We start from the raw sequence: 57,907 nt of genomic DNA, 5'->3' as shown, positions 1-57,907 counted from the left end.
TTTGCTCTTAAAGACCTTCTGTGAGACTTTTGCCAGATACTACCAGGGAAAAGTTGCTATTGACTTCTTATATTGCACTTAATGCCTTCCTTTTAGGTATGGACATTCTGCATGCACTTCTATGCCTTTTCCTTTCCAGGTAAAGAGACATTTTATTCTGCTACCTTGAGTAGCCTACCTCTGTAACGTTTGTAACGTTTAAGATGTGTACCCATTGGGCTCCTAAGCCAATGAGAGTTTACAAAATGTTTGCACACTGTCAATTATGCCAGTAGTTTGCACTAACCTTTGATAGGCTTTGCAGATTGTAATGTGGCTGTGTCGGACCGTCTCTATGTAAAACCCTGACCGCTATCTTATGCCTCAAACCGAGGTTTGCACGTGGGGGTAGTCCGTAAACTGTGGGTCTTTAGGGGACCGGGGGTGTTACAGAGATAGCACCTGGATGCCACTCATACAAGGGTAAGAATGTCAGTCGGCAGGTACTTATACATTTGTATAATGCTTAATTGTGTCACATATGCCAATGTAATGCATATACACACACTATATATTTGTCGCCAGGGAAGAAGTGTTTACATAACAAATATACAGGCCTTGGTGCAAGGAGTGGATTACAGTACATGACACCACACCTTTCCTAATGTACAGTTCGGTTTAATGGCGTTAGCGACCAACTGTCATACTTCACATTTACATGTCCTTGTCTTAGTCCGACACCAACCCAGGTGCCAGGTGCCTATTTGAAGCATCCTGCTACAGATATGATAAGATCGTAGTTTACATCATAAAAATAGTCTAGCCAGGCCTTTCTTTATAAGTGACCTGAATTTACCTTCCAATCAAGTTTGTTGTCAATGTGAATTCCCAGATACTTATATGATTCCACTATCTCCCCCTGGCTACCTTTGATTGTTGTCGGTGCAACTTATTTTCCATTTTGATCCGAATTTTGTTTGTTTTACTGACCTTTAGGACTAATCCACTTCCTTTGCTCCAGTTAACAAAGCGAGCAAAATAATCAACATTCCCAGCCTTCTTGATTTTTCCCACTATGACGTATCATCGCTGTATCAAATCAGAGGTATACATAGAAAACCTATATGAGTTTATTACAGTCCCCTGGACAACAGCATGTAGGATTCCAGATTACTTATTCGCACTACCTGAGGAAGATCTATAAGGTAGTCATTATGCCAGACAATCATGCCCTTATCAATATTCATTCCCCTAAGTCTAGAACAGAGGATTGACAACTATATCACATTAAACGCGCCTTTAAAATGACAGCAGCAGCATGCGCTGGCGCTGACATGCCGGTGGCAGCGCATGCTACCATTTGGGATAGGATCGCCGCTTCCATGATGATGTCATCCTCCCAAAATGGCAGCACCTTGTGCTACCTGCTCTACTGCCAGTGTGCAGCACCACATACATTTAAATGCAGATGCCAACTTTGTCAGCAACAACAGTTAATGCCTGCGATTGGTGATATCACCAATCATGGGTGTTAATGGCGGTGGGTTGAGCATAGATTTAAATGCAGCTGGCGACTTGCCAGTGGTATTCAAAGAGTTAAAAGGGTTTCCCACTTTAAGGAACTTACAGCAAATAATTAATATTGTGTAATGAAAAGTTTTTCAATTCCCTAATATACTTTCTGTATCAATTCCTAACTGTTTTCTAGATCTCTGCTTGCTGTACTTCTATAGCTTCTATGCTTACTTCCTGTAGATAAACACTGGTCCATGGTCATGTGACGTCACACCGGTGCACGACTCGTTATAACACACAGTGTAATCAAAGCCGTGTTATGCTAACGAGCCGTGCACCTGTGTGACATCACATAATCATGGACTTGTGTTTATTTACAGGAAGTAAACACAGAAGCTTCCTATAGAACGGCAGCAAGCAGAGATCTAGAAAACAGTAAGGAATTGATACAGAAAGTATTTATGAAAGTTTAATAAATTTTTATTACACAAAACAATATTAATTATTTGCTGGAATGTCCATAAAGTGGACAACCCCTTTAATGCTTGAGATCGGTGCCATCACCAATTGCGGGTGTTATTAAAATTATTGCAGCATCGCACACACCGGCACTAGCATGACATCATCAGGAGTGACACTCCTCCCAACAAAAAATGGTGGCACCGCAACCACAAGCATGCATCTTTTTAAAAATTCCCCAAGTCAGATTAACAGGGGGGGGGGGGGGGGGGGGGTTACCAAAAAGACCTTGCTGACACAAGCTTCATGTCTCCACTATGTAGGTTTCAACCTTTATGCAAACCCTTTAACCAAGTATTGTGATACTTAGGCTACATGCACACGATCCTAGGTGAGCACTCAGCTAGGGGCAGTAGAGGAGACACAATGGGGGTCATTTACTAAGGGCCCGATTAGCGTTTTCCCGACGTGTTACCCGAATATTTCCGATTTGCGCAGATTTCCCCTGAATTCCCCTGGGATTTTGGCACACGCGATCGGATTGTGGCGCATCGACGCCGGCATGCACGCGACGGAAATCGGGGGTGTGGCCGAACGAAAACCCGACAAATTCGGAAAAACCGCCGCATTTTAAAAAAAAAAATGTGTCTTGAAAATTGCACTTACCTTCACTCAGCCCGGCTCGGTGTATTCCAGTGCGTTCCGATGCTCTTCAGCGCAGCAGCGCCACCTGGTGGACGTCGGAGGAACTGTCTTAATAAATCCCGTCCGGGCCCGAATCCACCGCAGAGAACGCGCCGCTGGATCGCGAATGGGCCGGGTAAGTAAATCTGCCCCGATGTGCTGACCGCACTGTAACCCGGTGCCATAGACCTCTACCGTGGCCATGATCTGGTACGGAGGTGTGCATGTAGCCTACTTTCTGTATCAATGCCTCACAGTTTTCTAGATCTCTGCTTGCTTGCTTGTATTAGAGTAATCAGAGTGGTGGGATATAATGAGCCGTGCACCTGTGTGACCATGGTCAGATATCCACTGGAAGTAAACATAGAAGCTTTCTATAGCAGAACAGCAAGCAAAGCTCTAGAAAACCGTGAGGAATTGATACAGAAAGGATATTGGAAAATTATGTGACTTTTCCTTACAAAAACAATGTAAATTATTTTCTGAAAGTGGACAACCCCTTTAAAGTTATTAATGAAACATTTAACATAATATCTTGAGACGTTCAGTCCTTAACACTTGTTATAAACTCTTTTTGTTAGGCTACTTCAGTAGATTTTAAGAAAACTGTAGAAGTTAAAGAGGAAAATGGAAAGATTTGCACTCATTGGGGCACATTTACTAAGGGTCCGCAGCCGCGAATCCGTCGGGTTTTTCCCGAATATTTCCGCTTTGCACTGTATTTCACAGGATTGTGGCGCACGCGATCGATTTTTGGCGCAATCGCGCCGACTTTCGCGCGACAGAAATCGGGGGGCGTGGCCACCGGACAACCCGAAGGATTCGGAAAAACCGCAGAATTTAAAAAGCCATTTGTGTCGCAAGATCAAGCACTCACATTCACCAGAAAAAAGCAGGTGAACTTCGGCGGACCTCGGCGCAGCAGCGACACCTGGTGAATATCGGCACACGGACCTTAGTGAATCCCGGCAGAACCCGAATCAGCGTCGGAGAACCCACCGCTGGATCGCAACTGGACCGGGTAAGTAAATGTGACCCATTCTGTGTTCTGGATCTACTTCTAGTTTCATTTTACTAATGAAAACTAGAAGTTTGGAAAATAGTGATGAAACTTCTGCTGCATGAAAATGGCCTTAAAGTGAAACCACAGACCACAACCGTCTGAAAATAACCAACAAGCTAAAGTTTCTTCCTGCAAATATTAATTGCTATATTTCAGAATCACTTCTTTGTTTCATTCTATAAATGTATTTTCATTTTCCATTTTACACACTGTTTTATTGTTTTAATGTCTTTACCTTGTGCGATCTATATACCATTTACATCCATAGGCATTAATGTTCTATTATATAGACATCTAATATTGCTGTGTATCATTAAAAAAATGTTACAATCTGGATTTTGCATTATACAATCTTTTGAAACTGGTCTTTTTAATGCCTTCATTGATGCCCTCACTGCTAAATCCAAAAGTGACTATTCACTTCCCATTTGTCTGGATCTCTCAACAGTGTTTGATTTCGTGGACCTCCAGCTCCTCCTCAAGATGCTTCATGTCTTTGGTCTTGAGTAGAGATGAGCGAGCACTAAAATGCTCGGGTACTCGTTATTCAAGACGAACTTTTCCCGATGCTCGAGTGCTCGTCTCAAATAACGAGCCCCATTGAAGTCAATGGGAGACTCGAGCATTTTTCAAGGGGACCAAGGCTCTGCACAGGGAAGCTTGGCCAAACACCTGGGAACCTCAGAAAAGGATGGAAACACCACGGAAATGGACAGGAAACAGCAGGGGCAGCATGCATGGATGCCTCTGAGGCTGCTTAATCGCACCATTATGCCAAAACTATGGGCAACAGCATGGCCATGACAGAGTGACAGAATGAAGCTAGATAGCATGTAAAACATCCAATAATTGACCCTGACACTATAGGGGACGGCATGCAGAGGCAGCGGCAGCAGCGGCAGGCTAGTGAGTGGCATGGCGACATACTCTAAATGGACTCAGGCTTCAAACCAATGGGTGGCAGAGAGGAACCAAAGGAGGTGAGAAAGAAGCGCTCAAATAATATCGGTACATGATAAAAGTTTGCCAGTATATTTTGTGGATTACACAGCAGGGTGGCGACAAAGTTAACATGGAAGCCATGAAAACAACCCAAAATTCTGCCTGACACAGCTCGTTTGATAAGGGGACCATGTATGGAGGCAGTGAACAAGTAGTAGATTAAAGGTGCTGCAGTTAAAACTATGTTAGTTGGATCTTGGCATGGAGCTGGCGCTCCGCTGCCAGGCGAGCTTTCGCCAATCCAAGCCCCTGTCTCTAGGCTACTCCCCAAACAGCACTTCTAAGAACCTTTTGTATAAGATCAAGTGTAGTAGCGTTCTTATAAGTTTAGGATATGGCGGGTGAGGGGAATGTAAACAGATGCGCAAGAAGCGCTGAAATAATATTGGTAAATGATAAAAGTTTGCCAGTATATTTTGTGGATAACACAGCAGGGTGGCGACAAAGTTAACAACTTTGATGTGGAACCCATGAAAACAACCCAAATTTCTGCCTGACACACCTCGTTTGATAAGGGGACGATGTATGGAGGCAGCTATATGGACGACTTTTGGAGGTAGCAATGGAGACAACGTGTAAAGGCTGCTATGGAGACAATTTAATTTGGATAGTGCCTGTATGTGGCAGTCCAAAAAAGTTTTCAAACCAGAGGAGCAGGTAGGTGGCCCTCCAGAAAAATGAAATAGATTGAGTGCCTGTATGTGGCAGTCCAAAAAAGTTTTCAAACCAGAGGAGCGGGTAGGTGGCCCTCCAGTAAAATGGAATAGATTGAGTGCCTGTATCTGGCAGTCCAAAAAAGTTTTCAAACCAGAGGAGCAGGTAGGTGGCCCTCCAGTAAAATGGAATAGATTGAGTGCCTGTATGTGGCAGTCCAAAAAAGTTTTCAAACCAGAGGAGCAGGTAGGTGGCCCTCCAGTAAAATGGAATAGATTGAGTGCCTGTATGTGGCAGTCCAAAAAAGTTTTCAAACCAGAGGAGCGGGTAGGTGGCCCTCCAGAAAAATTGAATAGATTGAGTGCCTGTATGTGGCACTCCCAAAAATTGTTTAAAACAGAGGACCGGGTAGGTGGCCCTCCAGAAAAATTAAATGCATAAAGTACTATAGCTAGAGCCAGTGGGCCCTGTCAAAAAATAGACAGTTTCCTCTGCTTTACTGTACAAAGAGGAGGAGAAGGAGGAAAATGAGGAGGAGGAGGAGTGGATAAATTATTCAGGTTGAGCTTCCTTCACCTGGTGGAGATTGGAAATTATGAGAAATCCATGCTTTATTCATCTTAATAAGCGTCAGCCTGTCAGCGCTGTCAGTCGACAGGCGTGTACGCTTATCGGTGATGATGCCACCAGCTGCACTGAAAACCCGCTCGGACAAGACGCTAGCGGCAGGGCAGGCAAGAACCTCCAAGGCGTACAGCGCCAGTTCGTGCCACATGTCCAGCTTTGAAACCCAGTAGTTGTAGGGAGCTGTGTGATCATTTAGGACGATGGTATGGTCAGCTACGTACTCCCTCACCATCTTTCTGTAAAGATCAGCCCTACTCTGCCGAGACTGGGGACAGGTGACAGTGTCTTGCTGGGGTGACATAAAGCTGGCAAAAGCCTTGTAAAGCGTACCCTTGCCAGTGCTGGACAAGCTGCCTGCTCGCCTACTCTCCCTCGCTACTTGTCCCGCAGAACTACGCACTCTGCCGCTAGCGCTGTCAGAAGGGAAATACTGTTTCAGCTTGTGAACCAGGGCCTGCTGGTATTCATGCATTCTCACACTCCTTTCCTCTCCAGGGATGAGAGTGGAAAGATTTTGCTTGTACCGTGGGTCCAGGAGAGTGAACACCCAGTAATCGGTGCTGGAATAAATTCTTTGAACGCGAGGGTCACGGGATAGGCAGCCTAGCATGAAATCTGCCATATGCGCCAGAGTACCAACGCGTAAGAATTCACTCCCCTCACTGGCCTGACTGTCCATTTCCTCCTCCTCCAACTCCTCCAACTCCTCTTCTTCTGCCCATACACGCTGAACAGTGAAGGACTCATTAATGATCCCCTCTTGTGTCTCGCCAACATTCTCCTCCTCTTCCTCCTCATCCTCCTCCACCTCCACCTCCTCCGATATGCGCTGAGAAACAGACCTAAGGGTGCTTTGGCTATCAACAAGGGAATCTTCTTCCCCCGTCTCTTGTGACGAGCGCAAAGCTTCCGACTTCATGCTGATCAGAGAGTTTTTCAACAGGCCAAATGGTGAGGCTGATGATGGCGGCATCGCCACTGACCATCTGTGTTGACTCCTCAAAGTTACTCAGCACCTGACAGATATCAGACATCCACGTCCACTCCTCATTGTAGACTTGAGGAAGCTGACTGACCTGACTACCAGTTCTGGTGGAAGTTGACATCTGGCAGTCTACAATGGCTCGGCGCTGCTGGTAAACTCTGGATAACATGGTCAGTGTTGAATTCCACCTCGTGGGCACGTCGCACAACAGTCGGTGAGCGGGCAGTTGGAGGCGGCGCTGCGCTGCCCTGAGAGTGGCAGCATCTGTGCTGGACTTCCTGAAATGCGCACAGATGCGGCGCACCTTCGTGAGCAAATCAGACAGATTGGGGTATGTCTTGAGGAAACGCTGAACTATCAGATTTAACATGTGGGCCAGGCATGGCACATGTGTCAGTCTGCCGAGTTGCAGAGCCGCCACCAGGTTACGGCCGTTGTCACACACAACCATGCCTGGCTTCAGGTTCAGCGGTGCCAGCCACAGATCAGTCTGCACCGTGATGCCCTGTAATAGCTCTTGGGCGGTGTGCCTTTTATCGCCTAGGCTCATCAGTTTGAGCACCGCCTGCTGTCGCTTAGCGACGGCACTGCTGCTGTGCCTAGAGCTACCGACTGATGGCGCCATGCCCACGGATGGTAATTCGGAGGAGGAGGAGGTGGAGGAGGGGTGGGAGGAGGAGGAGGCATAGTAGGCCTGAAACACCTGGACCGAGGTAGGCCCCGCAATCCTCGGCGTCGGCAGTATATGACCAGCCGCAGGGTCAGACTCGGTCCCAGCCTCCACCAAGTTAACCCAATGTGCCGTCAGCGATATATAGTGGCCCTGCCCAGCAGCACTCGTCCACGTGTCCGCGGTCAGGTGGACCTTGTCAGAAACGGCGTTGGTCAGGGCACGGATGATGTTGTCTGACACGTGCTGGTGCAGGGCTGGGACGGCACATCGGGAAAAGTAGTGGCGGCTGGGGACCGAATACCGAGGGGCGGCTGCCGCCATGAGGTTGCGAAAGGCCTCGGTCTCTACTAGCCTATAGGGCAGCATCTCCAGGCTAAGCAATCTGGAGATGTGGACATTAAGGGCTTGGGCGTGCGGGTGGGTTGCACTATATTTAGGTTTCCGCTCCAGCGTCTGGGGTATGGAGAGCTGAACGCTGGTGGATGCTGTGGAGGATCGTGGAGGCGACGATGGGGTTTTTGTGGCAGGGTCCTGGGCAGGGGGCTGACTATCAGCTGACACAGGGGAAGGAGCAGTGGTGTGCACGGCCGGAGGTGAACGGGCTTGTTGCCACTGAGTGGGGTGTTTAGCATTCATATGCCTGCGCATACTGGTGATAGTTAAGCTAGTAGTGGTGGAACCCCTGCTGAGCCTGGTTTGGCAAATGTTGCACACCACAGTCCGTCGGTCATCCGGTGTTTCCTTAAAGAACCTCCAGACTTCTGAAAATCTAGCCCTCGCCGCAAGAGCCCTCGCCACGGGAGCTTCACTAGTTGACACATTTGGCGCTGATGCACCAGCTCTGGCCCTGCCTCTCCGTCTGGCCCCACCACTGCCTCTTCCAACCTGTTCTGGTCGAGGACTCTCCTCTGTCTCAGAAGCACTGTGTTCACCCGGCCTATCAACCCAGCTTGGGTCTGTCACCTCATCATCCTCCGATCCCTCAGTCTGCTCCGCCCTCGGACTTCCTGCCCTGACAACAACTTCCCCACTGTCTGACAACCGTGTCTCCTCATCGTCGGACACCTCTTTAGACACTTCTTCCACTACGTCAAGAAGGTCATCATCACCCACAGACTGCGACTGGTGGAAAACCTGGGCATCGGAAAATTCCTCAGCAGCAACCGGACAAGTGGTTTGTGAGTGTGGGAAGGGTCCAGAAAACAGTTCCTCAGACTATGCCGGTTCAAATGGCAAATTTTCCTGGGAGGGGGCAGACTGGGGGGGAGTAGGCTGAGGTGCAGGAGCTGGAGGAGTGCCGATTTCGGTGACATGGGTGGACTGCGTGGAAGACTGACTGGTGGACAAATTGCTCGAAGCATTGTCGGCAATCCACGACATCACCTGTTCGCACTGTTCTGGCCTCAACAGTGCTCTACCACGAGTCCCAGTAACTTCAGACATGAACCTAGGGAGTGTAGCTCTGCGGCGTTCCCCTGCTCCCTCATAAGCAGGTGGTGTCTCACCCCGCCCAGGACCACGGCCTCTGACCCCTGCAGTAGTTGGACGCCCACGTCCCCGCCCTCGTCCTCTACCCCTAGCCCTCGGGTTAAACATTTTGAAAATGAGAGTTATAACTTTAATTTTTTTAAACTTTTTTTTGTGTTTTTTTGTTTTTTTTTGTGTTTTTTAGTTTTTAAAACCAAACGATGCTATCCTATTGCTATGGCTATTTTCTAGCCAAGTATGAAAGCACACTACTATTCCAGATGAGATGACGCTGAGTTATTAAACGAAATAAACGTAAAATAAAAAAGGAAATGGCAGACTGTGCCTAATTGAAATCCAACCCCTAATAAATTTTCCCACTTCGGTCTTTGCAATGGATATGTGCGTCACTAAGCGCAAAACACAGCGGTCGCAAGTCTCACTACAAATTGCTCACAATTTGCTAGTAGATGCACTGCAGCAAGTACAGCCACCAGCAGATCAACCAGAAATCAAATATATATAACGCTACTGTAGGCGTAAGTAAGCCGTTTGGATTCTCCTATGGCTATTTTCTAGCCAAGTATGAAAGCACACTACTATGCCAGATGAGATGACGCTGAGTTATTAAACAAAATAAACGTAAAATAAAAAAGGAAATGGCAGACTGTGCCTAATTGAAATCCAACCCCTAATAAATTTTCCCACTTCGGTCTTTGCAATGGATATGTGCGTCACTAAGCGCAAAACACAGCGGTCGCAAGTCTCACTACAAATTGCTCACAATTTGCTAGTAGATGCACTGCAGCAAGTACAGCCACCAGCAGATCAACCAGAAATCAAATATATATAACGCTACTGTAGGCGTAAGTAAGCCGTTTGGATTCTCCTATGGCTATTTTCTAGCCAAGTATGAAAGCACACTACTATTCCAGATGAGATGACGCTGAGTTATTAAACGAAATAAACGTAAAATAAAAAAGGAATTGGCAGACTGTGCCTAATTGAAATCCAACCCCTAATAAATTTTCCCACTTCGGTCTTTGCAATGGATATGTGCGTCACTAAGCGCAAAACACAGCGGTCGCAAGTCTCACTACAAATTGCTCACAATTTGCTAGTAGATGCACTGCAGCAAGTACAGCCACCAGCAGATCAACCAGAAATCAAATATATATAACGCTACTGTAGGCGTAAGTAAGCCGTTTGGATTCTCCTATGGCTATTTTCTAGCCAAGTATGAAAGCACACTACTATGCCAGATGAGATGACGCTGAGTTATTAAACAAAATAAACGTAAAATAAAAAAGGAAATGGCAGACTGTGCCTAATTGAAATCCAACCCCTAATAAATTTTCCCACTTCGGTCTTTGCAATGGATATGTGCGTCACTAAGCGCAAAACACAGCGGTCGCAAGTCTCAATACAAATTGCTCACAATTTGCTAGTAGATGCACTGCAGCAAGTACAGCCACCAGCAGATCAACCAGAAATCAAATATATATAACGCTACTGTAGGCGTAAGTAAGCCGTTTGGATTCTCCTATGGCTATTTTCTAGCCAAGTATGAAAGCACACTACTATGCCAGATGAGATGACGCTGAGTTATTAAACAAAATAAACGTAAAATAAAAAAGGAAATGGCAGACTGTGCCTAATTGAAATCCAACCCCTAATAAATTTTCCCACTTCGGTCTTTGCAATGGATATGTGCGTCACTAAGCGCAAAACACAGCGGTCGCAAGTCTCACTACAAATTGCTCACAATTTGCAAGTACAGCCACCAGCAGATCAACCAGAAATCAAATATATATAACGCTACTGTAGGCGTAAGTAAGCCGTTTGGATTCTCCTATGGCTATTTTCTAGCCAAGTATGAAAGCACACTACTATGCCAGATGAGATGACGCTGAGTTATTAAACAAAATAAACGTAAAATAAAAAAGGAAATGGCAGACTGTGCCTAATTGAAATCCAACCCCTAATAAATTTTCCCACTTCGGTCTTTGCAATGGATATGTGCGTCACTAAGCGCAAAACACAGCGGTCGCAAGTCTCACTACAAATTGCTCACAATTTGCAAGTACAGCCACCAGCAGATCAACCAGAAATCAAATATATATAACGCTACTGTAGGCGTAAGTAAGCCGTTTGGATTCTCCTATGGCTATTTTCTAGCCAAGTATGAAAGCACACTACTATGCAAGATGAGATGACACTGAGTTATTAAAAAAATAAACGTAAAATAAAAAGTAAATGGCAGACTGTGCCTAATTGAAATCAAACCCCTAATAAATTTTCCCACTTTGGTGTTTGAGGTGGATATGTGTGTCACTAAGAGCTAAACACAACGGTAGCAAGTCCCCCTGCAAATTCCTCACAATATGGTACTAGCTGCAAATAAAAAAAAAAAAGTATAACGTTATTGTAGCCCTAAGAAGGGCTGTTGGGTTCTTGGAGAATCACTCCTGCCTAACAGTAAGCTAATAGAACACCCTAACGCTTTCCCTGACCAGCAGCAGCTCTCTCCCTAGCGGCATCCAGACACAGAATGATCCGAGCAGCGCGGGCAGCGGCTAGTCTATCCCAGGGTCACCTGATCTGGCCAGCCAACCACTGCTATCGACGTGTAAGGGTACCACGTCATGCTGGGTGGAGTGCAGAGTCTCCTGGCTTGTGATTGGCTCTGTTTCTGGCCGCCAAAAAGCAAAACGGCGGGAGCTGCCATTTTCTCGAGCGGGCGAAGTATTCGTCCGAGCAACGAGCAGTTTCGAGTACGCTAATGCTCGACCGAGCATCAAGCTCGGACGAGCATGTTCGCTCATCTCTAGTCTTGAGGAAACTATTCTCTCTTGATTTTTTTCCTAGCTCTCTGACTGCCCTTTCCATGCATCCTTTGTGGACCTCTCTCTTCTCCTCGTCCTCTTTCTGTCAGAGCTTACTTAGGGTTCTTTCCAAGGTTTTCTTCTCTTTTCCTATGTACTTCTGCAGTGGCGTAACTAGAAGCTGATGGGCCCCAGTGCAAAGACTGTGCCAGGCCCCCGACTATAATGTATAGTTTATAGTAATAGTCTTCTCATATGAGAAAGTGACACCATAACGGCCCCCTTAACCTCTTGGGCCCGGTTGTGACCGCAACCTCTGCACCCCCTTAAAGGGAACCTGTCACCAGGAGACCGATTTTTAGCACTCCCCCAGTCCCCACAGAGCATAGTACATACACTGCCAAAGTGTTTTTGTATAAAAAATTGGTTTCACAGAAAAAAAAGATATGTTATATTGTACCTTTCATTAGCATATGCTGTGTGACTAGGCAGTTGCCCAATAGGAGGGGCTGGAAAGGAGCAGTCCCCCCCCCACACTTGGGAAACATGTGATCTTTTCAAATATATGAATAACTCCCCACACTCGGGATTGGCTGTAGAGCAGCAGGGGGGGTCGCTAAGCCAAGTGATGGGTGTTTTCATATATTTGAAAAGGTCACATGGAGTAGCTGTTCCCCAAGGGTGGGGGGGGACTGCTCCTTTCAAGCCCCTCCCATTTGGCAACTGCCTAGTCACACAGCACATGCTAATGAAAGGTACAATGTAACATATCTTTTTTTCTGTAAAACCAATTTTTAATACAAAAACACTTTGGCAGTGTATGTACTATGCTCTGTGGGGACTGGGGGAGTGCTAAAAATGGGTCTCCTGGTGACAGGTTCCCTTTAAGTTACACCCCTGTACTTCTGCACACAACATCACTGCTGCATCACCACAGAACACCAGTAATTTGCTGTATGCTGTGTCTAACATCATGACTTTTCCTTTCCTTTAAACCTATATCTTTCTAAAACCAATTTTTTGGTCTTTCTGCCATCTACTTACTGATCTAACCCTGACATCTCCATTTCCTGCTGACAGTGGGAGCAACATAAAATAGCAACGTTTTTGTCGGATCTTGTGACTCGCATAGAGGGCCTTGCAGGCTTGCTATATGCTTTAGCTACCAAGTCTATGTTCTCTCTCAGTACAGCACCTCCTGCTGTGCAACAGCAAAAGGTGAAGATGTTGGTCACAGGCCATTTCTCTGGTGATCATGAGAAATTTTAAATCATCCTGGAATCATGTAGGAGTTAATTATCTTGCCTCCCAAGCCCAGCTGGTAGCAATATTTGTGTCAAGCTTCAGGGATAGTGGACCTACTGCACTACTGTGGACGATGATGTAAGCCGACACTTGGGACCAGAGTCTAAGTGGGACCTGGTTTTCACTAGCGGGATTCACTTTCATTCTGGTACCACCAGGTCGTTCTACAGGTGCCACTTTATCCACAGGGGCAGCCAAGGTGAGGTATGTAGTCGTTAGGCAGAATTGTAGTCGGGGACAGGCAGGAGGTCAGGATGGGCAGCATGGGATCAGAGACAGGGATGTAGCAACAGATGAAGGCAGGCAGCAGAGGAGCGTAGTCAGGAACGGATCCGTGGTCACAACGGGAAATCACTATAAACGCAAAGAACATGGGAACAAAGCTTTTTCTAAGGCTGTGGGGCACAAAGAAGGGGCTGGGAATTTAACAAGAAGGGCAACTGGCCAGTGGCAATTATTAATGCGCTGGCCCTTTAAATCTGACAGAGCTGGCGCGTGCCTTATGCAGCGGGGATGTGGCGCGGGAGACACTGCTGGATCCCAGCGAGGTGAGTCGCGCGGCGTGCGCAGCAGCCCGCAAGAGTGTCGCAGGGGCACCCGTGAAAATTTGTATCTCTATTGCAGGTAGATCCACAGTCTTGGACCCTAAAACATATTCCTGGAGCAAAGGAATACATTGGATACATTTTCTCAATCCTTGGGATGCATCTCCCTTCCTTGAATCAAAGCAAATGTTCTTCATAGATGTATTGTATGTGAGTTCTGCAAGAATTGTACAACTGGTGTGAACTCTCTTTGAAGGCTATCTTTAAATGGGAACTATTTGAGATGCTTTACTGGGTCACCTTGATCTCAGTTTCATTAAGTCAACTTATCCACTAGCAGTCTATATTGACCACAGACTCAGAGATAGACACAAGGGTAGAGAAGACCATGATTTGTCTTCTATATTACCCTCTTTATCTCCAAAAGAATCTGCCCCTCATTTTGCAGTCTCTAAGCTTGAGCCTACGCAACTGGGAAACATGGACACTAGAGCTAACACAGAAACTAGAAAGCATGCTCTCTTCCAACTCCTTCTCGGTTTCCTTTGTCTTCTTTTTCTGTAACTTCCTCTTCTGTTTTGACAAAAAGTTGTGTTATGTAAGTTGCAGTGGGAGCCAGGTCACCTCTGCAACACAGAGATCTCCGTAAGAGGAAAGCCCTGTGCGTCTACTATTGGTTATTTCATCCTGTCCTGTCCTACCAGAGCTCCATAGAAAAAGTATCAGCATAATTGAGGAAGTCACTTAGGTGCCCAGGTATTTCCAGGACCCAAGATGAGGTAACCTGTTGTCTGTTCCTTGGCTGAAACAAATGTGTATTACAAGGTCATTATTAACAAGGCACCAAGGACACAAAATCCCACAGTGGTGCTGTCTGTGGTTTGCAAAACTCTGTTCCTGTTTCTATTTTGTCTCCTAGTTGTGTTGTGTCTGATAGTGGCAATCCCCATCTGGCACCTGATAACACTCCTGCAGACTAGTTGTTTGTACGTTCTCAAAACCAGGTTAAGTTTTTGGAGGAATGTCACACAACACTTGCTGAACATCCTGCAGTCTCTGCTACTAAACAGTTGATTTAAGAAACTTTGCAGTGGCTTAAGTGGTCACATGATCTGGAGAAATATGTTGCAGCATGTAATGTTTGTGCTAAGGCTAAGGTGCCCAGGGAACCTAATTCCTTGCCTGTTCCTTTCTGTCTAAACAGTGGACACGTGAACTGTATCTATGAATTTTGTTACAAATTTTCCTCTCTCTCAGGGTATGACTGTGATTATTGTGCTTGTTGATCTTTGTCCTAGGATGTGTCACTTTTTTCTGCTTTGATCATGGGGTACAATTTGTATATATAAGTTTCTGGAGTAAGTTTTGTAATAAGTTAGAGATACAGCTGTCAGATTTGCCATCCTGTTACCATGAGACTAGTACTGTAGGCATTCTGATCAAGATTCGGTGCCTCGCTGCCATCTTGGATTTGACTTGGTTAATTTTGACCTCACTTGTATGTCTATTATCTGTTGTTTGTCCCTCTGTATTTTGCCATCTTTCCTGTGCACTCATACTGTGAAGGGATTGTTAACTAGAAGTCCCTGACCACTAGGGTTTACGAGGCTTAGGTAGATGATAGAGGCTGTGGCTGTGTTAAAGCTAGCACTCCTGTCTCTATCATGACAGTTTTTATAGAAATTTCACATATTAGAAACCTCATATAAAAATATCAAGCACATCTATGACTCTCCCCACAAAACACGGCCACGATCTGCGACATTATTGTAAGGGTTGGGTAACACTGAAGACAGAGGATAGTGTGCCCTGAGCTCGCCCCAACCTCTGTCCCTTCCTATAGCCCCACCCCCCTTGCTCAACCATATGGTGACAACTTGAAGACTTGGAATCCACTTATTAAGTGCAGGAAGGGAACAACACGAACAGACTGACAATTATAAAACACAAAAGAGCAGTAAACTAGCCAGAGTCACACGAGAGGATACGTCAAGAGCAAATTCTGAAAGCAAAAAGGTTCAACGTCAAAAACTAGCCGAGATCACAACAATTCAGAACACAGAGCAAGTCAAACCTATAGCAAGGAGCAAGTGATGAAGGGATTTCAAACACTGGCACAGGGGACTAGTGAATCTGCAATTTATGCAGCCAGAACCCCACCTCCAGAATCTGATTAGAGTGGACAACTTCTGGGAATTAACCCCTCATGGTGCAGAATAACCAAGCACAATCGCATACACCATGCAGAGGTACCACAACTCCCAGTAGTCTAGAACCCCTAAAAAGCGCAAGGTTTTCGCAGTCGCTACCCGGAGCACGCACCTGAGACCACTGGTAGCGGACGAGGAGTGGAGTCTGCATGGAGATGCTGCTAGCACCACCAGAAGCATCAGAGGAAGGAACAGAAGTCCCAGCATTCTTCCCTGCGAACCTGACAATTATATATCTTACATCTACAGGGTGGGCTATTTATATGGATACTCCTAAATAAAATATGACTGGCTGGGGATATCAACTTCCTGTCTGTGGCACATTAGTATATGGGAGGGGGAAACTTTTCAAGATGGGCATTGACTATAGCCATTTTTCCAATGGGAAGAGGGTTATGTAACACATCAAACTTATTGAGAATTTTACAAGAAAAACAATGGTTTTCTTAGTTTTGATCAGTTGTTCAAGTCCGAAAGTGGACTGTCAGGTTGTCCGACAGCCCGCCCCCCCAAATTGTGTCGCATGAAAGCCGGCACCGATGCGCCACAATCCGATTGTGTGCGACAAAAACCCAGGGCAATTTGGTGCAAAACGGAAATAATCACAAAACCCGACGAAAGTGCGGTGTATGGACCCTTAGTAAATGTGCCCCAATATATTTCATCTGAATCCACTAGATGGAAAACCTAGGCAGCACCATAGTGTAGATTATCCAACGGTAATTTTAATATCTTTTTTAAAGTTATTCTCACAAAATTACTTTGTAAAAAGGCCTATGGCATAAAGACACATGCTGAACATGCTGAACAGTCTTAGCCTGACGCAGGGTTTCGTCCAATTTCGCCTTCTTCCAGGGCATGACCTTGAACTTGAATATTCCCATTCACAAAATTTGTACCATATAAAATTTCACATTACATCCAAACAAATTTTTCATAACATTAAATAGAAATAAAAATTCTTTCTTAATTTTTCATTGCACTTTTAGCCAAGAACTTGTACCGTATCCCAATATTTTATATATTACATATAGCTCCATGAGTTTTAACCTATGTAGTCACACTATTCAATAGTACAAATTACACTATATACCAATGTTTTATATCTATTGCACATGTTTTCATAAAACCCAACTTTCTTTGAGTGCAACTTCGAACATATACAAGGTTTTATCGGGACACTCTTTTGGTGGGCAGCTTCTCTGATAAGTATCCCCTTTTTGTCAGTAAATTGCAAAGTTTATAAATAGCATGATATCTATGTAAAAATTGAGTAAAGCCATCCCAAAATAGTGTTATTATACTCCTTGAGGGTTTTAGTTTTCAAATGGGGTCACTTTTTAGGGGTTTCTCTTGTTCTGGCTTGTTGTAGGCTCAGCAAATGCTATATAGCATCTGAAATTTGTTTCAGCTAAATTTGCCCTTCAAAAGCGTGATGGCGCTCCTTCCCTTCTGCGCTCTGTTATGGTTTACATCCACATGCGGGGTATTGCCAGACTAGAGAGAAACTGCACTACAAAATCTGTGATGTGTTTGCTTATTTTATCCTAGGTGAACAGGTCCATTTTAGGGGTAGATAAACATTTTATTGTCAAAATTGTCAAAACTCCTTATAGACCCTCCATGATTTTTTATATCATTTTTGATGCTTAAACGGTTAAAAAGCTTAACTAGGGCTGTTTTGAATAGTTTAAGGGGTGCAATTTAAAAATGGGATACATGTGGGGGGTTTCTAACAAATAGAACTTTTAAACCCCTATAAATATGAATAGGACTCAAAATTAATTGAATCTAAATCTTTTCTTGCAAAATCTGGAAAATTGCTTAATGATTTTTAAGCCTCCTAACATCCTAATGAAACAAAATAACATAAAAATATGTTGACATACAGAAGACATGTGGTTAAAATTATTTAATAACCAATTTAGGAGGTTAAATTAACTGTATGATGACCATTTAGAAATATTTAAACCAAAATAAGCCACGAAGTACAACATGTCTTGGAAAAATGAAGTAAAAGTGTTTTATAGTCGCACACAGTGACTGATTTGAAAAATCGGGCTGGGTCCCTAAGATGATAATGAGCTTGATCCTTATGGGGTTAAAGAAGAAGATACACCCTGTAGTCTGTTATGCTATTTGTCCTGAATACATAAATACTAGAGATGAGCGAGCACTAAAATGCTCGGGTACTCGTTATTCGAGAAGAACTTTTCCCGATGCTCGAGTGCTCGTCTCGAATAACGAGCCCCATTGAAGTCAATGGGAGACTCGAGCATTTTTCAAGGGGACCAAGGCTCTGCACAGGGAAGCTTGGCCAAACACCTGGAAACCTCAGAAAAGGATGGAAACACCACGGAAATGGACAGGAAACAGCAGGGGCAGCATGCATGGATGCCTCTGAGGCTGCTTAAACGCACCATTATGCCAAAATTATGGGCAACAGCATGGCCATGACAGAGTGACAGAATGAAGCTAGATAGCATCTAAAACATCCAATAATTGACCCTGACACTATAGGGGACGGCATGCAGAGGCAGCGGCAGCAGTGGCAGGCTAGAGAGTCTCATGGCGACATACCCTAAATGGACTCAGGCTTCAAACCAATGGGTGGCAGAGAGAAACCAAAGGAGGTGAGCAAGAAGCGCTGAAATTATTTCCTCTGTGAACAAAAGGTTGACGGTATATTTAGTCGATAACACAGCATGGTGGCGACATAGTGACCAAGTTCCATAACGTATCTGGTGAAACACCCGAAAAATGAGCCTGACACAGCTCGTTTGATAAGGGGACGACATTTGGAGGCAGCCATGGAGAGGACTTCCATGATTAAGAGCGACAGTATGGGGCATCCATATTGCGCTTCTATGATTGCAACTGCAGGTCTCCAGCATGGCGGCGACAGACGCGCCGAGTTCCACTATGTATGTGGTGAAACACCTGAAAATTCTGCCTGACACAGCTCGTTTGATAAGGGGACCATGTATGGAGGCAGTGAACTAGTAGTAGATTAAAGGTGCTGCAGTTAAAACTATGTTAGTTGGATCTTGGGATGGAGCTGGCGCTCCGCTGCCAGGCGAGCTTTCGCCAATCCAAGCCCCTGTCTCTAGGCTACTCCCCAAACAGCACTTCTAAGAACCTTTTGTATAAGATCAAGTGTAGTAGCGTTCTTATAAGTTTGGGATATGGCGGGTGAGGGGAATGTAAACAGATGCGCAAAAAGCGCTGAAATAATATCGGTTAATCATAAAAGTTTGCCAGTATATTTTGTGGATAACACAGCAGGGTGGCGACAAAGTTAACAAGTTTGATGTGGAATGCCCTGTAATAGCTCTTGGGCGGTGTGCCTTTTATCGCCTAGGTTCAGCAGTTTGAGCACCGCCTGCTGTCGCTTAGCGACGGCACTGCTGCTGTGCCTAGAGCTACCGACTGATGGCGCCATGCCCACGGATGGTAATTCGGAGGAGGTGGAGGAGGGGTGGGAGGAGGAGGAGGTATAGTAGGCCTTTGAGACCTGGACCGAGGTAGGCCCCGCAATCCTCGGCGTCGGCAGTATATGACCAGCCCCAGGGTCAGACTCGGTCCCAGCCTCCACCAAGTTAAGTGTAGTAGCGTTCTTATAAGTTTGGGATATGGTGGGTGAGGGGAATGTAAACAGATGCGCAAGAAGCGCTGAAATAATATTGGTTAATCATAAAAGTTTGCCAGTATATTTTGTGGATAACACAGCAGGGTGGCGACAAAGTTAACAACTTTGATGTGGAATCCATGAAAACAACCCAAATTTCTGCCTGACACACCTCGTTTGATAAGGGGACGATGTATGGAGGCAGCTATATGGACGACTTTTGGACGTAGCAATGGAGACAACGTGTGGAGGCTGCTATGGAGACAATTTAATTTGGATAGTGCCTGTATGTGGCAGTCCAAAAAAGTTTTCAAACCAGAGGAGCAGGTAGGTGGCCCTCCAGAAAAATGAAATAGATTGAGTGCCTGTATGTGGCAGTCCAAAAAGGTTTTCAAACCAGAGGAGCAGGTAGGTGGCCCTCCAGAAAAATGAAATAGATTGAGTGCCTGTATGTGGCAGTCCAATAAAGTTTTCAAACCAGAAGAGCAGGTAGGTGGCCCTCCAGAAAAATTGAATAGATTGAGTGCCTGTATGTGGCACTCCCAAAAATTGTTTAAAACAGAGGAGCGGGTAGGTGGCCCTCCAGAAAAATTAAATGCATAGAGTACTATAGCTAGCTCAGTGGGCCCTGTCAAAAAATAGCCAGTTTCCTCTGCTTTAGTGTACAAAGAGGAGGAGAAGGAGGAAAATGAGGAGGAGTGCATAAATTATTCAGGTTGAGCTTCCTTCACCTGGTGGAGATTGGAAATTATGAGAAATCCAGGCTTTATTCATCTTAATAAGCGTCAGCCTGTCAGCGCTGTCAGTCGACAGGCGTGTACGCTTATCGGTGATGATGCCACCAGCTGCACTGAAAACCCGCTCGGACAACATGCTAGCGGCAGGGCAGGCAAGAACCTCCAAGGCGTACAGTGCCAGTTCGTGCCACATGTCCAGCTTTGAAACCCAGTAGTTGTAGGGAGCTGTGTGATCATTTAGGACGATGGTATGGTCAGCTACGTACTCCCTCACCATCTTTCTGTAAAGATCAGCCCTACTCTGCCGAGACTGGGGACAGGTGACAGTGTCTTGCTGGGGTGACATAAAGCTGGCAAAAGCCTTGTAAAGCGTACCCTTGCCAGTGCTGGACAAGCTGCCTGCTCGCCTACTCTCCCTTGCTACTTGTCCCGCAGAACTACGCACTCTGCCGCTAGCGCTGTCAGAAGGGAAATACTGTTTCAGCTTGTGCACCAGGGCCTGCTGGTATTCATGCATTCTCACACTCCTTTCCTCTCCAGGGATGAGAGTGGAAAGATTTTGCTTGTACCGTGGGTCCAGGAGAGTGAATACCCAGTAATCGGTGCTGGAATAAATTCTTTGAATGCGAGGGTCACGGGATAGGCAGCCAAGCATGAAATCTGCCATATGCGCCAGAGTACCAACGCACAAGAATTCACTCCCCTCACTGGCCTGACTGTCCATTTCCTCCTACTCCAACTCCTCCAACACCTCTTCTTCTGCCCATACACGCTGAACAGTGAAGGACTGAACAATGGTCCCCTCTTGTGTCTCGCCAACATTCTCCTCCTCTTCCTCCTCATCCTCCTCCACCTCCTCCGATATGCGCTGAGAAACAGACCTGAGGGTGCTTTGGCTATCAACAAGGGAATCTTCTTCCCCCGTCTCTTGTGACGAGCGCAAAGCTTCCGACTTCATGCTGATCAGAGAGTTTTTCAACAGGCCAAGCAGCGGGATGGTGAGGCTGATGATGGCGGCATCACCACTGACCATCTGCGTTGACTCCTCGAAGTTACTCAGCACCTGACAGATATCAGACATCCACGTCCACTCCTCATTGTAGACTTGAGGAAGCTGACTGACCTGACTACCAGTTCTGGTGGAAGTTGACATCTGGCAGTCTACAATCGCTCTGCGCTGCTGGTAAACTCTGGATAACATGGTTAATGTTGAATTCCACCTCGTGGGCACGTCGCACAACAGTCGGTGAGCGGGCAGTTGGAGGCGGCGCTGCGCTGCCCTGAGAGTGGCAGCATCTGTGCTGGACTTCCTGAAATGCGCACAGATGCGGCGCACCTTCGTGAGCAAATCAGACAGATTGGGGTATGTCTTGAGGAAACGCTGAACTATCAGATTTAACACATGGGCCAGGCATGGCACATGTGTCAGTCTGCCGAGTTGCAGAGCCGCCACCAGGTTACGGCCGTTGTCACACACAACCATGCCTGGCTTCAGGTTCAGCGGTGCCAGCCACAGATCAGTCTGCGCCGTGATGCCCTGTAATAGTTCTTGGGCGGTGTGCCTTTTATCGCCTAGGCTCAGCAGTTTGAGCACCGCCTGTTGTCGCTTAGCGACGGCACTGCTGCTGTGCCTAGAGCTAGCGACTGATGGCGCCATGCCCACTTATGGTAGTTCGGAGGAGGAGGTGGAGGAGGGGTGGGAGGAGGAGGAGGCATAGTAGGCCTGAAAGACCTGGACCGAGGTAGGCCCCGCAATCCTCGGCGTCGGCAGTTTATGACCAGCCGCAGGGTCAGACTCGGTCCTAGCCTCCACCAAGTTAACCCAATGTGCCGTCAGCGATATATAGTGGCCCTGCCCGGCAGCACTCGTCCACGTATCCGTGGTCAGGTGGACCTTGTCAGAAACGGCGTTGGTCAGGGCACGGATGATGTTGTGTGACACGTGCTGGTGCAGGGCTGGGACGGCACATCGGGAAAAGTAGTGGCGGCTGGGGACCGAATACCGAGGGGCGGCCGCCGCCATGAGGTTGCGAAAGGCTTCGGTCTCTACTAGCCTATAGGGCAGCATCTCCAGGCTAAGCAATCTGGAGATGTGGACATTAAGGGCTTGGGCGTGCGGGTGGGTTGCACTATATTTCCTTTTCCGCTCCAGCATCTGGGGTATGGAGAGCTGAACGCTGGTGGATGCTGTGGAGGATCGTGGAGGCGACGATGGGGTTTTTGGGCCAGGGTCCTGGGCAGGGGAAGACCCAGCTGACACAGGGGAAGGAGCAGTGGTGTGCACGGCCGGAGGTGAACGGGCTCGGTGCCACTGAGTGGGGTGTTTAGCCTGCGCATACTGGTGGTAGTTAAGCTAGTAGTGGTGGAACCCCTGCTGATCCTGGTTTGGCAAAGGTTGCACACCACAGTCCGTCGGTCATCCGGTGTTTCCTTAAAGAACCTCCAGACTTCTGAAAATCTAGCCCTCGCCGCGGGAGCCCTCGCCACGGGAGCTTCACTACGTGACACATTTGGCGCTGATGCACCAGCTCTGGCCCTGCCTCTCCGTCTGGCCCCACCACTGCCTCTTCCAACCTGTTCTGCTATAGGACTCTCCTCCGTCTCAGAAGCACTGTGTTCACCCGGCCTCTCAACCCAGCTTGGGTCTGTCACCTCATCATCCTCCGATCCCTCAGTCTGCTCCCCCCTCGGACTTCCTGCCCTAACAACAACTTCACCACTGTCTGACAACCGTGTCTCCTCATCGTCGGACACCTCTTTACCCACTTCTTCCACTACGTCAAGAAGGTCATCATCACCCACAGACTGCGACTGGTGGAAAACCTGGGCATCGGAAAATTGCTCAGCAGCAACCGGACAAGTGGTTTGTGACTGTGGGAAGGGTCCAGAAAACAATTCCTCAGAGTATGCCGGTTCAAATGCCAAATTTTCCTGGGAGGGGCGGACTGGGGGGGAGGAGGCTGAGGTGCAGGAGCTGGAGGAGTGCCGATTTCGGTGACATGGGTGGACTGCGTGGAAGACTGACTGGTGGACAAATTGCTCGAAGCATTGTCGGCAATCCACGACATCACCTGTTCGCACTGTTCTGGCATCAACAGTGCTCTACCACGAGTCCCAGTAACTTCAGACATGAACCTAGGGAGTGTAGCTCTGCGGCGTTCCCCTGCTCCCTCATCAGCACTTGGTGTCTCACCCCGCCCAGGACCACGGCCTCTGACCCCTGCAGTAGTTGGATGCCCACGTCCCCGCCCTCGTCCTCTACCCCTAGCCCTCGGGTTAAACATTTTGAAAATGAAAGTTATAACTTTAATTTTTTTTTTACTTTTTTTTTTTGTGTTTTTTAATTTTTAAAACCAAACGATGCTATGCTATTGCTATGGCTATTTTCTAGCCAAGTATGAAAGCACACTGCTATGCCAGATGAGATGACGCTGAGTTATGAAAAAATAAACGTAAAATAAAAAGTAAATGGCAGACTGTGCCTAATTTCAATCAAACCCCTAATAAATTTTCCCACTTCGGTCTTTGCGATGGATATGTGCGTCACTAAGCGCTAAACACAACGGTCGCAAGTCTCACTGCAAATTCCTCACAATATGGTAGTAGATGCACTACAGCAAGGCCAGCCACCAGCAGATCAACCAGAAATAAAATATATAACGCTATTGTAGGCCTAAGTAAGCCGTTTGGATTCTCCTATGGCTATTTTCTAGCCAAGTATGAAAGCACACTGCTATGCCAGATGAGATGACGCTGAGTTATGAAAAAATAAACGTAAAATAAAAAGAAACTGGCAGACTGTGCCTAATTGAAATCAAACCCCTAATAAATTGACCCACTTTGGTGTTTGAGGTGGATATGTGTGTCACTAAGCGCTAAACACAACGGTAGCAAGTGTCACTGCAAATTCCTCACAATATGGTACTAGCTGCAAATAAAAAAAAAAATGTATAACGTTATTGTAGCCCTAAGAAGGGCTGTTGGGTTCTTGTTGAATCACTCCTGCCTAACACTATTCTAATAGAACAGCCTAACGCTTTCCCTGACCAGCAGCAGCTCTCTCCCTAGCGGCATCCAGACAGAGAATGATCCGAGCAGCGCGGGCAGGGGCTAGTCTATTCCAGGGTCACCTGATCTGGCCAGCCAACCACTGCTATCGATGTGTAAGGGTACCACGTCATGCTGGGTGGAGTGCAGAGTCTCCTGGCTTGTGATTGGCTCTGTTTCTGGCCGCCAAAAAGCAAAACGGCTGGAGCTGCCATTTTCTCGAGCGGGCGAAGTATTCGTCCGAGCAACGAGCAGTTTCGAGTACGCTAATGCTCGAACGAGCATCAAGCTCGGACGAGTATGTTCGCTCATCTCTAATAAATACCAATAATGAGGTTGTAACTGCCGTAGGGGCACTAGCTGAAGCTCAGAAGTGAATGTGCTACAATAGACTTCTAAGAACATAGAAAAAATTAAATAAAACAAGCATAAAACAAAGTGCATATAACTTATCTCTGTTTGTTTTGGATAGTTTTCCATCATTTCTCCATCTGCTTCTTTGGTAATTTATCAATCTCACTCTTTCTTGTGTTAAATTAGTTTTTTTACCCCAGATCTCTTTTTGAGACATGCTGGTTATTGCATTCATTTCTCTCTGTCTATTGCTTTGCTTTTTTTGTGTATCCACATTCCTTGCTGCCATATTGGATTTGAACCAGTACTTTTTGACTTTACTTGTCTGTCAATTATCTGTTGTTTGTTCCTCAGTGTCTTGTCGCTCCTGAACCCGGTTTCCTCTACCAACCAGATGGAGTAGGTTTTCCCTCTCACTTTGCAGGGTCTCTTAGGGACTTTTAGCAAATTCCTGATAGTGGGTTTGCCTGCTTTAGACAGGGCTATGTTGCAGGGCTAGTTTGCCTCCACTTGCCCAGTCTGACAGCTTTCACCAAGTCTGGTTGTGCTGTTTGCTGGACAGGTTCTTTACACTTATACTGCAAAAAATATAGATGTTCAAAAATAATAAATACTATACATACCGGTAATTGGTAATGCTGTTTATAAAGGAGATACTAGACTAAATATATCCTGCATTTATCCCTCAACAAACATCTACATATATTACAACACTAGCCCTGACCACACACTGTAGAAGACTTCACAAGTTGTTATATGTGTGATTTAAACATTTCAAAAAGGAAATTGTGGACTAATAGAGAGGAAGTACTGATAAGTGCAAGGTAATAGGGGCCAGAGTTTTGCTGCCTGCTCTCGTTATCAACTTTCCAGGACAGTTTACAGCTTAAAGATTTACATTATTATGTGTCATGTTGGCTGATTTTTCATGGGTCGTTATGAGAAGTTAAGTTGTTGCTCAAAGAATATTAATTCCATCCATCCATGATAAATTATGAAGGTAAGTAAGTCTTTGCCTTTATTATTAACAACTGGCAGTGTATATGTATATATATATTTATATATAAAATATATATATATATATATATATATATATATATATATTTAGCAATACAAAGTAATAAGTTATAAATTATATCTTAATATGTAACCGTAGCATATCTATGTTGGGAAAAATTGGTATGGAACTTTTGATATGTTTGGAAATAAGAGTATTTCAGAGTAGACGTTTTGAGTGCTGTTTCAGTATTTGCAAATCTTTGTCAATATTGTTGCATGTATTTTATTTTAAATATGAACATAATCATTTTAATAAGATTTTTCATCTAATTAAATATGGTAAATAGACTTTCTGCAGCATTGTAGATTATTGTTGTACTTGTATATTGTGCAGTACCCACAGGCTACTATGAGTATAAACAATCTTGGGTGACCACCTTCCCCAAAATGGCGGCGTCTGCAAGTCACAATGTTGTGGGTGTTACTGGCAGAGGTTCGGGTCCGGGCTTTCAGATAGCCTAGCAAAGTATTCTTCAGAGTTGCACCTAATTTATATTTAAAATCCAGATGTGAATGTATGAAAAAGTTGGAAATTTAAAAAGACGGAAATCAACTCCAGTCCAGAGAAGATGTAGGAAAAACTTTAGTAGTTGCAGAAGAGTTTAAGACTTTTGTGTGATTTGTTTGCAACTTTTTTGCAACTTTTTAACAAAACAAACAAGTTCAAATTTCACAAAAAACAAATGCAGAAATGTCCACGTATAAACGTATTAGTATAATAAATTTACGTTACCTGATGGTTACATATAAATAATATTATTGGTAATAGCAATACATGATATATAAGTGATAAAAAATTATTATTAATAATAAATTTGTATTATTTAATAACAATGATAATAAAGTTTTCAATAAGTATACAATTACTATTACTTCAACTAATAATTATTATATATATATTACTGATATTATTCTTATTATTGATATTGTTATTGTTATTATTATTACGTTAATAATATTATTTATTACTATTATTAATTATATTCAAAATACTAATAGTTGTAGTATAATTTTTAGTTTGAAAGCACTTAATGAGATAATTAAGATTATAGTATGTTATTTGTAAAACTTGAAATATGGTGAAATAGCTTTTCGCCTTTTATTGGTGTTAGGTTTATTTTTGGAGAAAATTTATGAAGACAATGGTTAATACTAAATAATCATGATGAATATGGAGAGACATGTTGAATATGCTCTGCTAAATCTTCCGGTGGAATCCAGTCATTCCCAATTGGATATTCCTAGTAGAAGTGAAGTATCAGGTAAGTTTACTAACTTATCATTATTCTTCTCCGTGTAAACAAAAATAACAGCAATGTAAAATATTACACCTCAAAAGTGCCCTAAAGACCTCATCAACTATAAATGTGTCTAATGGACTTGCATAGTGGGGTCTTTTATTCAACAAGGGATAAAGATTCCTGTATCCATGATTTTAAAGGAAACCTACCACTTTAAAATCGTAGTTATAAGCCTCAAATACCTTGCACCAGCTCAGGGTGAGCTGGTGCCGAAGCATATCTTCATTATTTCCAGAAAGGACTGTATTGCTTGTAAAAAAGTTTTAATCTTTATATTCTAAGCACGTTGCGATGCACCATAATACGCGCTCGGTGCACCATGTGCGTGATCGTGCGTGCGTCTGAATAGGAAGTGCCGGAGAGCCAGTGGCGTCACTGAGCTCTTGGGCACACTCGCGCCTCCGCAACTTCACGTGCAAAGCCGGCCAGGATAAAAATTTTAAGTTGTGCAGGCGTGAGTGTGCCCGAGAGCTCGGTGACGTCACCGGCTCTCCGGCACTCCCTATTCAGGTGCACGCACGGTCGTGCACATGGTGCGTCGAAGCGCGCTTAGAATATGAAGATTAAAACAGTTTTACAAGCAATACAATAATTTCTGGAAATAATGAAGATATGCAAGGTATTTGAGGCTTATAACTACGATTTTAAAGTGTTAGGTTTCCTTTAAGCGAAATCTGGGATGTTGGTGGCCAACAGGTGTCTCTGTCACAGATGTATACTTAGACTTTGTTGGTAAAAAAGTTTTCTATAGTCAAATCTTAAGTGCAAAAGATGAATGATTTTATGGAATTTATCGCCAAAGGAGTTTGCTCCAAAACGCGCATCAGGTGCACCCACACCCCATATTGTGTACCCAATCTTGATGTAAGTGGTGACTATTATTCGTATGTGATTCTTATTAAGGTTGATAATGGGTTATCTATTTACCACTTCACTATTACCGTATTTGTGAAATGCATTTTGGGGTGTGTGATATATTTCACTAGCGAATAATATTATATACACGGGTGTAGGGGCTCCGTATCAGCTACGAACACACTATGGGCTGTATCCCATGTCGGTTTTTATGTTTGTTTGTCTAAATCATGAATTATAGTACTATATTTTAACTTGCAATAATACAATTACTACTCATTTACGTAGTATCATGTAGAAGTGTTCCCTGTATGTACATTTTGGTTTAAATATTATCATCTAGGAGTTCTATATACAGGCGGTCCCCAGGTTTCATACAAAATATGTTCTGTAGGTTTGTTCTTAAGTTTTTTATAATTGTAGCTCCAACCAAATTTTATGGTCTATGTGACAATTGGACTTGAAAAATGTTGGATTGTCATAAGAACCAGAATTAACAATAAAGTGTAATTGCAGACACCTGTGATAACTGTTATAGCTGTTTATTGTAGCCTAAGGCTAAACTACAGTAATTTACCAACATCCAGATGTCCGTTTGTAACTAGGGGTTGTCTGTAAGTCAGGTGTTCTTAAGTAGGGTACCGGCTGTATATCCATAATGCAATTTTTTTTTTTGCAGTGATTCCTTTTATGTATGCTGCAGTATTTTCGGCTTGGTTTGTTGGTAAAAGAGTTTTTTATAGTCAAATCTTCAGTGCAAAATCAAGTGATTTCACACTAGAGATTGCTGATTGTGAGCAATTTTTCTCCACATGGCTCGAAAAGAAATAAGTTTCTCAATCTCCATGGAAGGAAAATGTGAATTCAAATGTACAATCAACAAGCGACACACAATGATGTCATTACCCAGTCAGGACCTAGACAAGCCCATGAATTAAAAGAGCACAAAAAAGGCAGAACTCCAGGATTTAGAGTGAAAGAATTACCATGCTTTATTCACCATAGGTCGCAACGTTTCATCCCCTAGTGGCTTTCTCAATATATCTGTTATTGAATATGGAATAAAACCACAAGATTTTTTTCACTTCATCTGGTGTGCTGCGCAATTTCCTCTGTACATATATATATATATATATATATATATATATATATATATATATATATATATATATACTGTATATTAGGTATACTGACCTAAAGAAGACTCAACAAGTTATGCTATAGAACAAAAAAATGTACACTTACTGTACTTACACGTCCCAGTGCGTCCGTTGTCCGACGAGGATTCGGGTTTCCCACGATCCACTAAGATCGTGCGTCCAATTTCCTGCATGTGTCGCTTCCCCCGCTGAGGTCCGCCGGAGTTCACCTTCTTCTTCCCAGTGCATGTGAGTGCTGTTCTTACCACACAATTTGCTTTTTAAATTCTGCGGTTTGACCGAATCAGTCGTGTTGTCCGACGTCCACATCCCCCAAATTTGTGTTGCATCGGTGCCGGCTTGCATGCAACACAAATTGGGGGACGTGGATGTCGGACAACACGACTGATTCGGACAAACCACAGAATTTAAAAAGCAAATTGTGTGGTAAGAACAGCACTCACATGCATTGGGAAGAAGAAGGTGAACTCCGGCGGACCTCAGCGGGGGAAGCGACACATGCAGGAAATTGGACGCATGATCTTAGTGGATCGCGTGCACCAAAAACCTGGGGCAATTCAGAGCAAAATGGAAAAGAATCGCAAAACCCAACTAAAATGCGGAATTTGTACCCTTAGTAAATGTGCCCCAAGGGCCATAAGGTATTTAAGAAGTGTCTGCGCCACAGTGTCGCACATAACTGTTTTGTAGAGTGGTTGCACTATTCTTCATGTGACAAAAATTTATACAGTGAATGTGGTGTTTTGGTGCTCAGTCGTACTGTGCACCAGATTTATCATGCAAAGTCACAAGTTCCACGTTAAAGGTGCCATGTTAAATGTCTCAAAAATGTCGCACAAATGTTTAAAGTGACTTCTTTCCATTTTCTAAGTTTTTCTTAAGTATGGTTTCGTCTGGATTTTTTTCTGCACCAAAAAATGTTGCAAATTTTAGACATTGCGACATTTAGCACATCTGCAACAGAAGATAAATGTGTCTTACTGACGAAAAACAAATGTCCCAAAAAGGGCGCAAAAGTTGCAATGCCCCAAAATAGTCTAAAAAAAAGACCGAAATAAGTAAAAAAAAGGTTCTCTGTAATTTTTCTGGTGCAGTAAAATTCTAGTTGGGCTGAAAGGTTTACTGTTTTCTTTCAATATGGGCAAAGGTAAGGTCTAATAGAGGAGCATAAATATGCTGATACCACATGCCTGAAGTAGCAGATAATCTGAGGTCATTATAGATTCAGGCAATGCATCACACGCACAGCCACAGGAGGAGTCGTGATAATAGATCATGAGATTTATTAAAAGTTTCTGAGGTAAAACTGTTATACCAATCAGAGCTCAGCTTTAATTTTATAACCTACCGTGGGAAAATGAAACCTGATCTTTGATTGGTTGCCATGGGCTCTTAGTTATGCTCTTAGACACTTGTGATAAATCTCCCCCAATGTCCACATCTTTCATTTATGGTACATTAAATAGTAGGTGCCTAATTCTGTGGTTCATGTGATCCTTGATGATAACCCTGAAACAAGACACAGCTGCTCTAATGTATACATCAAAGATTAGTTATCATATGGTTAAACTTTAAAAAATTGCTTTAAATGTGTTCCCTGTTTCATTTTATTTCTAATGACAGACCAAGAACCAAGGAACAAAAGCCAATGCAATATTTGGTATCCTAAAATCACAATTGTCCTCTTTATTCTCATCATTATTCTCGGCTGTACAGTTGGGATACTTGGTAAGTTATGTTTTCTATTTAGCTTTTGCACTAATATAAATGTCTCTGTAACTGTAGAAAGGCCGCATTCACACTGACGTATGCCCACTTGGCTACGGCTAGGCGGGTATATGTCCACCGCGATGGAGAGGAGGAGGGGTGACCCCTCCCCTCTTCATAGAGATGCATGGTGTACGGCCGTGCACACGAGGAAAGATAGGACGTGTCCTATCTTTTCCTTGTGTACGGAGCAGTACGGTGCCACAAGTGTGCAGCCCTGTATCGCTTTGTACACCTATTGATGTCTATGGTGGATGTATGTGCAGCCGCAAGCTTGCATGTGAATGTGAATGAGGCCTTAGGGGTACTGTAGTTCACATAGCTCACATAGACTCCCGGTTGTCAAAGCAATGAATTGACGCCCCCAATGATGTCATGGGTGGTGGCAATGGGGCCCAAGATCTCAGCGTCAAGGTGCTGTCGGCATTTATATGTCCCCAGTGGCTTTGCCTGGGGCATACAAATGGTTAACAGCCGTGGTTGGTGCCAGCATCATAGTGAGTGTTAGCAGTGGGTGTTTGCTGCGCTATCCAGCAAACTCGCGGTGTGTATGAAAAGGACACAGCCCATGAGCCATCTTCATACACTTGATGTTGCACCATGACGTTTGGGAACGTCATGTTCCGGGAAGTGGTTAACATGAATTTTTGGAGCATCAGTATAATTTTTCCATCTATTTTAGGGCTTTCATATTTTGATTTTGACAGACATGCCCTGTATTGTTAATCAGCTAGGGCATTTTCCTGTGAAAAAATCATTCAACAGCCTCCCATGATTTTAGAAAGCAGGAGGGAAATCTTGGCTGTATTGCTCTGTGTTGGTGTTGCTAATCCTAAAATACAGGCAGTCCCCTACTTAAGGACACCAGACTTACAGACGACCCCTAGTTAAAGATGGACCCCTCTGCCCACTGTGACCTCTGGTGAAGCTCTCTGGATGCGTTAATATAGACCTGCAATAATCAGCTGTAAAGTGTCTGTAATAAAGCTTTATTGATAATCCTTGGTCCCATTACAGCAAAAAAATGTTAAACACTGATTGTCACTGGGGCAAAAAAATGTTTTTGTCTGGATCTACAATTATAAAATATACAGTTTCCACTAAAATACAAATTCAACTTCAGAACTAACCTATGGACCCTATCTTGTATGTAACTGGGACTGCCTGTACAACTTTAAAGCATAAAAACTTTTGCATAACTGTACACTAAGCCAAAATAAGCAATTCTCTAAGGTTGCATTAGCTAGCTGCAACCGTTTGTCAACTAGCAGCTAGCAGTTATCTTGCAATAGGAATCTGTAGCTAGATGGAGGAGAGGAGGGTGGGTGGATGTTGTTGGTAGGGTTACTAGCAGGTGTGCACGCTCCTGATCAGTAGCTACTGGGTGCAGGAGAATATCCCGGCAGCATGTAAAAAAACTCCAGGACCTGGAGTGATGTCATAAGCATGTGATTAGTAATTACACGACGAACATGTGTTATCTAGCATAAAATCACATCTTTATTTATAGCAAAAATTCATACATCAGAAAAACAAAATTAAAAACAATTAAAAAGGCTAAGAACAAATTATACCAAAATTATTCAAATGAATTCCATCCTGGAAAACTTTGTATATTTTCCCAAAATCCCCCTAGTAAAGCATTAATGGCTGTCAGACTTCACACGCCTACTCGGCGGCCTTAATTGGCAGTCTCCTTAAGGAGAACTCTTACTTCCTGACCCTAGTTAATAGCCTCTCACTCAGCCTCTTCCCTACCCCGTACTGAAGAGACCCAACCAGGTAGAGATATACTGGTTTGGTTTTAATCCTACATCATGTCATAAGGCCTCTTCTAGGTCGTGCTTGATGTCAAGGGAGCTGCCTTACAAGGTAGCTAAAAGAACAGCGGTTTTCTGTATGCCATCCTGGAAAACTTTGCATATTTTCCCAAACAAATGAACACAGGGAGGACTGCAGCACCTGATAATTCCAGCAAACAATCCCCTTATAGAACCCTATCCCAACCAGAAAGCTCCACATATATATAGGCAGGTATGTGGGCGTGGTGGTCCCCGGCGCTAATGACTGCATGTTTCAATCAAGGGAATAACTGCACATGCTCCCAACAAAAAAAAAAAAATCATGCACTAGATGAGAATATCAAGCTATAACTGAGGATACATAACCTGCCATGGAAAATTACCATAAGTCCGGGAGAGTGGAAGGGAACAAGGGCTCACTGTGGCCCATGCGTATCACCACTTGTGTACAAACAGTAACACTTATTCTGTGTCCTAATTGGCCGGGTTTGTTCATGTTCACGTGAATGCCCTGAGCGCTATTATCACCATTTCCCAAAGCTGCTGTCACAACAAGGAAGTCCCACCCACTTCAGGAAAAACTGTGAGGATTTTAAATATAACTTCATATACCTATTAGCTCTATATCTCAGGATAGGAAGAAGCCAGCAGAATGATAATGGTATCGTTGGAATTTTTGTCATAGGCTCTCTCCTGCTGTGCTAAAACTATTTTTTGTCAAGTAACTTTACAGTTACGCTTTAACTATTTCCACTACTGCGTTACTACAAAAACTTACTAGTAGTGCTCCTCAGCCTGAACTGCAGGTTCATACCGAACATCCGTCTCTCCCGTCTCCTGCTGCTATGTGATATTGAATAATTTATGTTCCAGATTTTGACATCAACCATCATCCATCTTGACCTGTAGTTGTCTTACGCCACGTTCTGGCAATTGACTATGTTCTGACTTTGTTTCCATCATTAAATATGTCCTCTTTAGAGATGAGCGAGCACTCAAATGCTCGGGTGCTCGTTATTCGATACAAACTTTTCCCGATGCTCGAGTGCTCGTATCGAATAACGAACCCCATTAAAGTCCATGGGAGACTCGAGCATTTTTTCACTGAAAGAAAACATTAAAAGAACAGTGCAGAATAAAACATTACAGATGTTTACAGATGTTTTCCTTGTAAGAACACATTGAAAGAACACTATTCTTCCCTTTGCAGGTGTTCGTGCGTGTCTTCCGCTAAGTTAGGAGATGTGCATGAACATCTGGAATGTGAAGAATAGTGTTCTTTCAATGTGTTCTGCACTTAAATGGTCCTGTGTTCACTGTTTTCACTGTTTTTATTCTATTCTTGACTTTTCAGATGTGCGCGCACATCTCCGAACTTATCAGAAGACACGCGCGAACACCTGCAATGTGAAGAATAGAATAAAAACAGTGAAAACAGTGAACACAGGACCATTTAAGTGCAGAACACATTGAAATAACACTATTCTTCACATTCCAAATGTTCGTGCACATCTCCTAACTTAGCGGAAGACACGCACGAACACCTGCAAAGTGAAGAATAGTGTTCTTTCAGTGTGTTCTTACAAGGAAAACATCTGTAAACATGTGTAATGTGTTATTCTTCACTGTAAACACTGTTCTTCACTGTCTTTTATTAATTTAATGCTCGATCTCGAGCCAGCGAGATACTTGTCCGAGCAACGAGCCGGTCCGGGTATGTTAATACTCGACCGAGCAGTATACTCGGACGAGTATACTCGCTCATCTCTAGTCCATCTCTACCCTCTATCCATACTGCTCTCCTTATGATATGTGATATATATATATATATATATATATATATATATATATATATGTGATGTTGTTTTCCTAACTCTACTACAGCTGCATTTGTGCTAATTTAACAATTTGTTATTCTGAGTGTGAAATATAAAAATATCATTTGTCACTGAGCTTTTTGTTCAATATTGTTGGCGGTATTTAATTTAAGAGGAAAAATATTATTCATTTTTATTTCAGTTCATCAACTTTATTACAAGGATGAGAAAAGTGGAAAGGAAAGAAACTGTGAGGAAGAGATCAAGAACAACTGTTCATATGTTGCTATGAGAGATCAGCTGTGCATTAAAGTTCCAAATACTACAATGAATCAGGAAAATGGTAAATTATGTAGAAAACCCCTCATCCCTCTTCAGACTTCAGGATCTTTGGGCTTTTTTGTGAAAATCTATTCCAACTTCAAACTGAGGAGAAGTTATGTGATATTCTCCAAGATGGGGTGCTACCCACCTTCTACTACCTCCAAAACCTAATTCCATGTGTGAACTTTTTGTGGTACCTTTGTGTCACCGGCTCTCTGGTTGCAGCAGTGGAAGCAGATAGTGTAAGCCTGTTAAAAGTAGTGAATAATTAAGAGATGCTGAAGCCCAGAGGAGCTCTGGTGACACTCCCCTGAGACCTTCAGGCTCATTATATTTTTTAAAATATGTTTTTTGGCAAAACGAGGGCACACAAAATTGAGTAGCTGGTCCTGACCAAAGGGACACACACCAGCATGTAAGTGCATTTGGTTTATACTACTGGATCTATTTTACTTTTTCATTAAAGGGAACCTGTCCCCAGGAATGTCATTTTTAACTGGTGACAAGTTCCAATGCCTTTGCAAGCTTTCTGAATAACTGTGGTGGGAAGGGGAGGCAGCTGCAGACTGTATGTACCTGTGTCAGTCCCTTCTCCTTCACACTCATGCAGCTCCCACCTGACTTCCTACCTATTTCATGCATGAGGAGACACTTGCAAACACTTGCTGGTGCCCCCCCCCCCTCTCCCCCATTTCGGGATTCACCACAAGCTGCTGGCAGGGAGCCAGGTAAAGTAAATTATACTTATATAAACTACTGAAATGTTTCAGAAGTCTCACAGAGGCATTTTCAAAAACAGCACATCATAGGCTATTGGAAACTGTCAACAGCCTAAAAATTACATTCCTGGTGAGAGGTTGGCTTTAACCACATGATTCAGTGGTGACTAATTTGACCAAAAAATCAGAAACCACAGAGTTTTGTTTCTACCATATATATCACTTCAGTTCATCATAGTTTTCTTTTCATATTCTCTTCCTGTAATTTCCTTGCAGAATGTAGGATTTGTCCTGTTGACTGGAAGCTCTTCCAGGAAAACTGCTACTACATTTCTAGTAATAACCAGCATAAAAGATGGAATGAGAGTCAAGCCTTTTGTGAAGGGATGAAATCTCATCTTCTGGTAATAGAGAATCAGGAGCAGATGGTATGTATACTCACAATAATATTTCATGTTCCCAATATTAGCAAAACTTTTGTGTAAACAGAATACTTGGGTTGACTCATTTAAAGGAAACCTATCATTTGATTTGATGCATTATGAAGCAAACATACCTGGAGAATGCTGTAGCTACACTGACGCAGGATCATATCTTGGTTAATCCCTGTGCTGAGTGGTTTTGCTGATAAAAAAGATATAACATTATGATAATGAAGCTCTCTCACTACTGTGGCTGGTTCAGCGCTTCTCCTAGCACTTGAGTTACTCACCACAGGAGAGGATGTTTTAATCCCTGATGGCAGAATAATCAATTGCTGCACCATCCTCCAGCTGCTGTGTATGAGTGATCCAGCTCAGGTTGATTAGTCAAGCTTGACTAACCTCCATTTGTAATTACAAGCTCGTGTTTAATGTGTTTGTCTATGCAGCCAGCCTGACCCAGCTTTCCCAAGGTCCTGCAAAACCACTCAGCACAGGGATTAACAAAGATATGATCCTGCATCAGTGTAGCTACAGCATTCTCAATGTATGTTTGTTTCATAATGTATCAAATCAAATGGTAGGTTTCTTTTAAAAAATGAAAATATACTTGAAAAATGTATATAAAGGTTTTCTTTTGTATCACTATCTTCTGAAGCTGAGCTCTAATGAAAGGGTGGTGACTTGAACTTTTAATTTTTATGTTTTTTTTATTTTGTTTACCTTTTTTACCTTTTTTTTACATTTACATTTACACCCCCTAGAGTACTTTTTTTTTTAGCATATCTTTATTAAGATTTTTTCAGTTTTTAGAGACAAAACAAACATTCATAAACACAAAAACCTGGAGCCCAACAGAGATCACATCCAAAACCTTACTTTACTACTGTATAACAGTATACAGAGAATATTTTTTCAGTGTACCACTGGCACATTGTTACAGATCTAGATCCTATAAAGACTCCAGGCTGTCACAATTAAAGTCAACATGGAGGGGCCCATGATGGGTTCCAGGATCGACCATGTAATCAGTTGGTGAGTGCAATATGCAGCTTTATGGAGTCCTCTCTATACTCCCTTAACAGACTTGTGATCTACATGCATATAACAAGTCATTAGGGGAACTTGTCAGCAGGATTTCACATATCAGGTTAACAGCATAGTACTGAACTCCCACTGAGATGTAAGATATCTTGTGTAGAGATGAGCGAGCACTAAAATGCTCGGGTGCTTGTTATTCGAGACAAACTTTTCCCGATGCTCGACTGCTCGTCTCGAATAACGAACCCCATTGAAGTCAATGGGAGACTTGAGCATTTTTCAAGGGGACCAAGGGTCTGCACAGGGAAGCTTGGCCAAACACCTGGAAACCTCAGAAAATGATGGAAACACCACGGAAATGGACAGGAAACAGCAGGGGCAGCATGCATGGATGCCTCTGAGGCTGCTTAATCGCACCATTATGCCAAAATTATGGGCAACAGCATGGCCATGACAGAGTGACCGAATGAGGCTAGATAGCATCTAAAACATCCAATAATTGACCCTGACACTATAGAAGACAGCATGCAGAGGCAGCAGCGGCAGGCTAGAGAGTGGCATGGCGACATACCCCAAATGGACTCAGGCTTCAAACCAATGGGTGGCAGAGAGACGCCATGGAGACGACTTCCATGATTAAGAGTGACAGTATGGGGCATCCATATTGCGCTGCTATGATTGAAACTTCAGGTCTCCAGCATGGCGGAAACACTGGTATATCTGGTGAAACACCTGAAAATTCTGCCTGACGCAGCTCGTTTGCTAAGGGGATGATGTGCTGCATATCCTCTCGTGCTCCAGCGTCTGGGGTATAGAGAATTGAAAGTTGCGCATGGAGACATTGGTGGATGCTGTGGAGGTGAAATGGACAGGAGACAGCAGGGGCAGTATGCATGGATGCCTCTGAGGCTGCCTAATCTTGGGATGGAGCTGGCGGTCCGCTGCCAGGCGAGCTTTCTCCTGTCCAAGCCACTGTCTCTCGGCTCCTCCCCACCCAAAATGGGCCTGGGGGCCAGAAGCGTTTACTTTAAAAAAAATTGTAATTTTCAAAGCAGGCGGGGTCGTTTGAATATTTCATCTAGGAATAATGTCTCTCGGCTCCTCCCCAAACAGCACTTCTTAGAACCTTTTGTATAAGATCAAGTGTAGTAGCATTCTTATAAGTTTGGGTTATGGCATGTGAGGGGAATGTAAACAGATGCGCAAGAAGTGCTGAAATAATATCGGTAAATGATAAAAGTTTGCCAGTATATTTTGTGGATAACACAGCAAGGTGGCGACAAAGTTAGCAAGTTTGATGTGGAAGCCATGAAAACAACCCAAAATTCTGCCTGACACAGCTTGTTTGCTAAGGGGATGATGAATGGAAGCAGTAAGGTAGTAGTAGATTAAAGGTGCTGCAGTTAAAACTATGTTAGTTGGATCTTGGGATGGAGCTGGCGGTCCGCTGCCAGGCGAGCTTTCGCCTGTGCAAGCCCCTGTCTCTCGGCTCCTCCCCAAACAGCACTTCTAAGAACCTTTTGTATAAGATCAAGTGTAGTAGTGTTCTTATAAGTTTGGGTTATGGCGGGTGAGGGGAATGTAAACAGATGCCAAGAAGCGCTGAAATAATATCGGTAAATGATAAAAGTTTGCCAGTATATTTTTGTTGATAACACAGCAGGGTGGCGACAAAGTTAACAAGTTTGATATGGAAGCCATGAAAACAACCCAAAATTCTGGCTGATACAGCTCATGTGCTAAGGGGACGATGTATGGAGGCAGCTATATGGACGACTTTGGGAGGCAGCTATTGAGATGATGTGTGGAGGTAGCAATGGAGTAAACGTGTGGAGGCTGCTATGAAGACAACTAAATTTGGATAGTGCCTGTATGTGGCAGTCCAAAACAGTTTTCAAACCAGAGGAGCAGGTAGGTGGTCCTCCAGAAAAATTAAATAGATTGAGTGCCTGTATGTGGCACTCCCAAAAATTGTTTAAAACAGAGGACCGGGTAGGTGGCCCTCCAGAAAAATTAAATACATAGAGTACTATAGCTAGAGCCAGTTGGCCCTGGCAAAAAATAGCCAGTTTCCTCTGCTTTAGTGTACAAAGAGGAGGAGAAGGAGGAAAATGAGGAGGAGGAGTGCATACATTATTCAGGTTGAGTTACGTTCACCTGGTGGAGAATGGAAATCCTGAGAAATCCAGGCTTTATTCATCTTGATAAGCGTCAGCCTGTCAGCGCTGTCAGTCGACAGGCGTGTACGCTTATCAGTGATGATGCCACCAGCTGCACTGAAAACCCGCTGAGACAACACGCTAGCGGCAGGGCAGGCAAGAACCTCCAAGGCGTACAGCACCAGTTCGTGCCACATGTCCAGCTTTGAAACCCAGTAGTTGTAGGGAGCTGTGTGATCATTTAGGACGATGGTATGGTCAGCTACGTACTCCCTCACCATCTTTCTGTAAAGATCAGCCCTACTCTGCCGAGACTGGGGACAGGTGACAGTGTCTTGCTGGGGTGACATAAAACTGGCAAAGGCCTTGTAAAGTGTACCCCTGCCAGTGCTGGACAAGCTGCCTGCTCGCCAACTCTCCCTTGCTACTTGTCCCGCAGAAGTACGCCCTCTGCCGCTAGCGCTGTCAGAAGGGAAATACTGTTTCAGCTTGTGCACCAGGGCCTGCTGGTATTCATGCATTCTCACACTCCTTTCCTCTCCAGGGATGAGAGTGGAAAGATTTTGCTTGTACCGTGGGTCCAGGAGAGTGAATACCCAGTAATCGGTGCTGGAATAAATTCTTTGAAAGCCAGAGTCCCAACTCGCAAGAATTCACTCCCCTCACTGGCCTGACTGTCCATCTCCTCCTCCAACTACTCCAACTCCTCTTCTTCTGCCCATACACGCTGAACAGTGCGGGTCTGAGCAATGCTCCCCTCTTCTGTCTCGCCAACATTCTCCTCCTCTTCCTCCTCATACTCCTCCATCTCCTCCGATATGCGCTGAGAAACAGACCTGAGGGTGCTTTGGCTATCAACAAGGGAATCTTCTTCTCCCATCTCTTGTGACGAGCGCAAAGCTTCTGACTTCATGCTGACCAGAGAGTTTTTCAAAAGGCCAAGCAGCGGGATGGTGAGGCTGATGATGGCGGCATCGCCACTGACCATCTGTGTTGACTCCTCAAAGTTACTCAGCACCTGACAGATATCAGACATCCATGTCCACTGCTCATCGTAGACTTGAGGGAGCTGACTGACCTGACTACCAGTTCTGGTGGAAGTTGACATCTGGCAGTCTAAAACGCTCTGCGCTGCTGGTAAACTCTGGATAACATGGTTAATGTTGAATTCCACCTCGTGGGCACGTCGCACAACAGTCGGTGAGCGGGCAGTTAGAGGCGGCGCTGCGCTGCCCTGAGAGTGGCAGCATCTGTGCTGGACTTCATGAAATGCGCACAGATGCGGCGCACCTTCGTGAGCAAATCAGACAGATTGGGGTATGTCTTGAGGAACTGCTGAACTATGAGATTTAACACATGGGCCAGGCAAGGCACATGTGTCAGTCTGCCGAGTTGCAGAGCCGCCACCAGGTTACGGCCGTTTTCACACACAACCATGCCTGGCTTCAGGTTCAGCGGTGCCAGCCACAGATCATTCTGCGCCATGATGCCCTGTATTAGCTCTTGGGCAGTGTGCCATTTATCGCCTAGGCTCAGCAGTTTGAGCACCGCCTGCTGTCACTTAGCGACGGCACTGCTGCTGTGCCTAGAGCTACCGACTGATGGCGCCATGACCACGGATGGTAATTCAGAGGAGGAGGTGGAGGAGGGGTGGGAGGAGGAGGAGGCATAGTAGGCCTGAGAGACCTGGACCGAGGTAGGCCCCGCAGTTGCACTGTACTTCCTCTTGCGCTCCAGCATCTGGGGTATGGAGAGCTGAATGCTGTGCACGGAGACATTGGTGGATGCTGTGGAGGATCGTGTAGGCGAAGGTGTGGTTTTCGCACGGGAGGTGTTTGGTCAGGGTTCCTGGGCAGGGGGCTGACTAGCAGAGGCAGCAGATGACACAGGGGAAGGAGCAGTGGTGTTCCCGGCCGGAGGTGAACGGCCTTGGTTCCATTGAGTGGGGTGTTTAGCATTCATATGCCTGCGCGTACTGGTGGTGGTTAAGCTGGTAGTGGTGGAACCCCTGCTGATCCTGGTGTGGCACAGGTTGCACACCACAGTCCGTCGGTCATCCAGTGTTTCTTTAAAGAACCTCCAGACTTTTGAAAATCTAGCACTCGCCACGGGAGCTTCACTACGTGAACCATTTGGCGCTGATGCACCAGCTCTGGCCCTGCCTCTCCGTCTGGCCCCACCACTGCCTCTTCCAACCTGTTCTCGTCAAGGACTCTCCTTCGTCTCAGAAGCACTGTGTTCACCCGGCCTATCAACCCAGCTTGGGTCTGTCACCTCATCATCCTCCGATCCCTCAGTCTGCTCCCCCCTCGGACTTCCTGCTCTGACAACAACTTCACCACTGTCTGACAACCTTGTCTCCTCATCGTCCGACACCTCTTTACACACTTCTTCCACTACGTCAACAATGTCATCATCACCCACAGACTGCGACCGGTGGAAAACCTGGGCATCGGAAAAGAGCTCAGCAGCAACCGGACAAGTGGTTTGTGACTCTGGGAAGGGTCCAGAAAACAGTTCCTCAGAGTATGCCGGTTCAAATGCCAAATTTTCCTGGGAGGGGGCTGACTGCGGGGAAGGAGGCTGATAACAAATGATAACAGCAGATTTAGTAGCAGATTCAGCAAGCTGTAAAAGTCATGGAGAGCTGGTCGACAGGAAGGTTACAAGTAGCCTGGTAGTAGCTTCAGGCTGGACTGATAGAGATGGAGCTGAGTCTGGGTGGTGGATATTGGTTTTGGGCTTAAGTCTCCTGACTTGCCCTGGCTGCCAAGGAGTTGCCTGAGGCACCAGTGGCTGCTGTTATTTGAAGACTGGCTGTTGTAGCACATACATCTCTCCTTCTAATTAGAGCTCACATGTGTTCCAAGGTGGAGTCTCTTACTCTCCTACTCAGACAAACCATGTGCTCCCATTCACCATGGGTTTATATATTCCCTGGATCAATTGGAAGCATTCCTCCACTCAGCTTGCTCTACAAGAGCATCATTGGACATTATGCCTTATTAACTCTTTCCTTACCAGGCGGTGGCTACGGCTGCAGCCCCTAAGTTTAGTTTCTGGATGAGTTGCGCAGGCTCACCAGATAGATAATGACAAGGAGAGGGCGCTATTTGCAACAACCACCTTTCCTATGTATTGACAGGGGTGTTGCACATTTTGTGTTGTCTATAATGGGACCTACAGCAGTCGCCATTAGGCAGCATTCACACTGCCGTATGGGGGACACGTCCTATCTTTTCTCGGCAGCGCTCAACCCCTCTACCTCTCCCTGGTGCCGTCATGTGCCCGCTGAGCTACAGTACGACGGGCGACGGCACTGTGATTGTAGCCTTAGTCTGATATGTGACATGTTCTTTGTTTTAGGAATACTATAAATTATTTTGTTATTCAGAGGTGATTTCTAATTTTTGCAGGTTAGTGCTCAGTGACAAGAAGATAAGGTTTATAATAGTTTTTATAAAGAAGAAACATATTGAATATGTAGAGTAATAATTTTTCACAAAGTAAATAAGCTACCTATAATATATAACAGACTGGCCATATTGTGGCTCACAACTCACTTCTGATTGACTGCAGTGGTCACATGTCAATAAATGGTAGTTTAAATATACAAATGTGTTTGACCCTTATCGGACTCAGCCCTTCTTTGTTTTTGTGTTTTTGTTTTGTACTCCCCTCATTCCAAAAGCGAGAACGTTGTTATTTTTCCATTAACATGTATATATAGGCTTTTTAACAGACAAATTGTGCAACTTTTACATGTAAGTGGCGACATTTAATATTCCATGCAGTGTAGTGGAAAGAAAATGGAGTGAAATTGACAAAAAATCCACATTAGCCGCACATTCTAGTCAGTTTTCTTTATTTATATGGCTTTCATTCTATGCTCCAAATGACACTTCCCCTTTATTTTTTAGGTTAGTACGATCACAGAGATACCAAATTTATATAGGTTTTATTTAGGGTTAAGTAGATAATTTTTTTATTCAAATCTCATGGATGGAAAATGGTAGAAAAGTGGCGATTCAGACAATTGGGCACTATTTTCCGTTACTGTGTTCATGGACAGTAATAATCTTTTTTAATATTTTGATAGATTGGGCATTTTTGGATGTGGCAATACCTAACATGTTTACGATTTTTGCTGTTTATTTATTTGTGTATTTATGCCCTCTATTTTTTTTTACTATTTCAGACTCTCTCTCTAACCCTGCAGAGCCTGGCTGTTCATACTCTATACTGCAATACTGTGCCAGCACCAACCGCGGCAGTTACAGACAGGTGTCAGCTGTGTTTATACAGCCGACACCAACTGTGTACGGAGAGAGCCCAGCCCATGAGCTCTCTCCACACACACCCTACAGCACCAGCACTTAATAATACATCCTGGTGTTCTAAGGGGTTTGTATTCACATTTGATGAATTCTCAATGCTGTCTTATAGAACACTGTCCCAGTTGCTGATAGCTTTGATTGGTGGCTTTTGGAAGCATGTAAAGTAATTACTATAATATAGTTTTGATCAATTTGCCCCATAATACTAAATATACGTACATTGTAAACACGTAAATACGTACATTGTAAAAAGTAATACTTTTCTCAAAGTAAAAAAGAGAGCTTTTGCCACATAAAATGAACCCTACACACAGTTGACTTTTATTTGTGTTTACTAGTTTGGTTATTGTCATATCAATAGACTTCTTGAAATTTGAGCTTTAAGGAGCTACGTTCACTAGAGTAGCCCTAGATGTAGTTTTCCTTTTTGTGGTCTAGAAAGTGTATTTGCCTATTTCTTTTCCAGAATTCTGCAAACGGAACATTTATGGCTTTTAAGATCCCTTTTCTCCTTTTGGAAATCATCCAAACACAGGGAAACATGACAATCACATGCAAACTTTGTCCAGTGCTATATGGTCCATATATTCCCATACCATGTCTCAAAAAAGTAACATTTTTAAATTACATCTTGTTAATGACTGCATTTTTTGGACTATAAGGTGATTACTCTTATTTCTGTTTAGTTCTATTCATTATCTTTGTACTATTTGTTTTAAAACAGATATTTTTAAATAAAATAATTGATGAAAACTCCAGTCATTGGATTGGACTCTATTATAATGACAGTATCATGAACTGGACTTGGGTGAATTGTGAATCCTGCAAGGACTTTCAGTAAGTATCCATTTTTATTTTTGATGATTTTTTTTTATCCTATTATGTCACGGGTGCTCCCGCGATCCCTGTCACGGATCGCGGGCGCATCCGTGCTCCTTCATGTGCCCCCGCTGCTGCCCGGTGTCTCTTACCCCTCCCGGCTCCTGCACTTCCTCGGACTGCCGTGCGCGCGCGTCCCCGCCTCCTAGGGCGCGCACGTGGCTCCGGACGAAAATTTAAAGGGCCAGCGCACCGCTAATTGGTGCACTGGCTGAACACCTCACCTTTAAGACTCCTGCCTCTTCCTGTGTTCCTTGCCGGATCTTTGTGCCTCATAGCCTTAGAGAAAGCTTCCAAGCGAGTATTCCTGCGTTCCCGTGTATTCCTGCGTTCCCGTGTATTCCTGTGTATTCCTGTGTGTTCCCGCTCCTGAGTCCTGTGTTACCTGAGTTCCTCCGTGTTGCTGTGTTCCGTGTGCCTGTGTTCCCGTTCCCACCTGCCTGGACCTCCTGTTGCTGACCCCGGACTTGGACCTGACGTTGCATCTCTGCCGCCTGCCCTGACCCTGTGCCTGGACCTGACTACGAGATTGTCATCCGCTAAGGTACCTCGACCTCGGCTGCCACCGTGGGCTAGTCACACCTGGGAACGACCTAGTGGTATCCTGCCGCAGCAAGTCCAACCCGCTTTGCGGTGGGCTCCGGTGAACACCAGGTGCCGCTAGGCTCCGGTTCCGGGTGTTGGCTAGTTACATCTCCCGCGGTGGTCCAGAGGATCCACTGATCCTAACAGTAAGATCCGGCCATGGATCCCGCCGAGGCTCCTTCTCCCAGTCAGCCTGATCTCGCCACCATAGTGATCCACCAGTCCCGGCAGATTTCAGCACAGCGGAATCAGCTAGAGCAAGTCACCACCATGCTACAACAACTACTTGCTACCCAACATCAGCAACAGTCTCCTGGAGCGGCCGCTGCGACCCCTGCTACCCCGGCTTATCTTCCTGCTGCTGAAACCAAGGCTACGCCTCTCTTTGCCCGGCAAGTATGATGGAGATCCCAAGATGTGCAGGGGCTTCATAACCCAGTGCTCCTTGCACATAGAACTCATGCCGTCGCAATTTGCCACAGAGCGGTCCAAGGTGGCATTTGTCCTCAGCCTTCTTTCCGGGAAAGCCCTGGCCTGGGCTACTCCGCTTTGGGACAGAGATGACCCGGTTGTGTCTAGCCTCACTGCGTTTCTGTCAGAGTTCCGGTCAGTCTTCGAGGAACCAGCACGAGCCTCCTCTGCGGAGTCTGCATTGTTGAACTTGCGTCAGGGCAACTCATCGGTGGGAGAGTACGCAGTTCAATTCCGCACCCTGGCTTCTGAACTTGCTTGGAACGATGCAGCCCTCATCGCTACATTTAGGAAAGGGCTCTCTGCGCAGGTCAAGGACGCACTGGCAGCTCGGGATCTTCCATCTACTCTGAGTGACCTCATCACCTTGGCCACTCGAATTGATGTTCGGTTTAAGGAGCGAGCTGAGGAACTACGCTCCGAGTATCCCCAAGGCCGTGTTAGACGCATTCCTCGCCTGGCGCCAGTCTTCCAAAGGCCGCTCCAGGTCCCGCCTGAATCTTCTGTTGAGGAACCCATGCAGGTTGACCGAACCCGGTTCACTCTACAAGAGCGTTCCAGACGACGTCAGGAGAACATGTGCATGTATTGTGCCAGCCCACAGCACTTCGTCGGGACTTGCCCTGTATGTCCCCAACGCCCGGGAAACGCCAGCACCTAGGCTTCTCAGGAGAAGCGTCCCTAGGTGTGAATAAAGCTTCTCCACGCTTGATTCTCCCTGTACTCCTCAGCATTGGCACCGGTACTCCGGTCCAGGTTTCTGCTTTCCTGGATTCGGGCTCCACAGCGAACTTTGTAGATGCTGCACTGGTCGCCCTGCATCACTTCCCGGTGGTTCGTCTTGAGAAGCCCTTGTCCATTGCCTCAGTCAGTGGCCAGATTCTCTCCGTGCCTATCTGGTTTCGCACTGAACCCCTGCTCCTTCAAGTTGGTGCATTGCATAAAGAGAGACTCTCCTTTTTTGTGCTGCCACAGTGCACTTCCACTCTCCTGCTGGGTCTCCCCTGGTTGCAGCATCATGCCCCTGTTCTGGACTGGTCTTCTGGGGAGATTCTCCGTTGGGGTCCGGATTGCCCCTCACGCTGCATGACGGTTCCACATCCGCTTCCTGTCAGGACTGCTACCTTGTCTCCCAAGCCTCTGGAGGGACTTCCAGCTCTGTACCGGGATTTTGCAGACGTGTTTTCTAAAAAACAAGCCGAGATCCTTCCTCCACATCGTCCCTATGATTGCCCCATTGACCTGCTGCCTGGATCTTCTCCACCACGGGGTCGGGTGTATCCGCTTTCGGTTCCTGAGACTGCCGCTATGTCGGAATATGTTAAGGAAAATCTGCAAAGAGGTTTCATCCGCAAATCCTCCTCGCCAGCTGGCGCTGGTTTCTTTTTTGTCACAAAAAAGGATGGCTCTCTCCGCCCCTGTATAGACTATCGCGGTCTTAACAAGGTCACCGTTAAGAACCACTATCCTCTGCTGCTTATCACGGAGCTATTTGATCGTCTGCGGGATGCAAGAATTTTTTCCAAATTGGATCTTCGTGGGGCCTACAACCTCATCCGCATCAGGAAGGGTGACGAGTGGAAGACCGCCTTTAACACCCGTGATGGGCATTTTGAATATCTAGTTATGTCCTTCGGACTTTGTAATGCGCCAGCCGTTTTCCAGGAGTTTGTAAATGATATTTTCCGGGACTTATTGTACAGTTGTGTCGTGGTGTACCTGGACGACATCCTTGTGTATTCTGCCAATCTGGAGTACCACCAGTCTCATGTACGGGAGGTTCTCAGCCGCCTCAGGACAAACCACCTCTATGCCAAGCTGGAGAAGTGCCACTTTCATCAGAGGAGCCTTCCATTCCTCGGGTACATAATTTCTGAGAGGGGTTTGCAGATGGATCCTGCCAAATTATCTGCGGTTCTTCAGTGGCCACGCCCAGTGGGACTGCGAGCTATACAAAGATTTCTGGGCTTTGCTAATTATTATAGGCAATTTATCCCACAGAGTCAAAGATATAAAATTAGTGCTCTACTCCTTATACTGTTTGTCAAATGGCTAGAGCCTCTCACCACCTCTTCATGGACTGGAAATAAAAGATATCCCCGACTCCTTGCATCACCAATCGTCCTCCTTTAGTGGGTTGAAACACAATCCTCGTCTCGTTACCGTGTCCACGGTGTGTTCCCAATCCTACATCAGGAGGTATGCGAAAGGATAGTGCAGATTGCCAGGTTCAAAAAGGAAATAGTATTTATTGTATATACTCACATATTCCAATTTAAAAGCGCGCATGTAGTAAAAGCATAAGACGCCTAAAACACCTCGCCCGACCCAGGTTTCGCCTATTCAGGCTTCTTCCGGGGCATGGTGTTTGGCGTCATCACTGGTGTTTTTATACCAAAATCACATACACCGACACAAAACCACTTCCCCCTTAACTCAGGGAGACCAAAACCTTCCATCTGCATAAACATGATGTCATGTATTGCCATACATGCCGATGTTAATTTGCATATCGAAATACAAAAATACACAAAAGCTTACTTACATGTAAACAAATTTTAAAAAACAAATTTAAAAAACTTTAAATATTTGTTCAATATTGATGCTGTACATATTAAGATCGCCTCCTTCATTCCTATATCATTCCTATATCAGCATTGAAACATTATACAAAAATACAGTGATTACTAAAATAATTATACAAGAAAACTTTTTAGTTCGAAGTCTATATTAAGGCCATATGGTTGGAGGGTGTTCAGGTGGTAAATCCAAAAACTTTCCCTGACATTCAATTTTAAGGGTTTAACCCCTTCACGACTTGGCCTTTTTTAGTTTTTTCACTTCCATTTTTCACACCCCACCTTCAAAAATCTATAACTTTTTTATTTTTCCAAATAAAGAGCTCTGTTATGGCTTATTTTCTGCGTAACAAATTGCACTTCGTAGTGACGGTATTTAATATTCCATGGCGCGTACTGGGAAGCGGGAAAAAAATTCCAAATGCAGTGAAAATGGTGAAAAAACACATTTGCGACGTTTTCTTGTGGGCTTGGATTTCACAGCTTTCACTCTGCGTCCCAAATGACATGTCTACTTTATTCTTTGGGTTGCTACGATCACAGGGATACCACATTTGTACAGGTTTTATAATGTTTTCATACATTTAAAAAAATTAAAACCTCCTGTACAAAATTTTTTTTTTGATTTTGCCATCTTCTGGCGCTAATAACTTTTTCATACTTTGGTGTACGAAGCTGTGGGTGGTGTCATTTTTTGCGACTTTTGATGGCGTTTTCATTGCTATCATTGTTAGGACTGTGCGACCTTTTGATCACTTTTTATTAATTTTTTTATATTTTCCAAAATGGCAAAAAAATGTCATTTTTGACTTTGGACGCTATTTTCCGTTACGGGGTTAAACGCAGTGAAAAACCGTTATAATATTTTGATAGATCGGACATTTTCGGACGCGGTGATACCTAATGTGTTTATGATTTTTACTGTTTATTAATATTAATATCAGTTCTAGGGAAAGGGGGGTGATTTAAATTTTTAGGTTTTTTTAATATAATTTTTTTTTTTTTAACTTTTTTTTACTTTTACTTTAACTATTTTTCAGACTCCCTAGGGTACTTTAACCCTAGGTTGTCTGATCGATCCTACCATATACTGCCATACTGCAATATGGCAGTATATGGGGATTTTACTCCTCATTCATTACAATGTGCTGATAGCACATTGTAATGAATAGGTTAAAACGAGACAGCTTCGGGCCTTCGTGAGGCCCGATGCTGTCATGGCAACGGATCACCGCTCCCCGTGACGTCATCGGGGAGCGGAGATCCGCGCCAAGATGGCGGCGCCCATGCGGCGCCATCTTTTTGAAGCCTCCGGCAGCATTGCCGGAGGCGATCGCGGTGAAAGCACCCGCGATCGGTGCTAGCACCGATCGCGGGTGTTACCGGTAAGCCTTTGCTGCAATATGCAGCAAAGACTTACCGGCTATGGAGAGGGCTCGGCCCGCGAGCCCTCTCCATGCACCGGGACCCGGCGCGCGCCGTACTAGTACGGGAAGGGGTTAAAGACACACAGTTTGTCTGCCCACTTTCGTGAGAAGCATAACCAGAACCCTAAAGATTTAATAATTTTTTTTGGTCTGGAAAGAGTTGAGGCACACTGGAGGGGAGAAGACCTGAACAAGAAATTGAATGTGGTCCCTTTTCTTTTCTCGCTTTGACTTCCGAATCCATTTTCGCCCTGCAGAGAAAAACATCAAGGCTGACGCCTTGTCCCGTGCTTCTGATGTTATGGGGGAGGACTCTGCTCCGAGGCATATTGTTCCTCCAGAGAGACTTGTGCTTGCCGCGCCGGTGGACCTCCGGCAGCTGCCTCCCGGCAAGACTTATGTGCGACCTGGTCTCCGAAAGAGGATTCTGACCTGGGGACATTCTTCTCGTGTGGCTGGGCACCCTGGGGTGCAGCGTTCTGTGGCCTTAATTTCCTGGTGGCCTGATTTGGTCAAGGACGTTCGGGATTTTGTGGGTTCCTGTGCCTCTAGTGCCCGCAACAAGCCTTCACGACTTAAACGTGCTGGTCTGCTGTTGCCGTTACCCGTGCCTACCAGCCCATGGTCTCATGTGGCTATGGACTTTGTTACGGATCTACCGCCATCTTCTGGCAACACCGTTATCTGGGTGGTGACTGACCGCTTTTCGAAGATGTCTCACTTTGTCCCTCTACCAGGTTTGCCTTCTGCTCCACGTCTCGCCAGCCTCTTCTTCCAGCATATTTTCCGGCTTCATGGTCTCCCTCAGCACATCGTCTCGGATCGAGGAGTTCAGTTTGTGTCCAAATTCTGGAGATCTTTGTGCAACCAGTTGCAGGTGAACTTGGACTTCTCTTCTGCCTATCACCCACAGACTAACGGCCAAGTGGAGAGGGTGAATCAGACTTTAGGTTGCTATCTCCGCCACTTCGTCTCTGCCCGTCAGGACGACTGGGCATCTCTTCTACCATGGGCGGAGTTCTCTTACAATTCCCTGGACTCCACTTCTGACGGTTCTGCTCCCTTTTTTATTAACTACGGACTGCATCCTCGGCCTCCTCTTCCGTTACCTACATCTGCAGATGTTCCTGCTGTGGAGGACCTGGTACGTGATCTGAAAGCCATCTGGGAGCAAGTCCACACCTCATTGCTCCGAGCTACAGCCCAGACCAAGCGTCAAGCAGACAAAAGACGCCGACCATTCCCTGTTTTAGCTCCTGGTGACAAGGTTTGACTGTCTGCCAAGTATGTTCGGCTGAAGATCCCGAGCTATAAATTGGGACCTCGGTTCTTAGGTCCATTTGAAATTCTCGGCCGCATCAACCCGGTGGCTTACAAGTTGCGTCTGCCTCCCAGCATGCGCATTCCTAATTCTTTCCACGTTTCTCTCCTTAAGCCAGTCATCTTCAACCGACAAATTACTCCTCCTCCGGTACCACAAGCTGATTCCACCGATGTCTTCGAGGTGAAAGAGATCCTGGATACTAAGACTGTGAGAGGTAGGTGGTTGTTTCTGGTAGACTGGAAAGGATTTGGTCCTGAGGAGAGATCCTGGGAGCCAGAGGATAACATCCTGCTCCAACGTTTTCTCAGGCCCAAGAAGACAGGGAGGCCGAAGGGGGGGGTACTGTCACGGGTGCTCCCGCGATCCCTGTCACGGCTCGTGGGCGCATACGTGCTCCTTCATGTGCCCCCGCTGCTGCCCGGTGTCTCTTACCTCTCCCGGCTCCTGCACTTCCTCGGACTGCCGTGCGCGCGCGTCCCCGCCTCCTAGGGCGCGCGCACGGCTCCGGCCGAGAATTTAAAGGGCCAGCGCACCGCTAATTGGTTCACTGGCTGAACACCTCACCTTTAAGAATCCTGCCTCTTCCTGTGTTCCTTGCCGGATCTTTGTGCCTCATAGCCTTAGAGAAAGCTTCCAAGCGAGTATTCCTGCGTTCCCGTGTATTCCTGCGTTCCCGTGTATTCCTGTGTATTCCTGTGTGTTCCCGCTCCTGAGTCCTGTGTTACCTGAGTTCCTCCGTGTTGCCGTGTTCCGTGTGCCTGTGTTCCCGTTCCCACCTGCCTGGACCTCCTGTTGCTGACCCCGGACTTGGACCTGACGTTGCATCTCTGCCGCCTGCCCTGACCCTGTGCCTGGACCTGACTACGAGATTGTCATTCGCTAAGGTACCTCGACCTTGGCTGCCACCGTGGGCTAGTCACACCTGGGAACGTCCTAGTGGTATCCTGCCGCAGCAAGTCCAACCCGCTTTGCGGCGGGCTCTGGTGAATACCAGGTGCCGCTAGGCTCCGGTTCCGGGTGTTGGCTAGTTACATCTCCCACGGTGGTCCAGAGGATCCACTGATCCTAACATTTTATACAGCTCACCGGTCAAGTTACACTCAACTTGTGTGCTTGAACTTAATACACAGTGACGTCTAGTACATCCTGGAGATTGCAAAGGCTCTGATCTAACAGCTGTGATCACGATAGTCACAATCAAGGCTGTCTAACCCTATAGATGCCATAGTCAAACATGAATGCAGTAATCTTCAGTACAGGGCTCTTTCACCTCCAGTGGCGTAACTTGAAGCTGATGGGCCCCAGTGCAAAGTCTGTGCCAGGCCCTCGACTATAATGTATGGTATATAGTGCTAGTCTTCTCATATGGGAAAGTGACACCATAAGGGCCCCCTAAACCTCTTGTGCCCGGTTGTGACCGCACCCTCTGCACCCCCTCAAGTTACGCCCCTGGTCCCCTCATATCCCGATAAAAGGCAGGTTTTTGTGACTTTTTTGAATTTGTATTGATTTGTCTACACAATTCTCTTTCTTCCCAAACCATAACCCTGCATCCCTTAGGTTAGGATATACTTTGATGTCATTGTGATCCTGTGAACAAATACAGTAAATTATACTTCTATATTGCTCCATTATTATCAAATGAAAACTTTTCTTGTGTCTCACATTCTATTATGTTTTCCTTTTAAAGGCTCACTTTCAAAAACACTTCTGAAGTAAACCAGTGTGTACTGAGAGCAACCACTTATTACTCAGAGAAGTGTCATAGTCCAAACAGCTGGATCTGTCAAAGGAAAGCCATCAGACTGTGACAATGAGTGGAGAAATAGTGGGGACATGTTATAATTCTACCAGATGTGTAACTAACACTTTGTAATGTCTATAGTTCTATCCTGTATGTATTTCCCTTATAATTTACCATGTGTTCTAATGAGCTAGTTACATAGATTGGCATAGCTATGTCAGAAATAATAATATTAACAATAATTTTTTTTTTTTCAGATATAATTTTGAGACATTTGTTACAAATGTCTCAAAAATGTTGCACAAATGTCATTTCTTTCCATTTTCTATGTTTTACTTAAAGGTACAAGTTTCTTATATGTACTCAGGATAATAAAATAACATATTCTCTGATTCACTGTTATTAACAAAAATGCCGCATTTCACAGATATAAGTCTAACCTGTCTCTATAAGTCCTGCTGTACACAATTTCAGTTTCCCCTAGACACGACCCTGTAACTTCTCTAACGGTCGGGCCGCCATCTTGGATGAGATTGTGGAGCTGAGTTTCTGTCTTTCTCAGCTTTGTGGCTATAGCCACGCCCCCTGCCCGGAGCTCAGAGTCACTCACTGTCAGAACATGGTGAGCAGAGAGAGAGGCTGCAAACAACAAGCTACGAGGAGATAAGCTTTCCAGGGAAAGGGGAATACAGGCACATATCTGTGAGATGTAGCAGAGCCCAGAGTGTAACAGTGTAAAAGTTTGTCAGCCTCTGTGTAATTATCTCATGCATCTCTGATCTGTCTTATTTCTCTCCTTCTATGTATCAGTGTGTTAGTACAATGTCAGTAGCCAAATGAAAGTGTATACTCACCTTGTACACTGATAATCTAACCACATTGTCACCTCACAGAACTAGTTGGATCATAATGGGGCAGATTTACTTACCAGGTCCATTCACGATCCAGCGGTGCGTTCTCTGCGGTGGATTCGGGTCTTCCAGTGATTCACACAATCCGATTGCGTGCGCCAAAATCCTGGGGCAATTCAGGAAAAATCAGCGCAGATTGGAAATATTCGGGTATCACGTCGGGAAAACGCGAATTGGGCCCTTAGTAAATGACCCCCAATGTGTCTGCTTAGAGAGGTCCCACCCACACCCTGGAATCTTACACTGAGCAGCCAGAAGAGTGATAGGAGCTAAAACAGCAATAAAACCAAGTAAATTGTAAAGTAAGGGGTTAAATGATCTTTATTGTGTTATCACTAGATGATTGAAATGTGAGAATTTTCTTTTGTGGGAAAACCCTTTTAAGTAAGGTTTCATATGGAGTTTTTTGCACCAAAAAATTTTAGACAATTTGAAATGAGAAATGTCATTTGCGATATTTAGCACATCTGGAATAGAAGATAAATGCGTCTTACTGACGAAGAACAAATGTCTAGCAGACATTTCAAAATGTCCCTAAAAAGGCACAAAAATTGCAATGTGCCAAAAAAATGCCTAAAAAAAGACACAAAAAAAGGAAGAAAAAGATAAATGACCCCAATGTATTATAAAATACCATTATTTTTAAGGAATTTGAATGATTACTATAATTTAATAATATTTTAATATAACTGTACATAGAGAAATTAAATAAATTATAAAAAAGTGAAGTTTCTGTGATTTTGTTGCATTTTGTTCTCACATGTCTGAACGCTGCTTCACTCCTTTCCTGGCTGTCTCCTGTGGATTTTTCTCTGGGTTGCAAACAGTTAAGTTAGCAGAGATGGACAGAATCACCTTTCACTCACATTTCCCCTCTGCTGGTCTGCCTTGTCTGGATGTCAGGTAACTGGTTCAATCAGACTCTTTCATCTCATTAAAGAGGACCTGTCACCAGATTTAGACCACCCTGACCACCCTGAGTAACAATGCCTGCTTATAAAGGGTTACAAGTCCTCCCCATATCACCTGAAATTACTGGGGGCTGTGTGGGAACATTACTGGGGACTGTGTGGGGACATTACTTACTGGGGGGCTGTGTGGGGACATTACTTACTGGGGGCTGTGTGGGCACATTACTTACTGGGGGGCTGTGTGGGCACATTACCGGGGGGCTGTGTGGGCTCATTACTTACCGGAGGGCTGTGTGAGCACATTACTTACTGGAGGGCTGTGTGGGGCACATTTCTTACTGGTGGAGCAGTGTGTATACATGGGAGGGGTGGTATTGTGTATACAGGGTTAGGGGGTGGAAGTGTGTATACCGGGGCAAGGGTTGGCAGTGTGTATACAGGGGGAAGGGGACAGTGTGTATACAGGGGGAGGGGGGCAGAGTGTATACAGGAGGGGGGGACGTGTACACGGGGATGGGTGGGGGCAGTGTGTCCACGCGGGGGAGGGGGCAGTGTGACTACTGGAGGGCGGCGCTTAAAGTGGCCCACTAGGGCTCTGTTGCCCAGGGGCCCACTAAAACCTGGAGCCGGCCCTGCGTGACGATAACGCATACATTAACATCAAGTGTACTATGCGTTTTGTAAATGCAAAAGTTAACTGTAATGTAATTAGGCAAATCACCTCTCCTCAGCTGTTATAATGTGTTTCAAAATGCAATGAAAACACAATAGGGCACATTTACTTACCCAGCCGACGAAGTTTACCTGAAGTGCATTGTCCGACGACAATGCACTGTGCCGCCATTCACAAAGATCATGCACCCGATTTACTGCATCTGTCACTTCTCCGCTCAGTTCCGCCGGAGTTCAGCATCTTCTTCCCAGTGTATGTAAGTGCATTGGATGCGACACAATTTGAATATTAAATCCTGCGCTCAGTCCGAATCAGTCGGATCATCCGACGCCCTGCACCGCATTTCTGTCGCATGAAAGCCGGCGCCAAAATCCGATCTTGTGCGACACAATCCCCTTCCAAATCCCTGTCACAGTGGCGCAAATCCCGAAAACCATGTACAGTCCAACGGAATTGCGATCCGCGGACCCTTAGTAAATAACCCCCAATGTGTGACCGCACCCTTAACATCCTGTGTGACCGCAGCCTCATATGTCGCCACCTCCCTGGGGTGTGACTATAGTACTTAAAAATGCAGGACACAGCCTCAAATCCAAAATTTACAGTGTTGTCCACTCCTGCATGTAACCCCCTCATGTGGCTTGTGTCCATGTGGATTTGAGACATTTGCAACAAAAAGTCTCAAAAAGAAACCAAAATTTGCACCTGCCAGGATAGGAGAAACTGAACATGCATCACAAGTAAAAAGACATGATCATACATAATTCACAAAAAAGACTTCCAAATGTCTTAAAAATTCACCAAAGAGAAAAAACTATGATACATGAGTACAGGCGGTCCCCTACTTAAGGACACCCGACTTACAGACAACCCATAGTTACAGACGGACCCCTCTGCCCCATGTGACCTCTGGTGAAGCTCTCTGGATGCTTTACTATAGTCCCAGACTGCAATGATCAGCTGTAAGGTGTCTGTAATGAAGCTTTATTGATAATTCTTGGTCCAATTACACCAAAAATTTTGAAACTCCAATTGTCACTGGGGCAAAAGAAAAAAAATTGTCTAGAACTTCCATTATAAAATATACAGTTTTGACTTACATACAAATTCAACTTAAGAACAAACCTCCAGACCCTATCTTGTATGTAACCCGGGGACTGCCTGTAAATGAAAAATAAAGTTCAAGGATGGTGCGTGCACCGATCCTGAGAAGGTGTCAGCACTAACAGACTTGTATGTTATAGATGATGGCAAGGGCACTTATACACATATCGGGTGCCTTTGAAGTCTATGGGTGGCGCTCAGCCAGAAAAGATGCGGCACTCACCAAACAATTCTTCTTTATTAAGTGTCAATCATAGGAAAGGGAGGTACAACGAGGCACTACCATTGGCGACGGACTGTTTCACGCACTCCTGCGCTTCGTCTAGCCGTGTCCCTTTCCTTGTCTAGCCGTGTCTAGCCGTGTCCCGTGTTCCTTGTCTATCCATGTCCCGTATCTAGCAGTGTCCCTTTCCTTCCATAGCTTCCTAGCCATTCCCTCCCACCATAACTTGCTAATTAACTAATGGTGTCTGATTGAAAGAGAAGGGCTCCAGACAGAACCTTGCTTACCGTACAAAACATCAATGGTCATTGCAACCCCTGACCAAATACAAGTCAATAATACTGAAACTTGTGCTATTATATTTCTATTTTATTTGTTTCAAATGTTTAAAGGGCACATTTTATGATTTAACAGATTAATGGTAATCAGTCTACCTACTTCATTGTTAAATGTAACCATGTGATCTCGCTTTAAACCACTTGAGAAAATGTGAAAAAAATCCCACACAGTACATGAATTTCTGCAGAAACAGAATGGTGTGAAATACAATCAGTACAGTATTTGGTAAATAGTGTTAGCCCTTCCATTAAGTGTGAACATTGTGTATCACATACAGATTCAGACAGAAAGTAGCATTCTAATATGTTCAACCTTTTTTTTTACATTTGTATACTGGATTTTAAAAAAGTGTACCATCCTTCAAATCATTGGATTTCCAAGTTTGGAGGATTTGTGCCCCACTGTAAAAAGTCCATGCCTGTGACTATGCTAGATACATTTGACTTTCATACAATATTTTTGAAAGGTCTACATTTTTGAGATTTTTTTCTATGCATTAACATTAGAGATGAGCGAGCACTAAAATGCTCGGGTACTCGTTATTCGAGACAAACTTTTCCCGATGCTCGAGTGCTCGTCTCGAATAACGAGCCCCATTGAAGTCAATGGGAGACTCGAGCATTTTTCAAGGGGACCAAGGCTCTGCACAGGGAAGCTTGGCCAAACACCTGGGAACCTCAGAAAAGGATGGAAACACCACGGAAATGGACAGAAAACAGCAGGGGCAGCATGCATGGATGCCTCTGAGGCTGCTTAATCGCACCATTATGCCAAAACTATGGGCAACAGCATGGCCATGACAGAGTGACAGAATGAAGCTAGATAGCATGTAAAACATCCAATAATTGATCCTGACACTATAGGGGACGGCATGCAGAGGCAGCGGCAGCAGCGGCAGGCTAGAGAGTGGCATGGCGACATACTCTAAATGGACTCAGGCTTCAAACCAATGGGTGGCAGAGAGGAACCAAAGGAGGTGAGCAAGAAGCGCTCAAATAATATCGGTACATGATAAAAGTTTGCCAGTATATTTTGTGGATTACACAGCAGGGTGGCGACAAAGTTAACATGGAAGCCATGAAAACAACCCAAAATTCTGCCTGACACAGCTCGTTTGATAAGGGGACCATGTATGGAGGCAGTGAACTAGTAGTAGATTAAAGGTGCTGCAGTTAAAACTATGTTAGTTGGATCTTGGCATGGAGCTGGCGCTCC

At 44.9% G+C, this 57,907-nt stretch overlaps 1 protein-coding gene across 2 annotated transcripts; it reads left to right on the top strand.

Annotated features, from left to right (window-relative positions):
• Positions 1-14,436: 14,436 nt before the first annotated feature.
• On the top strand, positions 14,437-54,068 carry LOC140105727 (natural killer cells antigen CD94-like). Of its 2 annotated transcripts, none has more exons than XM_072129754.1 (7): positions 14,437-14,562; positions 26,931-27,080; positions 30,758-30,862; positions 34,723-34,863; positions 35,840-35,991; positions 44,247-44,359; positions 52,478-54,068. In XM_072129754.1, the coding sequence occupies exons 2-7, from the start codon at positions 26,981-26,983 to the stop codon at positions 52,596-52,598; spliced, it is 732 nt and encodes a 243-aa protein (XP_071985855.1). In that variant the 5' UTR covers positions 14,437-14,562; positions 26,931-26,980; the 3' UTR covers positions 52,599-54,068. The 2 variants fall into 2 exon arrangements, with proteins under 2 accessions (XP_071985855.1, XP_071985854.1); XM_072129753.1 differs by lacking the exon at positions 14,437-14,562 and adding an exon at positions 25,576-25,759.
• The last annotated feature ends 3,839 nt before the right edge of the window (positions 54,069-57,907 follow it).

Source organism: Engystomops pustulosus, chromosome 11 (assembly GCF_040894005.1).
Source record: "Engystomops pustulosus chromosome 11, aEngPut4.maternal, whole genome shotgun sequence".
Taxonomy (NCBI): Eukaryota; Metazoa; Chordata; class Amphibia; order Anura; family Leptodactylidae; genus Engystomops; species Engystomops pustulosus.
The sequence above is the reverse complement of the archived record's forward strand: the minus strand, read 5'-3'. Positions and strand labels throughout refer to the sequence as shown.

Coding starts and splice junctions, on each gene's coding strand:
- LOC140105727 (XM_072129754.1), top strand. CDS start 26,981: ATGATGAATATGGAGAGACATGTTGAATATGCTCTGCTAAATCTTCCG. Junction 30,863..34,722: donor CTGTACAGTTGGGATACTTG/GTAAGTTATGTT, acceptor TTTTTATTTCAG/TTCATCAACTTTATTACAAG. Junction 34,864..35,839: donor TACAATGAATCAGGAAAATG/GTAAATTATGTA, acceptor ATTTCCTTGCAG/AATGTAGGATTTGTCCTGTT.